Genomic DNA, 72,089 nt, shown 5'->3' with positions numbered 1-72,089 from the left:
CTTGTGAGGATAATTGATGCAAGTTCATCTTACAGTTGATATACCTGTCTAACACATCATCATACTAAACGCAATCATTAGTAAACAAACAATACCGAGGATCGTCGATCCTTCATATCCTGATGTATATTTCAAGGATAAACTATCCATAAGACAGTCAAGGATAAAGGATCCTCAGTATAAAAATCATGGCCTAACAATTGTCACACACTATCTCTGCTGGGATTCCAAAATCTTGTCAGGATATTGCGCTTGATGAATGAGATAACTTCTTTCTCTCTGACTTGAACGAAAGATTCAGCCTCAATCCACTTCGAGAAATAACCGGTCATTACCAATATGAAGACTTTTCCTCCGGAGCTCTTGGTAGCTTTCCCACTATATCCATACCCCACTTCATGAAAGGACAAGGGGATATAATAGGATACAAGGGTTCTGTTGGCTGGTTGAGAATGTTGCTATGTCTCTGGCATGCATCACATTTTTGGGAATAACTCATAGCATCTCTTTTCATCGTTGGCCAAAAGTATCCGGTCCTCAGGATTTTGGAGAATAGTGCTCTGCCCCCAGTGTGATTCCCACAGTCTCCTTCATGGATATCCTGAAGAACTTCTTGAGCTTCTGCCTTCTCCAAGCACCTAAGATATGGTCCTGCAAGAGATTTTCTGTATAATATATTATTCATTATAGTATATGGGATTACCTTTGTGCGAAAAGCTCTTGGGTTTTCATCCTTGGGGATAACTCCATCCTGAATATATCTCCTGATAGGGATAATCCAGGAATTTTCATTATCCTCAGGGTTCTCGATCCTCATATCTTCACCGTCCTCTGATATTTCATTGACACCTTGTTCTTCTATTGCTGGGCTCAGGATGTGTATGATGGGAATCTTGACACCTTCCGGTATTCTAAAGGATGAAGCTAAGTATGCTAGGGCATCTGCTTCAACATTCTCCTCTAGGTACCTGTGAAATATCAAACATTTCGAAACACTTTGCTAGTTTTTTGACTAGCCCTAAATATTTCATTAGTTTTTCTCCTCTAACGGTATATGAACCATTAAAGTGATTGGTTAATAATAATGAATCAACATGTACTTGAATAAACCTGATTTTCATGTCGATTGCTAGTTGTAATCCTGCTATCAAAGCTTCATATTCCGCTTCATTGTTTGTGGCTTGGAATCCGCAGGATATGGATTGAGGTATAATGTCCCCCTGTGGCGATTTCAGCAGGATCCCGAGACCTGTTCCTCTAACATTTGAAGCACCATCAGTGTATAGAGTCCACTTATCTTTGGTCTCTTCAAGTTGTTGGACTTCCAAGTCTGCTTCTTCTTTAAGTTCACTGGTGAAATCAGCCACAAAGTCTGCTAATGCCTGGGATTTGATGGTAGTCCTCGGCTCATAGTTATATCAAATGCGCTTAGTTTCACGGCCCATTTTGCCATCCTGCCTGACATTTCTGGTTTTCTCAAAACAGACTTAATAGGATAATTATTTTAACACAAATAGGGTGCGTTTCAAAATAATGTCTAAGTTTAATAGATTCCATAATAAGTGCTAAAATTAATTTCTCAAGATAAGAATACCTGGTTTCAGCATCCAATAGACTCTTACTTACATAATAGATAGGATGTTGTTGGCCTTCGAGATCTTTGGCTAACACAGCACTTAAAACATTATTTGATACAGCTAGATATAGAGATAGAGGTTCACCTTCTTCGGGTTTTACCAGCAGAGGAGCAGAAGAAAGATAAGCTTTTAAGGACATTAAAGCTTCCTCATGCTTACTGGTCCACTCGAAACTTTTGTTTTTCCTCAGGATATCATAAAATTCCTTGCACTTTTCTGAGGATTTGGATATGAATCTGTTGAGTGCTGCTATCCTGCCAGTCAGTCTTTGAACATCTTTGACTGATGCTGGGGATTTCAGGTTCAGGATAGCTTGTATCTGCTCTAGACTCGCCTCTATCCCCCTTTTGGTGACCATGTATCCCAAGAATTTTCCAGCCTTCACTCCGAAATGGCACTTTGCGGGGTTCAGCTTCATGTTATATTTGTCGAGGATATCAAATGCAGTCTTGAGATCCTGGAGGTGATCCTCAGCTTTCTTGGACTTCACCACCATATCATCAATATAGACTTCCATCGTGTCTCCCAGTTGCTCTTTGAACATCATGTTGACTAACCTCTGATAGGTTGCACCTGCATTTCTAAGTCCAAAGGGCATAACAATATAACAATAAATACATGTGGGAGTCATGAAGGCTGTGTCTTCTTGATATGAGGGTTCCATTTGGATTTGCTGAAATCCTGAGGATGTGTCCATAAATGTCAGCATCTCGTGGCCGGCTGTAGTATCCACCATTGAATCAATGTGTGGTAGAGGGAATGGATCTTTAGGACAAGCCTTATTCAAGTCTGTGAAATCTACACAAACCCTCCATTTGCCATTATTTTTCTGTACAACCACCACATTTGCTAACCATCGGGGATATTGGACTTCCCTAATCATATTTGCCTTCAAGAGTATTTCTACTCCCTCTTGAATGATTATGTTTCTTTCAGGTGCAAACTTTCTTCTCTTTTGATGGATTAGCCTGAAAGAGTTATCAATTCCAAGTTTATGTGTTATAATATCTTTGGAAATACCTGTCATATCTTCATGTTTCCATGCAAATGTTGACAGCCTTGTCTTGAGGAAATCGAGCAGATTTAACTCAATATCCTCAGGAATACTTGTTCCTATCAGCACTTTGATTTCAGGATCCTCGGGATAAAGATGTACTTCTTTAATTTCTTTTTCCCTGGCCTCCATTACGTCTCGTGCTGGCTTCTTTAATTGCTACGCCTGCTGGGGTTTGGCAGTACACTTCATGGAAGAGGTGTAGCAATTCTTTGCGTCTTGTTGGTCACTAATGATTTTGATAACTCCCCACGGACTTGGGAGTTTCACGCATTGGTGATAAGTGGAGGGTACCGCTTTCATGTCGTGTATCCAGGGCCTGCCTAATATAATATTGCAACAAGATAAACAGTCAATAACACAAAGTTTTTGCATTTTATTTACCCCTTCGACATATATTGGGAGCTTAATCTCCCCAATAATATTCTTAGTTTCTCCAATGAATCCAACCAATATTGAGGAACTAGGGACGATCTTATCCTCAGGAATATTCATCTTTTTCAGCACGTCTAATTGAATAATGTTGACAGAGCTTCCGCTATCTATGAGGATCCTGCGTACATAATGATTAGCCACATATAAAGTTATTACCAAACTATCATGATAAGGATCCTGAACATCGACTCTATCATTTTCATCGAAAGATATAATCCTCTCTTGAGTGAGAAAAGATGTCTTTGTTGGTCTGTCAGCCACCTATAACTTTCTTTGGTCAGCATTTCTTTTTGCAACAGAATAAGAGGTTCAACAGATGTCAGATCCTCCGGATATGAAGATGATTGTTTTTTCATCCGTTGGTGGAGGAGTCGGCTTTTCATGAACTTTCTCGGGATCCTGCTCTCTTCCTTTCTTCTTGCCAAGTAACTCTTTCAAGTGTCCCTTGCTGAGAAGATAGCTGATCTCTCTTCTGAGTGCTATGCAATCATCAGTCAGGTGCCCAAAGTCTTCGTGGAAGGCACACCATTTTGATTTGTCTTTCCAGGCTCCTTGTCTCTCCATTTTCCTTGGCCACCTGGCTTTCTCACCCAAATCCTGCATGGCACACATTAATCCACCAATATCAACAGAAAAACAATATTCAGAGATCTTAGGATATTCTTCATTGTCTTCGTCATCCACTGCATTAATCCTGGGGTTATCAGGCTTATAGTAAGGCTTTGATCGATATGATTTTCCCAGGGATTCGGCTTTCCTGTTCGTCTGATCATACTTCGGGATATCGACCTTAAAGTTTTTCTTGTCGTCTTCTAGTCTGATAAACCTCAGAGCTCTGCTTCTTGCTTCGTCTAATGACCTGCATGGAGTCATAACGAGATCATCATAGAAAGAGGAGCCCTTTTCTAACCCCAACTTGAGAACTTCCACTGCTGAAACTGGGTTTAGATTCGGAATTTCCAGCGACTCCTTACTAAACCTGGTAATAAAATCTCTCAAGGATTCCCCAGGATTCTGGGTAACCTATAAAGATCACCTGTCATTTTCTCAAAAGTTCTACTGCAAGAAAACTGGTTATTAAACATGTTAACTAAATGAGAAAAAGAAGTGATAGTGTTAGGAGGAATACTCAGTAGCCATTTCATGGCTGCTCCGGTCAAGGTAGACCCAAATCCCTTGCAAAGACATGCTTCCTTGATTTCCATAGGGATTGGGTTGATCTCCATACGCTCTCTATACTGTGCGACGTGTTCCTCAGGATCCGTTGAACCATCGTACAGTTTCATATTTGGGGTTTGAAACCGTTTAGGATCTGTACGTCACCAATTGATGGCACAAATCGGGATATTCTGTGACTATTAGTGGGAACTTCAGCTATAGGACGGGTAATACCATGAACATTTGATATCATGTCCTTAAGCTTCTGTAATTCTCGGGCTAAACTTGAACTTATGCCTGCATCCTGCAAAAATCCTTGATTAGCATTAAAAGGTATTGTATTGAAAGTGTTACCCTGATTGATATTCTGAGGAACAGTCTGGGGGTTGTAGCTTGCATTCCCGAACATAGTATTTCCTGGAGTGACAAATGGAGTGGTAGAAATGTTAGCTTGCATCGAGATAAAGTCTCCCTGGTGCACCTCGGAGGACCCTGCAAAGTGCTGAGTCTGAGCAAACGGTTGCTGAGGATTGAAGAACCCTGATGGAGGCACTTCTGAGAATCCTGCTTGTTGCGGAAATCCTGAGGATACCACCTGTTGATAAGGACCTGAGGATCCTCCCTGCTGTGACAATCCTGAGGATAACGCTTGCTGATAAGGACCTGAGGATCATCCCTGCTGCGACAATCTTAAGGATCCTGCATGTTGAAACGGCCCAGCAAAGGATGCATGCAAGTATCCTTGGGATCCGGATGAGTATAGTCCTGCAGGCCTAGAGTGCTGGAAGAGTGAGGATCTGGGGTTGTACGCCGTGGTTGACTCTGGACGCACCAATCTTGAGGATCCTGGAGGAGTGAAATCCAGAGATCTCGGGATTAATGGTGTGAATTCTTCCACCGGCTTATTGGCTTTTCTGATATCTTCCAGTTCCTTCACCAGCATCTGGTTGATCTTGTTTTGGCGATCCATCTGTTCCTGTAATCACTTATATATGGACAAAAGTTCATTATTAGATACCATAACGGGATCTTGGGGAGATGGCCTTGATTCCGAGAACACGGGAGTAGCAGGTTTCTTCTGAGTGTTGTCCAGTTTCTTCGGGATACCACCAGCAGGAGGAGGAGGCATACAAGGCCTCACAGTGGAATCTGAAGCTGCGACAGAAGAAGAAACAATCTTCGGTTGGGAAGACATGTTGTGCATATTGAGAGTAGGGTTTAATTTGAGGGTTGATAATGATCAAAGCACCGATTGCCCCACGGTGGGCGCCAAAATGTTTCGGTTAAAAATTAGCAAAGCAACTTTTGATCAAATTAGTGCGTGAGGTGGAGTGCTTGATGATAAAAAGATTGAACACAACGATGTGATTACGAAGGAAAAAACCCTTGATTATGATAATCTTACTTCGGTCAAAAATTAACAACGTAATCTTTGGTCGAATTGCTTTGGTCGAAGATTAAGAACGTAATCTTTGGTCGGATTGGTATGTGATTACGATAATCTCTGGCACAAAAAACCCCCGGACGGTGAAAACTATCACCGTCAACTTTATTAATGACAAAAAGGTGATTACAAGTGGTGGAGCTGAAAGAATAACGAGTGCTTAAGTGTTTACAGTGATTGCTAGTAGCTAAGTCGTGAGAGGGTGTATTCTAAACGTATCTATCAGCTCGTTTAAATAAGAAAAAGTTACAGCAGATATTCCGAGAAATCCGGTGTAACAACGTGAAGATTTCGAGTTCAAAGTATCAACTTTCCAAAGTCTAGGGACTAAAATTGCCAAATTCCAAAGTTGATGGTTTAATTTGAAAACTCTGATTTCCTGACCCATCGCGCTACGCGATGAGTCAGAGGAGAGCCCCATCGCGTATCGCGATGGGGTACCTGACACAACGTGCCACGTGTGCCACGTGGCACTGGTGTTTGCCACGTGTTACAACGTGGCAACACTGCTGCCACGTGTCAACACGTGGCAGGTCTACGCTGTGAGTCAGCAGACCTATATCGCGATACGCGATAGGTCTGCTGAGGAAACTATCGCGTATCGCGATAGGAACCAATTTCAAGTCTATAAATAGCAAGGTCCGGGATTCACATTTTTCACACCAAAACTCAGTTCACATATCTCTCTCTCTAACGTCTCTCTAAGTCCCGACAATCATATAAACGATTTGCCTCGATAAGCGTGCCCCGATCTCTTGTTTGTGTACACCGTTTCCTCGAAGTTTGTGCCACCCTCCACCCTCAATCATCAAGAAGACGTTGTTATGGCAATGAGTCCCGAAAGACGTGCCGACGTGTGTTGAAGTTGGCATATCAAAGTTGATCGAGAAAAGTAAAGCGGCGTCGGAGCGATGCCCAATTCTCTAGGGTTTCTATACGCCACTTAAGGTTAGGCGTAATATCGAATTCAATATAATTTAATATTATATTCAAGGCTTAAGCCTTAAGTCGAGGTTATACTCGATACCTCGATAAAAGAAAAATAAACATAACAAAGAAACGAATGAAACTATGATTATGAATATTATTGGATACATATATATGTGTGTAAGTATATGTGTAAATATTCTTTGTTATGAAATACTATTTAATGAATAAAGAGTATTCTTAAATAATAAAGAAAATAATTACGTTTCTTTGAGAAGAAGAAGCGTCGGGTTTCTAAATATGAACCAAAGGTTTATAAACTTACTTTTAAACTAAAGGTTTTTAAGTAAACAAATAATTGAACTAAAGGTTCAATCGAGGATTGAGATATAAGACTAAAGGTCTTAAGCCGGATCGTGTATCCGACTAACAAATATTTATACTCGTACTATAGGTGCGAGATAAAGAAAGGGAAAGACCCTTGGACGGTGAGTGAAGCCGATCCTAAAGAGACAAGGTGAATACGCCCCCAAACTTTTATTTATTTAAAATGAGTCAAACATGTTATTTGAAATTGTTTACAAGGAACTATGTGTTCCTAAAACCGTTATAAATAAATGGTATAAACCTAGCCCTCAGGCTGTGGTATACGTATGTCTGGATCCTTACATAGGTGGTACTATGCGATGTATGGGCATGATCGCACCACCCTTGGTTGTAGGACGCTCTCCTGCAGGGAGTACGACCTTATGTGTATATTTACGGGTAATTAACTAAGTCAAACGCTGCGGTGTTTACTGAGGTGACCTAGCGTAGAGGCTCATATTTATAATGTGTTATTTGACTTAGTTATTCCTAAGCCACGTTGGGCCGAGGCAGGCGTAGTCTCGAGGGGTAAAAAGTAAAAGAGTTATTTTTTGCGTCAGCGTGTTCACCAGCATTCGTTGCTGACGTATTTTCGTACATTTTGCAGGTGAACAAAGCTAGAGCTTGGCATGACGAAGTACTAATATCCGATGGCTCGGATTCTTTTTGTGAACTTAATGTTTTAATGTGGTGGTTTTGTAAACATAAACAAATAACCTTTTGTTAACTTAAAACGGGTATATACAATCCCGTCTTTTGAATATATTTAAATGTTACACTTTTGATCCTTATAGTTTTATAAGACTTCCGCAAATTAACGCAACTCTGGTTTATTTACAAACACGATACCAAGTTATGGGTCGCACTCCTAGGCCCTGGAAGGGGGTGTGACATCCGGAACCCTAGACTAAGTCTTCCAATTATCCCTTGCTGCCCACGTTTAATTTGACGAAGTCTAAGCACTAGCCGTTGCAAACCCACGTTCATATTAGCATATTAAACACGTGGTCTTATCTGCAAAACAAATAGAACAATAAAGGACAGTTGGATATCCCGAAGTATAATCCTCAGAATACTTGTGTCGGCAGGATAGGCTAAATCCCTAACTAACTCTCCGAGTATCCCGGAACTAAAATAGTATTCCAATATAGCCGTTGGGGAACTCTCCTTTTGAGTCTATCCATGTTCTTCAATGTTCATCCCACGTCTTTGACCGATTCTTTTGGGAGTTACTCATCAAACGTGGTCCTACACATGCTAATATTAACTATAAGTGCGAGATTTCAGCATAATAGTCAATATTTGACCATTAACCATTACTTGGCCTTTAATGCCAGCGGTTATAACTCATTCCACACGTTTTATGTAACCACCAACCGTGTATTTCGCATGGATTAAATCAACAATTAATATCTGTAATTATAAATCAACACCAAGAGAGAAATATATATTTATTAGCATTAATACTCAGGATACTAAACTTATCTGAGAATCCTGAACATATTCGGGATCCCGAGCATATTTAGGATCCTGAGCTGATCCAGGATCCTGAACTGACCACAGATCCGACTATAAAATTTGGGCCCTAACAAGTTTTATTTCGGAGCGAGTCATAGCATGAAGAAAACCAAACCAAACCACCGGTTATCAGTTTGTGTCGCTTATTTCATTTTCCTTTTTTTTTGCTCACCTCTAATTTATTTTGGGTGGGATGGTTTGTCATAGTAAAGCTTGAACATGTTCTATTTACCTAGTCTATGTGAATTTTTCTTAGTTATTGGATGCCATATACAAGATAAACCAATACTCACAAACATACTGCAACTTCAAAAATGAGAAATTTTATGAATGATTACAAGTCATTTAAGGAGATACAACTTATATCATGCCCCTCATTTTTTGCGTGCTACAAGTTCGCTATTGCATTAAAAGAACTTATTAAGATACAAAGTATTTTGATATCATACATAAAACACACTTGTCGGTGACTAATTTATGTTAAAAACACTTGGAACCAAGTACAAATCATCTTTTCGTTTTAGAGTGGCTCCAAAAGACTCACTCCTATCAAGATCATTTGGGTTTACTCCATCTGGGAGCTCCCAATTGAAATGATAGAGTAACCTTGTAAGAAAAAGCTCTACGTTAGCCAACCCCATAGTAGATCCCGGGCATATTCTTCTTCCAGCACCAAACGGGATATATTCAAAGTGTGTTCCCTTAAAGTCAACTAAACTCCCGCTAAATCTTTCTGGTATGAAACTCTCAGGATCGGTCCAATAGTTCGGATCACGTCCTGCTATCCAGGAATTGATAATAACTTTTGTATTAACAGGAATGTTATACCCACCAATCTCACACTTCGTCCGACACTCTCTAGGGAGTAACAACGGAAAAGGAGGGTGCAACCTTAAGGTTTCCTTGATCACTAGTCTTAAGTAATCAAGTTCTTTAATATCCGACTCGTAAACCTTTTTCTTACCCTTGAGAACGCGCCTAACCTCCACTTGTAGCTTATTCATTACCCTTGGGTTTGTCATTAGTTCAAACATTGTCCATTCAATTATCACCGAAGAAGTATCCGTTCCAGCTATAAGCATATCCTGTATTTACATAACCGCATTAACAATTAAACGTGTACATCATCATCATCATCATCATCATCATCGTACTCAGTATATCCCACCAATAGCAATGCTATGGTAGGGTCTGAGGAGGGTAAGATGTAGACAGCCTTACCTCTATCCCATAGGGATAGAGAGGCTGCTTCCGGTGAGACCCCCGGCTCGAATAAGAGGTTGTTTGACAAACTTATGCTAAACCATTAAAAGACATGACTGATTAAGAGACAACCTCTAAATAGGTTAGCATGTTTCTGAAACTTACCCATTAGGGTGTTAATCAGATCAACCCGAACGGGTTTCGGGTAAATTGGCTAGGGATGGACAGTTTTAATCAAAATATATATCTATAATAACAGAAAACTAACCAAGATGACTGCTTTGATATTATCATAAGTTAACGGAAACTGAAGCCCGCCATCGTCTTTGAGCCTCAACAAAACATCAAGAAGGTCTTCATTTGGGTCGGCCTGTCCACCACCGTCATGGGTACGGCTTTCTTGGTGTTCGAAGATTATGCGGTCCAATATCTTATCGATCTTGCTATGTATCTTCGTTAGCTCTCGCCTCATTCCCGTGACCAAATGCAACAATTTATAAGACGGAAACAAATCAGACACATCGAAACCACCACCTAACGAAGCCGCCTGCTCAATCAACTCAAGAAGCGTCGCCTGATCTTTACATCTGCTTCCAACCGCCACCCGACACGCAACCACATTCATCATTGTGAAAATCTTCTTAGTCAGATTGATCTTCACAGGACCTTCGTTGACCATGGACTCCACGAGGCTCCATGACTCCTGTTCACGTACCGATTCAAACGATTTAACCTTTTTAGCACTTAGAAGCTCTAAGATGCATATTTTACGCATTTGCCTCCAGTATTCGCCATACTGGGCGAAGGCGATGTTTGTGTAGTTGTATCCAATGATTTCGGCAGCGAGAAGCTTGGGTCTGTCTGCGAACAAGAGGTCGTTGGTTTGCATGACTTGCTTGGCTAACTCGGGTGAGGAGATAACGACGGCGTTGATTTCACCGAGTTGTAGATGAAAGATAGGTCCTAAGGCTTTGGCTAGGTTTGCAAGAGCGTGGTGTGGAAGTGATCCTGAGAGGTGGTGCAAGTGGCCTATTAGTGGCAGCTTCCATGGCTGTGGAAGATGGTTTTCGGCATTTGAACCGGAGCTTTTGAATTTGGTGAATAAGTAGAAGCAGGTGAGGAAGAAGATGATGAGTGAAATTGGGATATTGAGATCTACCATTGTTGCTTCATTCATAGGTTTTATCGTTTGTTGTATCTTTATAAGTATAACAGAATGGTTTTATCAAGCAGTACTAGAATTTAAAAATGAGTCAATTCTAAGGTAAAAGTATATCCTCTTATTAGTTTGAATTTGACCAAGTTTATAATCAAAACAATATTTGACGTGATTTTACAGGAACAATAAAAAATAAAAACTTGATTTTAATGTAATGATTCTAAATAAAATTATTAGGCAAAATTTGACTAGTGTTTTAACTTTATGATTAATCTAGTGGCTGTCATTTTCCACAAAGATAATTAATTGTATATTGTTTACAGCATCAAAATCAAAATCATGTTGCACTTTTTAAATTCACTCACCCTGGTCCATTCTCATAGTAAGTCTCATTTTCCTGGAAGCATCCAATTCTGAATATTAATTTCCATCACATCACATTCAAACTTTATATAAAAAAGTTATTAACAAACAAAACACCACATTGTCATAAAGCTAATTGTTTGACCAGCTTATGGATGTCAAACTATACCTGAAACTAGGGGTTGTAATCTTAACCCAAATCATTTCAAATGAGTTAATTTGGGCTGTTTTAAAAATAATATGGGCCGGTTTGGGTCATAGATTTTAACTAAATGGGTCTAAATGAGTCACTTGAAATTCCAACATCTTATTTTCAGGTCAAAACGGGTCGACAAGTTTAAAGAAATGGGTTGACGTAGGCTAGACTAAGTGTAGTGGGGCTACAACTTGGGCGAGAAGGGTCGCGAATACCCACCCCCCCCCCCCCGGGCGATATGTGGGCAAAAAGGGGCGGGGGCGGGGTTCTTTTGTCGCCTGGAAGAAGAAGAAAAAAATAATAAAATAATTAATATGTGTGTCTGTTATATATATATATATATATATATTGTAGCTCATACACCATTATACCCCAAAAACAAATTCTCATCCCTTGTTGACTGGGCGCCATACAGTGCAAAACGCCCCAATTTGTGTCTTGAGGAAAAGTGGCACGTGACCTTTACATCATGTGCTGTTTGTGACATTGGCATGAAGCTTTTAGGAGCTTTAAGCTTTTAAGGAAAAGCTAATACTTAATTAAAAGCCTTGTTTGGTTCAAGGAGTTTGAAGCTTTTAGGTTAGTTTAAAAAGCTTAAAGTTTTTACTAGTAGCGTTTAGAAAGAGTACAAGCTTTTAGTATTTTAATTTACTTAATTAACCTTCCAAATTAAATACATTTACTATTATTGTTTTTAGTTTTGCTCATTTTAATAATTTTATACATTTTATTAAAAGTTCAAGGTACTCTGCCAAACATCTAAATATATCTAGAAATCCTACAGCTTCCAACCAACAGCTACAGCTTCTAGCCACCAGCTTTCAGTCACCAGTTAACAACTTCTAGCTACAGCTATCAGCTAGTTTTGACAAACATACCCATAGTATCATTGTCAAACACATTAAAACTCGCTACCTTATTCAACTGTTTTGACATTTGCTAAGGTTATCTATCCAACAAGACAAAACCAATTATAAATGAAGTTCATACCATATACTCTCAGTTTGCAATCTATTTACTTCATATTTTGGAACTACATCACACATCTAATCTAATAATTTAGAATGACCAACTGAAATCTAGACACGTGCCTTTCAAATCCATCTGGTTTCTTTGTTACATAAGCTTTATTAAATAACAAACGTACATAGAACAACTACTACTTAAACCCAACTTTATGCAACAAAAAGAAGGAAAAAAAATGTTACCTTTGGACGTCTAAAACAAAATCAACAATGTCACAGACAAAAAAATAAAAATAAAAAAGCAGCAGGTGACACCTTTACATCCTGTGTTGTTTGTGAATATCATCATCAGCATTCAGCTTAATATGTCATCAAATAACACAACTTCAATTATGACAACCCTCCACCCAAATCTTTTCAAATCCAAATGGGAAGAGAGGAACATCAACCTTAATGTATCCGAAATTAAAACATTCTAAGCAGGAACAACATCAGGCTCAAGTGGGGTCTGGCTATCTTCACCGCTGCCACCGGGTTGCCCCGTTTTCGCTTCTTCTTCCTGAAACCCGAGCTTAAACCGGTCGTAATTCGTCATCTCGGGTGCCTTAAACGGCCGTTCACCCAACACTTTAAGCAGGTCTTCTTGATGAAGGACTTCTTTTTGAAGCAGAAGTTCGGCAATTTGGGAAAGTTTTTCTTTGTGTTCTTCAACGAGTTGGACTGTGCGGTCATACGCCTTGTTGACCCATTCTCTTACCTCGGTGTCGATGATGGCACCCGTTTTGCTGCTGTATGGTTTAGTCATCTCCATTCCGTCCTCTCTTTGAGGGAAAGACAGTAGGCCTACCTTTTCACTGAACCCGTATACTGCGACTTGAGCATATGTCATTTTTGTTACTTTCTCCAAGTCGTTTTGCGCTCCAGTTGAAATCTTTCCCAATATCACCTTAAATCAATAAATAATAATAATCAGATAATTAGTTTATTTGAGTCTTGGTAATATGACAATTCAGTTTCTAACTATAATCTAAAATTCTAATGAATAATGTAAAGGAAAAGCATTTTTAAATTAAAAAAAGAGCGAGAATAATTAATTTTGTTGTGGCTGGTACTATACCCGTTTATTTAAGACCTAAAGTATTAGATAATCATCAATATCATAATACGAATTCGACTCCTGACGATCGAATTATCAGTTTCATGTCACATCCAGACATAAATGCCTAATTAAATCATTACAAAGAGTTCATGAAAGTTTGTCATTTTTTGGACGGTTGCTTAAAATCATACATAAGCTATGTGGCCGGTTAAACAACTGTTCATGGATGCATGAAGTAAGCAATATGTAAAATTAAACTACCTGTTCAGCAGCTCGGCCACCAAGAGTCATGCAAGTCATATCAAAAAGCTGTTCTTTAGTCATAAGTAGATTCTCACTCGGTACATACTGAGCAAAACCGAGTGCTGCAGTTCCACGAGGAACAATTGTTACTTTCAACAAAGGTTCCGCATGTTCCAAAAACCACCCGACAACCGCATGACCCGCTTCATGATAAGCTACAGTCCTCCTCTCAAGCTTGCTTATCACCTGTCTCAAAACCCGTATTGGTTAATAAATTAAATAATTAATATGTTAAATAATTATAAGAAACTAAAATCGTCTCATGTTACCTTGTTTTTCTTCTCAAGCCCACCAATAACCCGATCAATGGCACCTTCAAAATGCTCCATGGTTATTTTAGTCTTTTCACCTCTAGCAGCTATTAATGCGGCTTCATTACAAACATTCGCAATATCCGCACCAGCAAAACCGGGAGTTAGAGCCGCAAGTCTTTGAGAGAAATAAGACGGTTCGTTATCAAGTTTAAGTTTCTTCAAATAAATTTGAAAAATCTGTTCCCGTCCTTTAATATCCGGTTTATCAATACTAATCTGTCTGTCAAATCTCCCGGGCCTCAACAAAGCCTTATCCAAAATATCGGGTCGGTTAGTGCCAGCTAGAACAACCACACCCGCAGTGGTCCCGAACCCATCCATTTCAACTAAAAGTTGGTTAAGTGTGCTTTCTCTCTCGTCATTCGAGCCTGAGAACCCACCGCGACCTCTGGCACGACCAATTGCGTCGATTTCATCGATGAATATTATACTCGGTGCGCATTGTCGGGCTTCTTGGAAGAGGTTTCTGACCCTTGATGGGCCAACACCAACAAACATTTCCATGAAGTCGGAGCCGGATATTGAGAGGAATGGGACGCCAGATTCGCCAGCAGTTGCTTTGGCTAAAAGGGTTTTCCCAGTCCCCGGTGGACCCACTAGTAAAGCGCCTTTCGGGATTTTGGCTCCAAGTTCTTCGTATTTTTTTGGGTTTTGAGAAAGTGTACAAATTCCATGATTTCTTGTTTTGCTTCGTCACATCCAGCAACATCATTAAAAAAGACCTGGATAAGATATTAACATGATTATGATATTTTAAATTCAGTTGTAAGATATAAAGAAAAGTTTATATTATTTATTGTTTTCTAGCGTTCCACAAAAATCTTCAAGATATTAATACATAAAATGACCATGAAAAACAACTTTGTGAAAGAAAGGAAATATGTGAAACGTTCAGCAGGAAGTTCGTTTATGTTGTTCATTTAATAAACGAACGAACATGAGCAGATGTTTTCATTCACGTTTGTGAACGTTCTTTCATTTATGTGTGTTTATATTTGTTCATTCGTTTATGTTTGTATAAATATTCATTCAAATTTATTTATTACTCACATTAATTTGTAACCAATTTAATGCTCATAATTTGAAACTATATTTGTGTATTTTGAAAAGTTTGGTGTAATGATGATGATATCATAGACCTTAAATTGGTATTCATGTTTTACTTTAATCTTGTGTTGGTTTATTTCCGCTCATTTATGTTCGCTTATGCCCAATTTTGTTCGTTTTTGTACGTTTGTGTTCGAGAACCATTCGTTTAGAAAGTTAAAGAATGAGCATGAACAAGAAAATGCGTTTGTTTATGTGTTTGTGTTCCTTCATTTTGTCCAGTAGAAGTTAAAACAAACACAAGCATGTTCATTTTCTTAACGAACAGGAACACAAAAACTAGTACTTTTAAATGTTCGTGTCCATTCATTTGTTCAGTTATTGTTAAACAGACGAACACGATCAAACCCCGTCTGTGTTCGTTCTATTCATTTTGCAGGCGGAACCTAGCCACATAGCACAATAACTAGTTAGAGATGAAAAAGGCACCTTATTTTTCGCATTCTTATCAACTTTATTTATATGCGCTTTTCCAATATTAAATATCCCACGAGCACCTTTCCCGCCACCACCACCAACCCCTAAACCACCTTGCATCCTCCGACTCATATACCAAAGCGATCCCAACAACAAAAGTGTCGGTGCAAACCGCATAATCTCTTGATACCAAACCATTTCAGAAGCATAAGTAACCGAAACATAATCATGAGGATCAACCCCGAGTGCTTCTTGCGCTTCCTCTAGTTTCTCCTCAAAAGACTCAACGCTCCCAATATTAAAATAATATTTATATTGACTCATGTTCACTTTAGAAGCTGAATCAAGTCCTTCCATAGAACCATCAGATGATTGATTTCGTGGCGTGTTTCGAACGTACACTTTCGCAACTGATTTGTTGGAAATAACTATATGATCCACCAAGCCCGGTTCCAGAAGCTTGTTTTTGAATTCTTGGAAACTAATCTGTAAATAACAATGGTAAAACGAAAAAGATTGTAACTTGAATATGGGGGTGCAGACGAGCCAAGCCGTTCACGAGCTACTCAAGATCAAATCGATATAAAGCTCAAAACGAGCCGACCCTTATAGAAGCCAAGCCGAGCCTGAGCCTCAAATAAAAATACATATATGTATATAAATTACTAGCTGAGTTCAAGCTCTCATAAGTCAAAACGAGCCGAACCGAACTCAAGCCTACTCGAGCCTGGGCTCGGCTGAACTTGTTTACACCCCTACGATAACATTTATAAGATAACATAAATCTACGATAAATTGCTGTTTTAACTTCTACAATAAAGTATAAATCTAATATAACATTTAATTATTTCGACCTGCTTTTGTTCACGAGGACCAAACGACGAGAGCGAAGTAAACAGCAACAACCCGATCACCAGCATCGGGATCGGTATCTGAAACTGAAACTGCTTCGGAAAAAACCCACCATCATCTTCCGAGTTCGACTCCTCTACACGTTGCACAATATCATTAGTACCACCAACCATCAAACAAACAAATTAACCAACTTTAGTAAAACCAACTCATCCATCTAACCTTTCGATTCCGATTTCTGGTTGTTATTATTCCCTTTCGGTGTTTCCTTCTTTTCCTTCGGGTAAAAGTTCTCATAATCTAACCATATTAGCAAACCAAGTAACCATATATTCAATTAACACAAATCATATTAAAAAAATAAAAATAAAAAACCTTACTTTTCTTTTTAGGGGCTTCATTAGAAAAGAACCTTCTAAACTTAGGGTTTGTAAGAACATAATTAATATCCGACATATACACCTTGTTATTATTAATATTATTATTCCCTGCTAATGAACCTAAACACCTCCTTAAAATCCCCAAATCTTCACCTCCAATTCCATTAAATCGAGATGGGTAAACTGAACAATCGGTCAAAATCGATGATCTTGATCCATTAGCACCACTCAGAACATTCTATCAACAGATTCAATCATTCAAAACGTTAAAATATTAATAATTATAATTATAAGCTAAACGAAAAACGTACCCTAGAACGAGACGATCGAGAGATTGAACGACAAAGCCGTGAAAACATCATGATTGGGTTGGTGGGTTTCAACGAATTGGCATGCGGGTGTATGTGATTTTGGTTGAATTGTTGGAGGATGGTAAAGAAAGAGTGCGTATGAGGTGTTCGACGAAAAGACCAGATATTTTGATTGTTCTAGTTTTGGGCCACGAGTGAGTATCGACGGTGGATATATGGAAACACCAAACGCGGCTATAAGGGGAAGTGTAGGTTTTGCCCGACTTAATGTTATTATTATTATTATTATTATTATTATTATTATTATTATTATTATTATTATTATTGTTATTTTGATTTTCTTTTTTCTTTTATTGTTATTGTGGACTATTGATTAAAACTTGGGTAGCAAGATAATATTGGACTTTTGAATGTGAAAGGTATCACCTAACAAGGTGTTTAATTCTTACTTTATATGGTTAGTAATATTCTTAGGTTGACAATGCATGATATGTAGTTATATGTACCTAACCTAAAGTTCATTGTAAATTGTTTTGACTTGAGGATTTTTTGTGCTTGTTTATTTACTAAATGAATGAAAATTAGTAATTTTCTCTTGTGCTACGTTGCGGGTGTCACGTTCGATCAAGAAATTAATTTAGTCGCGCGTTGTGATGGTACTCTTACATCTATAGAATAGTCGTCACAACTACTTGAAATTAAAATACTGAACTATTTAAATCTAATATAATAATAATGATATAATTATATTTAAGATAGCCATAAGTTAAATACAATTACAATAAATGATAGATTTTAATTAAAAAAACAATTCATCACTACTATTATATTTTTAAATTTATATATGATTTGAATGTCAAAACATGATTATATACATTCAAAATTAAAGTCATAAGCAACTAACATTAACTAACATGTAATAAAATAATATTATTTGTTATGAATAGTAAAAGAACGTGAGATAACTAAGATTTGCAAATTAATATATATATATGTGTGTGTGTGTGTGTGTGTGTGTGTGAACACTTTTTTTAGTAACATTAATGAACATGAGCACATTTCTCATTCATTTATTTATGTTCGTGAACATTTGTACGAGCATTCAGTTAAATTTGTTTATGTCCATCCATCTACATATGTTCACTTAAATTCATTTATGTTCATTCGTCTGCGTTCATTCATGTTCATTTCTAATGATCGAACACAAACAAAAAAAATCATTTATTTGTTTAACTGTTTGTGTTTGAACATTTGTTAGGTTAAACTTGAACTACATATTTTATCGATAACTGTTTGAAACAACATGTTTGAGCATATTCAGACTTAAATTGGTACTAATAATTTAAATTTGTTAATGGTGCACTTAGCTATACCGTAGTGATGTTTAACGAATTAAAATTAATATAATAAAGAATTAAATGGATAAAATATGAGCTTTCAAAGTAATACAAAGGATGGCTTATGCTTAATCGTCATTTCTGTTGGTGGGCTTATTTAGCAGCCCAGAAAAAGAAGAGAGAGACCCACGTGGGATTTGAGTTTCTATGAAAGTATTAATTAGACAGCGTCGACTGTCGTAACTTCTTTACTTCTTATGTTCAATCCATCTAATGAACAATTTTTTTTCATGTCCGTTCATATATTATATACATAAATATGCACGAATTTCACTTCAACAGTTACACTTGAAAGACTGGTTTGTTTACGGGCCAAGTGGCTATTACCTTTTCATTCAAGTGGCTATAACCTTTTCATTCGGACCCATTTTGAGTTAGCACGTGTTTTATGACTGACCTTTTGACATGTTGTATATTGAAAAATGAAAATAGTCTCGAATTCAAATATAATTTTCTTTAACCTGAATCAACACAGGACAGAGTCTAATCTATCTATTCTAATAAATAACTACCTAACTTTGCCACTTGTCACTCTTATAGCCCTCTCACCCTTTTATCAACATTTCAATATATGATCCTTATATTTTAAGTTATTTCAATATATAAATTTAAGTTTATTTTTGTTAAATGTAAATCATATTCAATTCATTCATTAATATTAATGGTGAAAGATAAGAAAACAAGGAAATATCAAAATTGAAGTTGCAGATCTATTAAAATAAATTTTAAAATCATAGTAAACTATAACTTGTTTTTAAACTAGGATTGGAGTAGTCGTGCATAATTTTTTTACATGAGATTAGTTTCAAATTTAGATTTTAAATTTTGTCATATGTATTTGAACACAAGAAAATGTGTATTTTCTTAATTTATTCAAACATTTTATATAAATATTGCAAACATGAAGAATACATATTATATATATCTTGGTGTTTAACATTAAATTATTGAAGTTGAATATAATAATTATAATCCATATGAATAACGATTTACTATATGAACTATCTATCATTTATTTATATAACTTTTTTATGTAGTATAAATGGTTAGCAACAAGAACATCAATATTTAGTTTTCAATATTTTTCTTTCATAACTCAGACAGAAATGTTCCAGAAACATATATTTTATGATTTGATTTATACATTTTTATACATTCAAATATATTTAATTTAATATGTCTTATAATTACTTAATTAAAAGTATTCAGATTTTTAAATCAAAAAATATGTTTCAATCCATTTTCACTATTTTCGCTTTTCAAAAATCATTTAGGATATGGAAACCTAGAATATCGTTTTCATCAGTTATTTACATCATCATTTCGTTAAGTTATCATATTTAAAAAAAGAAAAAAAAACATACTAAAAATCGCAGGAATAACTAATAAAAGAACAAACAACATACATAAAGATAAGATGAGCTAATAAAAAAATAAAAGAAAAACAAAAAAAACACGAATTCGATTGGTATTAGACATGTTCATTATTAATATCGGAAGTAAACCTAAAAAATAACTTCGTTAAGTTATCATATTTAAAACAAAGGAAAACATACTTTAAAAAAATGCAAGGGTAACTAATAAAAGAATAAATAAGATTAGCTAAGATGAGCTAATAAAAAATATTATGGTTCCAATTGGTTTTGAACTCAGGCAAACAAGCATTCTATTCCAAGACTTAAAGAAAGTAGTCAAAATAAAAATGAATCAACGCGTTTAAAAAAAAAATTTCTTCTTCTCAGATTCTTCTTTTTTTTCTTATGACACGAGAATTCAATCCGGATTCTTGAATTTTGACCACAAAATAGAAATCCGCGTTTGAGTTCGGATGGGGGTTTGAATTCAAGTTAATAAAGAGTAAACCTACCTTTTTATGCCTCTAAGACAAACAACTCACGTTAAACCACCAAACCAAACCTTTTGTTTAAATAATTACTGAAAAGAATTATATAAATAGCGAAATATACATACATTTTTTTTAAAATCCAATGGGCCCCATAGGGGAGTGGGCCTGGGTCTTGAGCCCTATCTGCCCTTCCCATGGGCCGGGCTGCCAACCAATACAATCACAAACGTAGTGTACTAGAAAAGTTTTGTTTATTTGTAACATATTTGTGTATATGTAATTTTTATATAAATTAGTATTAACAATAAATGATGATTTTGTTGATTGTAATTCACTTCATAGTTAAAGTTTAAATTTTTCATCAATTACCCGTGTAATACACGGGCCTCAAACTAGTTATTTATATTATAATTATTCATACCCTACGAGACATGCTAATATGCAAATGAAAAAAGAAAACAGAAAAAAACTATCAATAATTATTCAAACAACCTTACACTCTTTCTCCTTTATTAAAAGCTTAGAAAAATATAGGGGCAAACACAATTGTACAACAATAACCCCAAAAACGACGGCCCCGTGAATTAAAAGAAGTCATAGATCCAAAACCCTACTATTATTTTATTAAAAAAAAGTAAAAATAAAAAAAAAATCGTATATAGTGTGTATATAGACACTAGTTACACCACATAAGAAATCAAAGATGATGGTTTTGCAATGTGGTCTGGTTCTTTTTGTTGTAACATTAATACGGTGTTTATTGATTGCAAATGCTCACATTGATCCCACTTTGGGTTTTGTTGAGGTCATGCTAAATCAAACCAGTTTTGAATACCAGAAGCCTTACGATACACCTCTCGAACAACGTTACAGTTACAAAAACGGGACACATCGTTTCTGGGTGTACGCAGACGACAAGCCGCACCATCTCGGCAGCAACACACAACCACGCACCGAAATTCGCATACATGTAATCTTCTTATTTATTTTCCTTTTCATGTGGTGTTGTGTTCTAGGATACATATATGTATCATGCATGTAAAGTAACTACGTCCTCCATACTCCAAAACATAAAACATGACTTTTCTTTTCTTTTATGTTTAACTTCTATAATTAACAGGCCAGATGGGTCAACCCGTTATATATCGACCTGTTTAGCTACATCATTAAGATTAAACCCAAATTTGTGAATTTTGTATTAGGTTCGTGTGTGTATGTATTTGTATCATTACATAAATTTACACCCCTTTTAAGGGTGTGCTTGGTGCAGTTCGGAGCGGTTTTCGGCTAAAACCAAACCGAAAATCAAAACTTTGGTTTTTGGATTTTTTGAAACCATTCGGTTTATCTTTTCCGGTTTTCGTTTTGGTTTCGGTTATTTGTCGTTTGAACTTGGAAATTTTAAGCCGAAAAAAAAGTTGCCAAAAAATAATGAATTTAGGTATAAACAAGTTTGTTAAAATTGTAAAATAATAAACTATTATAAATTTGACCAAAAATATTTGAGTCAAATATTTATTAAATTCTTATGAATTACTTAATATAAAATATTAAAAAAATAAAATTTAGGAATTCGGTTCGGTTCGGGTTTATCCGGTTTTTACAAAAAAAAAAAAAAAACAAACTGCCGGTTTTTGTTTCGGTTCAGTTTTTTCGGTTTGGATTTTACAGTTTGTTGGGTTTCGGATTGGTTTTTCGATTTCTTGCACACCCCTAACCCCATTTTGCATAATTAGAAAGGAGATTCGGTTTTGACACATGCTTTTGATGATTTGATATATATATATATATATATATATATATATGCATGCAGCCAGACTACAGTTCAGGAACATGGCAGTTCGAAGGATTGGCCTTCGTCCCAAATGGAACCAGCGGAGCAACTATAGTTCAGATCCATGGCGCCGCCCATGGTAACACAACATTATTATTGAGGATTTACAATGGAGATATGAGGTATTATAGTGCACCGGTGATAGATACTGGTTTATATGATAAATGGTTCAAAGTTAATCTTATACATGACGTTGATGGAGGGAAAGTAACGGTTTATATTAATAACAAAGTGAGATTGAAAATGCATGATCAAGGTCCAGCCATGTTGCATTTCAAGTTTGGAGTCTACGGTGCACCTAGAAATATTAGCTACTATATGGAATCAAGGTGGAAAGCCATCAAAATTTACAAAAAATGTTAGATTGTGTATCATTATGCTTTTGATGAAGAATGCATCATTACAGCTTGTGAGAACAATTACAATTTGCACGTTGTATGATTGTTTTGACAAGGTTGGAGCTATATGGTTAGTTAAACACGACATAATATGACTAGGGGAGTTTTGCATTTGTCCTAATCAATTATCATATAATCGTACTAGCTTTTGAACCCGTGTATTACACGGGATTTATCAAATAATAAAAATAAAAAGATCCATTATCTTTTTAGATATGAACAGAATTATAGGTAAAAAGAAGATAAAATATATATAGTATGAACAATAAAAAGTCTAAAATCTCAAATTTACAACTTTGATTTTTTTATATACAACATTTGCAAAAATTGTTTTAACCAATTACCCGTGGATAACTATGATAAATGAGATGAGAGATAGTTTAGAGAATTAAAAGAGAAATTATAACTCATTTCTCAAAATTGTTTTGTCCCATGACCCATGGATATGTACGATAAATAAAATGAGAAATTAGAGTATTGAAAATGAAATTACAACCCATATGCCAAAATTATTTTGGCTCATGACCAATGGATGGTTAAAATGAATGAGATGATAAATTAGAATATAAAGGAAATTATAACCCATTTGTCAATATGATTTTGTGTCATAACCCATTTATAGGTAGGATGAATGAGAAAAGAGATTAGGCCTAGAATGAATGTGGGATTACCACATTATTCTCATTATTTTCTTTTATTAGTATAGTTAGATTAGATTATTAATCTAATTAAAAGAAAAGGTTTATAGTTACGTAAATGGTCCTGGTGATTTGCTATATGTAACAGTTTGGACCTAACTTCGAGAAGTACAAGTTTTCGAATATTTGGTTTTAGTTTTGAATATATGCATGCAGCTTGCACCAACTTCTCTTTATTTTTAACAATAAAATACCCCATATGCCTTGCACATAAGAACATCCGTAATGGAGAGTTATGAGGCGGCGTTATGGCCTATAAACGCCCCCTTCCCCGCGCTATGGTTTTTTTTTCGCGTTATACACAAAACGCTGTAAAACGGCTCCAAAATCAAAAAGGTATCCGTTAATATTATCGTTGGGAGCCGTTGGAGATTAAAAAAAAGACTTTTTAAAATATTAACTAAACTATACTATATAAACAAACCTAAACCTCATTTTTTTATATATCCTTTCTACCACTTCTCTAACAAATATATTTTTACACAATTATTTCTATTACAATACTACTAAAATGTTTCCGAAACACAACCAAAATGTTCTCGGTTTCGGTCAATTTGCCCGTCAAGGCAACGCAAGTAACCAAAATCCACAACCGAACCCATCCACCGCCCTGATGCCAACCGTTCCCGTCCCTCAATCCCCGTATCCGTTCGAAGCGCATATGGCCGCGTACATGCAATATCTTAGTTTGGGAGCCCCTTTACCAAATACGGTGCTCGGTTTCCAAATGTCTGGGGGTGGGGCTTTATGATAACACCATGTTTTTGTATAAAACCATAACTCTGACTGGACGCCACGTGTCGCATAGTGCCTGAGGGTAAGACTTTATGACTACATATGATCTAAGAGTATTTTGGTCGTTCTTAACTATTATTATTCATTTTTTTTAAAGTACATCAAAAAAGTAATACAAAATAAATAAAAAGCATTTATTATACTAGGTTCAATTTTCATCTAGATCAATCAAATTGTCCTAGAGCTGATGGCCGCTCTTCTGATGGGTCTATGGTTTTACAAAATCAGTGATCCTTATCAAAAGCGAGATAGAATGGCTAATCCATGGGTACTGAAGGCGCCATATGGGGTCTCCAAAGACAACCCTTGTAACATATAGAAGCCTAAAAGCATCATACGACCTATCTATGTCGACCATACTCTTGATGTTTTGCTTCCTATAATTTGTTGATTTTTTAAAGATGATAAATGTAATTAAAATACGTACTTAATAAGATTTCTTTGACGTCATTTAATGTCCTAATTTAACAAAATGGTGGATTTGATTTTTATTAATTTTGCAAGAGGTATGACGTTATTCCTTGCGGCAACCACCGGAATATTACAAAACGAGTTGATTTAGTTTACAATTTGTTTCATGGCAAACCATATACATTTTGAGACGGCCGGTGAATGATTTTCTTTACGTATTCTATATTAACTAATTACTTTTTATAATCTTATGGTCTACACTGAACATGATTTGCATATTTGTAAGTTATTTATAACTTTTAAGCATGAGGGAGGTGGAGATGATTTGCATATGTGTAAGTTATTTATAACTTTTAAGCATGAGGGAGGTGGAGGTGGTTGATTTTTCATTACTTGCAACACCCAATGAGGGTGTGCCACTTCATCTCATCTAGGGATGGCAAAAAAGCCCGAGCCCGACGGGTATACCCGAAACCCGAAATAAATGGGACGGGTATACCCGAAACCCAATGGGTATGGGCCGGGTATGGGTTAGAATTTAAAATTTTTCGTGGGTACGGGCCGGGTATGGGATTAGATGATACCCGGCCCGATTACCTGAAAACACATACCCGTTTACCCGAATCATATCCCGAAAAATTCTTTGTATTTTATAGATTGTGAAGCATATATATAAAAAATTATAGTGATATTATTTATTTATTGTCATACTTCTATATATATGGTGCATTATATTTAAATTTGTAATAATTGTTGTATGAATAAAATATATAAAATAATTACAATGATTAAAAAAATGTACTTAAAAGTCTCAACGGGTATACTCGATACCCGTGGGTATGCCCGATACTCGATGGGTAATTACCCGACGGGAAATGAGACACGGGTTTACAAACGGGTATGGGCATGGGATTACCAATTACCCGACCTGAATACGGCCCGTTGCCATCCCTAAATTCTCACCACATTCCATCACTAGTGATGGAATTTAGTGGGGGTGGTGATAGTGCGATGGGTTTTGGTATACATACATACATATATACATATTAAATATATATACTAGTTTGATCCTCCCGTGTTACGGGAGTTTATTTAAAGTTTTGTTTTTAATCGTTTTGCTATTTTATGATGATTATTTTATTTTTAACGTAGTTTTGTTTTAATTTAATACATATATATTAGTTTGTTATTATATATTTTAACGTTTGGGTTTTATCAGTTGAAATGTTTATGGCTTTTAGATATTTAACGAACAAACATAAACGAACACGAGCATATTGATTTTTTTTAAATGTACAAACATGAACAAAAATATTTGTCTAATGAAAAAGAGGCGCTGACGTAGGTGACGATGATGGGTAGTATTGGAAGTTAACCAGCCATGGAAATGATATACCAGCAACGAATAACTTGTAAAGCAGATAAATTAAATTAGGGTTTGATAATAAAAGTGTTTATCATTAAATGAGATCTTATAACCCATTTGAGGGCTATTATAGTACGTTTGGTAAGACACATAACCCGTGAAAATTATTCTTTGATAATTAATAGTTATTTCACAAAAAAATGAGATGTTATAACCCGTTTAAGGGTTATCCGGGTTTGGTAAGACCCATGCCCAGTAAAAATTATTATTTGCTTATGAAATAATTTTACAAATAAATGAGATGTTATAACCCATTTAAAGACTATTCGAGTTTGGTGAGACCCATACCCGTCGGGTCAAATGCATGAGAAGCCTTCATTTATAAATCAAGCAATCTGGTGGTTCTAGAGAATGGAGGAACAACCTGAGAGCGACACCTAGGATTTTATGGTAAACAATTATATATATATATATATACACACACACTATCTTATAATAGATATAGGAGGGACACAAAGGTCCTTTTACACAAAACTCATAATTTTAAGAGTTTTACAAGTGAAAGAGCATGATGTACAACCCTTAAATCATTATAGATTTTAAACTCTCAAATTTTGAATTCCCGCTTTTTTATTTGAGAAAGTAACCTTAAAATTCATTTCCCAAACACACACTTGTTCCCTGCCCATTTTCTCTCTTCAAGGTGATCAGTCGGTGGTGTATGGGTTGCTAAAAGACCCTAGCAGTGGTGATAAGCCCAACATCTGAACTCTCTCTACTCACCTTTCAGCTCATCCTTTCCCTCAACATCTGAACTCCAACCATCATCCATTCCGGAGACGGTAGATCTGTCACCACCATCTTCCAGATCTAACGAGGAAGGAGATTGAATCCGCTGGAAAAACGGCCCTATCTCTCCACACTCTGTCTACCCTTGAAACCTTCCATTTTTGACCTCATCTCCTTAAAACTAGGTCAAGATGCCGGCATAGTTTGGCACTCTGCGTTACCGGAAGCATAAGTCGTTGCTACGACATCTTGGGTTTTATTGAGGTACTATCTTTTTTAATTTGTTTACAAACCCCAACTTTACACAACACAAATCCAACGTTTATATCTAATTTTGTGAACTTTATTGTTGTTTGAATCTGGGGTTTTATCTTTTGTTTGTAACCTGGATTTATATGTTGTTCCTCAATTTCTCCAGCAAACAGCGGTTTACGGCGACGATGTCTCTACAGACTGTGAACACGGAGTCAGTAGCAGATGCAGTGAAGCAGTGATGTTGGCTTTGGTGGATTAAAAATAGTAATCCAGTGTTTGGCTATGCTTTTTAGCCATTGATATTCAACACTCATCATACCTTTTTACAGGTAACAGTCATTATATCTTATGAGAGCATATGAGTTTGATTTTCAGAGTTGCAAATTGATGTACATGGTTACTGAATTACTAAACTGGTAAATTTGTGAACAGATTGTGTTTGAAGCTAGCAAAGCGACCAAAATCCGTTCAAAGCATTTGGATGTAAGTTTTTAATTAGATTATATTTGTGATTGGTTTGTTTTTCCATTTTGTGTGTGTTTACACATAAATATTACATTTTTGAGTTAATATGTTGCCATTTGGTATTGTATGAACAACTTAATATTAGGGCTTTAAATGCTTGGTGTTTTTGTGAGCTCGATCATGCACTAGGAGAATTCTATTGATGATATGGAGCTTGAGAGGTTCAGATCTATCATTGATAATATGTAATACGACCATTGTTTGTTGAATTGATCACAAATACAACTATTTTTGTTGGGGATTTTGAGCTCCAATTGTTGCTACACATGTTCAGGTTAATTGTAAGGCCCCGTTACCGGTAGCCCTACTTTGGACGTTGGATTTACTCATAAACGCAGTTCATTATATCAGAGTTAATTAGAAACTTTCGCGGAATAATAAAATAGTCAACCATTCGTTACAATCATCCAAACTTTGTCTTTTTAAAACATAACATATAATATAGTGATAGAACATCATAACAAAATCCTCTAATGCCAGCTTCACCCGATCATGCCACGTGTCCTCCTCAAGCCAACTGCCTCATTCTACTTACCTACGTGTATACTAAAAGTCAGCTACGCTGAGTGAGTTCTAGTTAATCATACAACATATTCATAGTTACATACTTTCATACGTACTCCATACTTTCATACTTTCGTTCATATACTTACTTACTTACTCTCTTCCTTACTATTCATACCTTACGTTTTAAAGAGCATTTCGCCCTATAACCTTCGCATATATTATTAGGGTATGCAACCCTTTAACATTCGCATATATTATTAGGGTATGCAACCCTTTATCCTTTCCTTACCTTTCATTACCATAGCCATACATCTAACACCATACATATCATAGTCGTACGTACTTCCTTATTCACATAAACGTATCATACATACTACACTATACTTTCCTTAGCAATACGTGCAATACCCGAAGGTCGTTCACGTACTATTAAGCATACATACATAACTATCACAATATTCATAAAGACATACACTTACCATTAAGGTAAGTGTATTAACATTCACATCGAGTATGCACACAGCCCCGAAAACATAACAAGGAAGTGGGGCTAGAAACTCACTTGGATCCTGTTGCGTTCGCCGTTAATAGTAATCCCCTTCTTTAATTGAGCACGGCTAACTGTTAAATATATACCTTTGTTAATTAATCTTCTAACTAATTAATGTGGGCTTCCTAGGTTGGGCTCGTTATTTATTTTAAATAGCACAAGGGCCAACTAGCTAGACTGGGTTCTCTAATTATAACATCTGGGCCCAACTGATCAGGCCCAACACCCAACACTAGTCAGCCGAGAACCCTTGGCAGAGAACTCAGCTTGACCGAGAACCTGTTCTGGCCGTGAACTCGTGTTGTCGGCTGAGAACGCTTAGACCGAGAACTCGTTGGGTACCGAGAATCTACCTTGGCCGAGAACTCTGGCCTGGCCAAGAACATCATGGCCGAAAACCCATCATTAGCCGAGAACCCTTAGCCTTGGACTGAGAACTCTCAGGTCATGTGTTCAGCTCATCCTTTTACCCTTTATTCATTTCTATCAGCCCCGTAGTCACGTTTTATAGTTCATATCATGAACTTTCAATCATCATTCATAATCATTCTTACCCGATTACACCCATTACTATCATGGTTTCAAGATCTTTCCCGTTTTAGGCATAAAGTTTGGACATTTATAAGTTTAAAACGTTCTAGGCTAGATCTAGGGTTCATCTATAAGCCGTTTATACCTATGAGTCCATATCATCCATTTAATCATCAAGTTTGTATTTTTATGATATATCTAGACCCAATCTACTCTAGAGTCAAGTTTCATGGCTAACCGATCATAAAAATGTAACTTTTAATCATAGAGAACATACCTTTTGAGGCTTCTTGGTTACGGCTAGCTTGGTATAGGACCTTGAACTCGTTATCTAGCTTGTACGATTGAAGATCTAACGTTTTTATGGTCGATTTAAGGTTTGGATTTGATCTCGGTTTCTTAATATAGGCGGCGGCCGAAAATGGAAAGGATGTAGGTGTGTTTAAGGTTTAGAGAGAGAGGAGAATATTCGTTATTCGGACAACAGGTGAATAAAAGTTAGATATGATTATCATTATTGTTATTATTCTTTGTCATTTGTCATTATGATCATTAGGCTTGTAAACAAACCAACACACACAATTGGAGCGTGTTGGTTTAACTTTAAGCAAACAAATGATCATAGACGGACGGTTAAACGAACAAAGTTTTCTTGTTCGTGTTGTTCGTTAAGAGAATGAACTTGTTCATTAACAGTTAATGAACAAATATAAACATACACAAACTCAAAGCACATAAATGAATGAATATGAAAAAACATAATGAACGAATATAAACAAACATAAACTAATGAATATAAATGGTGTCGGTAAACGTGATTGCAATTCTTTATTAACCATTGTTTAACCATGTACAATTTTTACAAAAAAAAAAACATTTTAACAATTGTCTAAATCGAACTCAAGGCTTTCATCAAAGCTCCAAAATTATCCAAAACCAAAAGATTAGTAGGTTATATAGAGATTAGAAGATTAAAAGGTGATTTATTGTGATTTAATGAAAAGTAAAAAAAAGTGTAAAATTAACAGGCTTTGACGGGTTTAGCTGCAATTTTCTTTAAGTAGCAATAGTGTTCTTTGCCTTTTGATGTATGCTTTTCAAAGTGTTATTTTCCATACTTATTTAGCCTGTAAGTTCTACAAGCAGCAGTAATTTTCTTTGCTTTTGGTATATGCTTTTCAAAGTTGTTCTTTTCAGTAATTTGCTTTTAAAGTTCAGCAACATAACCAGAGAAAATTTCCCCATTTCGTGTATTGTCCTTGCCTGCTTTTGTCTTTGAAAACCAACAGAATAGACCTGCTCCTGAGATCCTTAGATAGTTGGAACACATTTAATGCGCATCGCCTGGAATTTGCGTCTAGGCGCCAAAGCGATCGCTTTTGAAAACTATGGTATTTTCATTCTTTAAATTATTTTTTCATAAACTTTATGAAATCTTTGTTTAAACAATTTTATAAACGAGATCAGAGCAGCTCTTGCCCTCTCTATGTGTGTGTGTTTTGTTTATTTCTATTATTTTTAATTTAACTAATTAAACCATTGCTAAAGAGAAATTATTTCTTTTAATTACTTTTTTATTTGTGATGAAGTGGATTAGAGTTCTAAAAATCGGTTTGTAAGCGAGCGGAATGTACTGGCTAGCTTTGTGAACGAGCCAGTTTTGAGTGATTTTTTTGAATCTTTTTTCGAACCATCTTTTATAATTTAACTTTGTAGGGTCAAATGAGATTTTTGGCTAACTTTATTTTTGTAAGAGTTGACTTTCTACACCTTGTTGACTTTATATGGGTCAGTATGGATGTCAAAAGTAGACTGGTCATTGTACAAACTGATTATTATTCTCTCTATTCTTTGGTCAAATATAAGAAGTCAAAATTTCTGACTTTTATATTCAATTTGGTCATTGGTGCCAAAGCTTGGCGGGCTGTTTTACAAACTGTTTGTTGTTCTTACAAATGTTGGAATGAGGTTAAGAAATCCTACTAATTTTTTACTTTTATGTTGAATTCGGTCATTGACACATGTAACGCCGCATTCGACGCGTGGAAATGCAATTTGAAGCCCATACACGTGCAACTCAGCATTGGTTCGCACGTAACAGACACGTTACCGGTGCATGTACTTGTTGGCTCTTACAATTCTTTAGTTTGGACTGTTGGTGTTAGGGACCCAGTTAATACTACTTACTTTGGTCACCCTTTTTATGTTTTTGTGGTAATTTTATGATGAAATGTATATATTATTATTATTATTTTAGTAACTACATCATTTCTCTTAATCACGAACAAATCTTAAAATAATTATTTATGTTATTACGGTTATCGTAACGAACCGAACCGATGCCCCTATATTCTTGTCGCGTTATATATGCAATACACCGACTTTTTTTATAATGCATCGCGCGGGTTTCCAACTAGTATATATATATATATAGGGAGAGGATCATGAGAGAACTCCATTTTATGAAGAGAATTATAGAACTAATAATGAAGTATTTTTAATTTAATTAAAAAAAATATTTTTAAATTTTTTTTTCTTTCATCCTTCTTATATGTTGTTATTCTTCACCACAAAAAAAATAAAAATAAAAAAAATAAAATAAAAAATAAAAAAAAATTAACGAGTAATGCATATATGCAATACACCGACTTTTTTTATAATGCATATGTGCAATAGTGTGCATTTTGATATTTGAAATAGTGTTGAATAGCATATATATATAGTTGTTTGTATTGTTTATTTGCAATAGTGTCATATTATATATAAAAATTAAAAAAAATCGATATAGTGCATATGTGCATTAGTGTTGTATTACATATATGCGATAATGTGTTTTGCATACAATTATTAGTGTCGTATTTGCATATATTCAATAGTGTGTATTGGATAATGCAATTGTGTTGTATTATATGCAATAAAACACTATTGTATATATGCAATAGGCATTAGTGCACATATGCACTACAGTACTACACCGACAATTTTTTTTAGTATCAATATCATCTTATTAGAATGAGGAAAGAAAAAAAATCACAAAATAATTTTTTTTAAATAGTTAAAAATAATTATTTACTAGTTCTCTCTTTAAGAGGAGTTATCTCTAGATCTCACCCCTATATATTTATATATATATATAGAGAGAGAGAGAGAGAGAGAGTTTCATCACTCAAACTCACTTATCCCGTGATCACCATCACGCAAACCATCCCATCACTCGTGATGGATGGTCCATCACGGACTACCCTGTCCCCTCTAGTATAATGAACCTTTTTAATTTAATTGTTTTTTCATGGATATTGCGTTTCAATTATTTTCTTATATTTAAAACTTTCATCCTTTTTTCCTTTCTTTTTTTGTTTCGTCCTCATTTTTCACTGCTATGATAAGTTAATAACTACATTATCTTACACGCTATCCCTATGTCACATTACTCTTCCTGATTCACCTCTCTCTCATGCCGTGACTACACCCACCGCCCTAATGCTCTCTCTTTTAGCCTCCTTTTTCTTTGTGGTCATTAGCAACGTTAGGAAGCCTCCCGCTCAAAAGATGTTATGAAGCAACTATATAGTTTAGTTTGGCTACATTTGTATTCATTTTTGGTTTATGTTTCTTGTATATAGTATATGGACACAAGTTAAATTACTTTTTAATAATTATACATACCCTGATCGAATACTATTGTAGCTACAAGGTTTATGCCTAATGACAAATGAAGTGAAATCATAAATAATTATTGAAGCATATCTTGACCCCCTTTTAGGCTTATAAAAAGCTTTTAAAAATATGGAGCCAAATACAATTGTCCAACATTAACCCCAAAACAGACGGCTCCATTTTTAAAATGAATATATTTCGATTTTGGTACTCCGTATAATTTTAGTTTTAACTTTTATTTTCTTATTTAATCTATTTCTTTTATTTATAATTATTTCACTCCTTCCGTTTTTATATAAAAGGTTTATCATATAATCTTTCATACATGCTTCTGTTATCTTGGATATATTGTGATAATAATATTATTTTTTATTTTATACAAAAGTTGTACAAAGTTAGTTTTAGTTTATATGTAAAATTTGTAAATACACTTGCTAAGTGAATAATAAGTATCCTATCACCAAAATAAAATAGTTTTAAAACTAAACTAGAATATGGTAACATATAGAATTCAAGCAATTATCAAAATCTATAAAAACTCCTTAGCTAATAAGATAACAATGATAAAAGAGATATGTTAACAAATTAGAAATTATGCTACATATATTGCTAATTTGTCCCTTTTCATGCAAAAGATTCAAGCCCGTCCATTATTTTATAGAAAAGGAATAATTTTTTTTTTTTTTGTATATATATGGAGTGATATGCAACCACATAAGCACTCACAGAATAACTATACATTCTTCTATTTTCTTGAGAGAATTTAAGATGAAGGTTTTGTATTGTAGCCTGCATGTTTTTGTTATAACACTAATGGGGTGCATCTTGATTAATGATGCTCACATTGATCCCACTTATGGATTTGTTGAGGTGAAGCTCAACCAAACTAATTTTAGATACCAGAAGCCTTACGATACACCACTCGAACAGCGTTACAGTTACATAAACGGGACTCATCGTTTCTGGGTGTACGCAGATGATAAGCCACACTATCTCGGAAGCACCACACAACCGCGCACCGAGATTCACATACTTGTAATCTTCTTCTTTCCTTCTTTTTCTAATTACCACAATGTGTCTAATACTAAGGGGGTGTTTGAGATTCCATATTTTCCCTACTTATAACTTTTTATTAAGTTAATAAGTTACAACATTGTAACTTGTGGAACTTTTCCTCTCACATCAAAAGCAATCCCAAACACTTTATTACTTTTCAAAAAGTTAATAAGTTATAAGTTAGTAAATAAGCAATCCCAAACACCCATTAAGATACACCTGTTGGGTTCAAGTGTTCAATGGGCCGTGTTTGATGCTTAGCGAGTCAAACCTGACATGAAGTCAAAAAATTTAATCTGACACTAAGTGATCTCGACAATTGTATCAGACACATGAATCCAAACATGACATGAGTTTTCATAGGTGGACACAAATGCGACTAATTCATTTTTATTTATTTCTTTGTTTTTTTATATTAATACTCTAAAATTACAAATCTTCGTATAATAAGTGCTTTTGAACTATAAAATATGTTTTTCTTTTCACTTTTATTTTTTTTTTCTTCTATATTTTGATGTGATATGATTGATATACAAGACATTAGTTTTTTATAACAAATTAAACAAGCTAAATGGGTTAACCTGTTAGATCTATCAGTTTATTAAATGCAATTTTGGGTTTGACCTGACCCGTATGCATTAACACTAAACCCGATTCCTGAATATAGTGTTAGATTAGTGTCGTATTTCCGTGTCATTACATAATTTTACATCTCTTATTTGGGATGACCAAAAAAGTGATCCGACTTTGAGAAAACTTTTCATGATTTATATGCATGTAGCCGGACTACATTTCAGGAATATGGCAGTTTGAAGGGCTTGCATTCGTCCCAAATGGAACCAGTGGTGCAACTATAGTTCAAATCCATGGTGCGGCCCATGGTAGCACAACAATAATTTTGAGAATTTACAACGGAGATATGAGGTATTATAGTAACCCAGTGATAGATACTGATTTATATGATAAATGGTTTAAAGTTAATCTTATACATGACGTCGATGGAGGGAAAGTAACAGTTTTTATTAATAACCAAGAGAGATTCAAAACACATGATCAAGGTCCCGGCATGTTGTATTTCAAATTTGGAGTCTATGGCGCGCCCAAAAATATTAGCTACTATATGGAATCGCGATGGAAAGAAGTTAAAATTTACAAAAAATGTTAGTTCTATGGTTTAAAAAAAATTGTACCCTTTTTATAAAATCGGTGTGTATCTTTGTGTGTTAGATAAGGTTGTTAGAACATTTGCAGACTGCATTAATTGTTTTGACAAGGTTGCAGGCATATGGTTAGTTAGACGCGACATAATACAATGTTTTTGTGATGGCAGAAGACGGCAAAAGGGGACTTTTGTATCTGTCCATATCAACATATCATGGTAGAATCATATTCATTTAACATTTTAACCCATCAACTGTCTCAACTGTTTTTGTATAACTAACTATAGCTTTTAACTTTGAAAAACTTTAAACATACTCTAAAACTAATAACCTGTTTTAGCAGAACTAAGTACAACTATTAACTTCCTAAATCCTTAACATAATCTAAAACTAATAACTTTAATATAGACAAACAGAGAAACTAAAAAAGAAAAGTGATTTCACTATAAATTATAACTTATAAACTACAAAGATAAATGAACACACCCTAATGGCAAAGCGGTCTGCTCACTGACATAAAACTTGTAGTCTAAACGAATAGGTTATCAAATGCTCATGATAATTAACACGAGAGCTATATTCATGATTATTCATTCATTTGATAAATTTAAGGATACGGATTTGTTCACTAAACTTTTATTTGTTTATTACTCTAGAAATCCTATAAGAGTAGTTTCAAAGTATGAGAGCTTGTTGGGGGACAAGTACCTAATCGGGCAAATTTATAGGTTTCGATTCGATGGATGCACCTTTAACTTCAATTTAACGGTTTTCACACAGTTTTTGAATATGTTTTAAGGTTTTGATTTAAATGATACATGCACTTGTACCAACCGATGTTGATATATTAAGGACACATTTGGTGAATACATTTCTACACACTACTATAAATTTTTTAAACTTAAAAATGAACAGATTAAATCTCTCTATTTCAATTCATGTAACAAATTAGCTAGGTTTATGCTTTTACAAGTATAAATTTCTTTTAAATAAATTGAAATTTAATAATTCAAAGTTTGAGATAAATATAACAAATTGACATTTTTAGTTTTCACTTTCGTTATAAATAACAATCTCACTTTAATAAAAATTTAACTACCATCTACCTCTAACGAACTACCTATTGAATGACTTTCATCTTAATCGATCAAAATTTTATAAATTATTTTGAATCTACATAATAGAAATATACATAATTACTTTTCCATGAGTGAAATTGCATTACTATTATTATTATTATTATTATTATTATTATTAGCCACATCCGTAAAGATTATTACGTTCTAATTTTCCAAATTTTTTTTTTCTGCCTGACATGAAACTGCATAAAATCGTTAAGAAATTGGACGACTTGCAGGATGTGACGCTCAGTTAGCAAATGATGGATTTTTGTTTTAGGGGTTTAATGATATTGTAGCCTCATATATATATCTCACACACACACACACACACACACATACATATATAAAATAATAATAATAAACATTAACAAACAACATGCGATAAATATTCATCGCCCCCCCGCACCCCCCCCCCCCCCCACAAAAATGCCCTAATATCGCCTGGGAGGCGGTGTTGTATATAAAAATCGGCCTCGTCGCCCCTTATTACTCGTCCACTAAGATGACCTAAGTATAACCTAGAAAACCATAAAAATTTAATCAAATATAATCATATTTCACAAAACAATAATCTTTTATTATACATTTCATTTAAAAATAAAAACATCCCACAAAAAAATCCCAATATCACTCACGAATTAACTTAAAAATAATAACCCGAAAAACAAAAGACTCACAGAGTTAAAGGTCAACGCTACAATTCAGTCAACAAAACCACAAATGAACCCTAATTATTAACACTTTGGCAAATCAGAAGGTGGTGGAAGCAGCTTCTGGTTCGCCAGCTTCCCATCATTCACCACCCACGCCATTCTCAACCCCCAACTCAAATGTATCTCAATATGACAATGCATGAACCACACACCTGGGTTATCCGTCCTAAACCGGATAGCCACCCACCCGCCCGAAGGCACACCGACAGTGTTTCTTTCAACAGGATCAACAAGGTTATAGTTTTTTGGGTCACTGGAAGCATTAAAGTTTCCAGTACCTTGTCCCACCACGTAAAAGTTAAACCCATGCAAATGTAAAGGATGGTTTTCGGCCCCGAAAATGGTGGTGCCTTGCATCACAAGCTCCACTGTGGTGTTGTAAGGTAGCACCACCACCTTCGTGCCGTGGGACACGAAGGTGTTGTTCGGTGGTGGGCCCGTATAGTTGAATTTTTTAACTGGGAATGATGGGAAGTCGGTGGCCGAGACGCTGGTCAACTTCCCGGAATACCGCGCTTGGAGAAGCGCGGTTGTTGGGGATGTGAACGAGACGTTGTTGATTGACGCCGCGAATTTGGTCCCGTTGGGACCTTGGCATGTTTGATTCTTCGGGCACGGGTCGTTCCCGAGCCCGACCGTGAAAAAGAAGTTGTTTTGCACGGTTTTCGGGACGTTTATGGGAAACCGCGCGTTTGCCAGACTGCGGAACTTATTGGTCCAGTTGGCGACGTATGACGTGGCGTTGATTCCGGGAAGTGAAGGTAGGGGTAGGTTTTTAATAGTAGTGTTGGTTAATGGTGTGTTATTGGTGTTGTATTCGAGAACACCCGCGACGGTGGTGTTATCGAAGGTACTGGAAGCAGCCGTGGAATAGGGCCGGGCCGCCATCAGGAACATAGTGTTTGAGGTGAGGTTTTTGGTTTTGAGAAGGACATTGCTTGTTTGGCCCGGTGTGATGAATATGGTGTCGGTTTCGAATGGTTTAACATAGGTTGCATCCGCATCAACGACAGTAAACGTATGGTTTTTGATCTTGAAAAATAACTCGTCGTTGAGGGCAGCGTTGATCAAACGAAGGAGGTATGTCTTCCCGGGCTTCACCTTTAGCCGAAATATTTCTGCATATTCATTAGCAAAATGTAAGTTAAAGAGGTTTGGGTGGTTGGGCCTTCGGGTCAAAGTAGCCCGGCCCGTGTTGACTTTATCACTAAATTACCCGTTTTGACCCGTTACATGTTTTCTAGTAAAAAGATGGAAATTAGTATGATAGAAAAGAATTAGATACCCTTTGGTGAAGAACAGTTGTATAACGGGCCAGGCAGCCCGTTAATGGTATAAGCGTCTGAGTTATTCGGGCCAGCTCCAGTCTGAAGGGATTGGTTGATCACGGCTTCTGTATCGGTCTTCCACCACTCCCCTATTAACCAAACACCATAATTTAGTTCAACAAAAGCCCGTTGGCCCGTTATCTAAAACACAAAGTTTAGTAAAGTACCAAATATGATCGGGACTTCCTTGTACGGTTTAACAAACGGGTATGAAGTGTTACGTCTAGGGAGAATGACAATCGGGCCATAAAGGGTAGACCTAATCCACGAAAAATGGGCGTGGTACCAAAGTGTCCCTGTCTGTCCGATAATGGTGAAGTTGTAAACGTATGACTGGCCTGTTTGGATCGGGCATTGTGTTATGTATGCTGGCCCATCAGCCCATCCAGTCCGAAGCTGTCGAATTCCATGCCTAGACATATCAAACAAATAATATTAATTGTATGTGTTCATTTAGGTAAACGACTAAACTCAAATTATAAAACAGGTCGACGAAAGTACCAATGGATACTGATATTGTTCGGGACATGATTCACAACTTTGATCACCAATCGGTCGCCTTCCCTGGCGATAATCCTTGGGCCCGGGAATTTCCCGTTGACGGTTATTATGCTTTTTGTTTGACATAATCTTGTCACATTTTGCATCCGAATCTGAAAACGCATAAAAGCGAACATTTAAGGTTAATGTTACAACCTATAGCCAACATGAACCTTGTAAAACTTACATTAAACTTATAGTGTCGGGTAACACCGGACGCATGTTTAGCTATTGCCAGGTCAGGGTACAAGCAGATGAAGCATGATAGGAAAACAAAAGCAGCCAAGAAAGATGATGGTGCACCCATGTTGATTGTTTTTATCAAAAATGGATGTAGTTGATGGTTTGAACATTTGGAGAATAGTGAGTTATATAGGGATATATATGTATGTATGTATTTTTATGTCTAATTGTGAAGAACACAAATTCACCTACTGCATGTGGACCAATAGGTCATAGAGTGGTGTTAAAGTCAATTTATCTGATTTTGACTTCAATTCTGTCATTGTCAACACTCCTAATCTCAGTTGACCATGATTCCCTTGAACGAAATCGTCGTTTGGCGATATTGGCGTTAATGTTACCAACATGACACGAAAATAATCAGATTTAGGTTTTGTTTGGGTTAACATTGAACAGGTATATATAACTAGAATAGATACAAGTATATATTTTATAAGGTCAAGATGTCAACCAGTTGGGCTTATAAAATATATGGATTACATTGGTCGTGATATTTTAAACGTGTACATGTTATATATGTCGGATCATTTTTTGACGTGGATAAATATACGTGTTGTGTTCGGTTTTATATATTCAACCTTCAAACCCGAATTACGTAAATTAAATACTTTTTAATGTGATAAAATGATAACCTATGTTTTTTGTTTAATTTGACAATGATAAGTTTTCATAGAAGAGAACCTTATAATTTCCATAAAATGCAAAATGAAAAATTAGAACTTTGGAGGGCATTTTGGGAAAGTAAGATGTAGATATGACAATTGACAAAGCCATCTCCACTTTGGTGGGATGGTAAAGGCTTAGGCCTTTGGGTGAGAGGTCCAGGGTTCGATCCCTGGCAATGGCGGTTTATTGTAAATAGTATGAGGCAAGCTTAAACATTCAAAAAAAAAACAATGGTTAGATTTGTTAACCAATCAATTATTATTGTTACAGAAAGCTTGCTCTAGCTAATGATGGATTCTAGAGTAATATTGGTTAGGTTGTGATGGCATAGATTCAACCAAACAGGGACATAACAACTTCCATCTTAAATGACAAAAGAATACGACATCGTACCCACCTTCATTTCAAGCAAAAGTAATCCTATGATCATGATTTGGAGATGTGTAACTTTGTTCCAAACACGACGAATGAAGAAGATTTAAAGACATGATATTTCAATGTAGATGGCTGTTGGATATTGATATATCAATATTTCAATCATGTTATACACATTACAAGTTATATATGTTGCAATGAATAGTCATTATGGGAATCATGAGTAGTGTATATTAGGTGTGTAGTCGGGTTGCTCTCATAGAGAAACACAAAGTCCGGTGGTTAGAATTGTGAATCGTTTGATTTTGTGCATGCCCATGACGAGTTATATAGGGGATTTAACTTTTAAGGATGTCGAAAGTTAATTGACGTGAATATATGTAAAAGTAGCATAGCGAGTTTCTTTATTAGTCACGAAGAGTTTGCTTTCATATTAAAGAATTTCACGAGTAAGGAAATCATTAATCTGATAAGAAAAAAAGTTTCTTTGTAAAAATGAAAAGTTCTGATGTGTGAAATTCGAACAAATTCAATGATCAAATTAGACCAAGTGATGTCCTTGTGAGGGTGTCAATCGACACAGAGATCTGTGTGAAACACCGCAATGTTCAGAGGCAGTTGTGACTGTTAATTAATTACATTTGGTACCAAAACTATACTTTGGTAGTGGACGAAGCAACTTTAGAAGTTCCAAAGTCGCTACCGACCTTTGATTTCATTATTGAACTTCAACGTCGCTTGTTTAGTTTGGAGTTTATATTTATAGTTATATTTTTTTAACGACTCATGTCTTCTTTATTACGTCTGGTAAATTTCTTTTCGAAAGGAACTACCGACCTACAAGGCTACTACCGAACGACAATAACTTTTATTTATCCTTTTCAAGCAACCATTTGCCATCAAACACCAATTTGAAGGGTTTCCAAATTCCAATAAACTAATAAAGAGCCCAACCCCTTTATCCAATATCTAGGGGTGTTCAAGGTCCAGTTTTCACGATTTTTAGGTCACACCGTTAGTAACGGTTTTTAATATTTGTAAACCAAAACCGTACCTGAAGAGGTATGTACCCGCCTCAACACCACAAGATATGGACAAGAGGCTTGAAATCAAGACATTATGAAGGCACAAAGCCAAAACCTACGCGCATGGCGCATATCACATATGCTCACGCATATCACATATGTTCATGCATCACATGCTCAGGCATCATATGCTCAGGCACCACAGATGCTCAGGCATCACATATGCTCATGCATCACATGCTCAGGCATCATATGCTCAGGCACCACAAATGCTCAGGCATCACAAGCTCAGGCATCATATGCTCAGGCACCACAGATGCTCAGGCATCACATATGCTCACGCATATCACATATGCGCGTGGCGCATATCACATGCTCGTGCATATCACATCTGCGCGTGAGAATAAAGAGAAGACCTCGCGCATCCTCAGGATAGGCGCGTATCACACATGCACATAATCAACCTAACGTCCTTATCCAAATCAGGATTAGGGCAACCTTGATTGTGCACGTCAGACAACCTTCCAGAAGGTATCTTTTTAAGGAATAAGAATATGCTGATGTTGACAGCTGCCAATGAAAGGTGGACAACTCAGCAAAACCTATGTGCTACCACGTGATTATAACCAATGAAAAAGCACCAGGTGTCCCAAAGGACACGTGGCGCAAAGCAACTGGAAGAGGCCAACAAAGCCCTAACTGGGTCTAAGCCCAATCAGTGGGAACCCTAGCACTATAAATACCACATCAACTCCACAAGGAGAAGGCATCCAATATCATCTGATAATCATCCAATTACAGAGTATTCAGCTATTAAGCAATACACTCCAAATTCCTTACTCTCACATATTATTATCTTCTCCCACAAATACTTATTCTCACACCGGAGGGTTACCCCAAAGAGGACCCCTCTGTCCCTTTCTGAGGGGTAAGTTTACGGTGCTGTTCATTTTGTAGGTGGAAGAACCCAGATCCAAGAGAAACCATCGGTGAAATAGCATAATCACACCCGAGGAAAGTAGATCGTCTACCAGTGAGTCGATCCACGTTTCTTCATTGGCGCCATCCACTGTTACAACGGCAACAAGATCTCATCAGATCTCTATAAAAAACAAATTTTCACCATGGTTTCTGGCGTTCGTAACGTTGATCAAGTTCTGGAGGATATTGAACGTGAGGATATTAATGAGGGACAACAGTTTCTGAGGGTGCCGCGTGATCCTACGCGCGCCACCAGTAACCGTCCCTTCATCACAACTCCTCATGGCCAGACTGAAACTCCTCCAGACGATCTCACGTTACAAAACCTTGCCGGCGCAAAACAAAAGGGACCAATGGGTCCAGAAGATGAAACCAATGATCCCAAAGAATGGCTCATAAACGAGCAACGACGTCTAATGGACAAGTACAATGAGATGGTCAAACACAAAAAGACAGCCGACTTAACACAAAGGCTAGCGTTTGACAAGCAAAACGTTCATGGAACAAAAAGGGCGCGCGCGCCGGAAGATGGTCATTCCGTTCACACTGCACACACTGAGTTTAGTGATGAAGAAGTGCACAGCATGAGGAAGACGCGAGATACTCATGCAGGAGGCTCACAGCTCCGCGCGCACGTGAAGATGGCGCCTGGAGCCAGAGCCGATCTGGATCTGCACGCGCCATACAGCCCACCAGTAAGAGGGCAAGTGGACGTAACCACACCATACAGGCCAGCCATCTTGGTGAAACATTCAAAGTTCACCGAGCGCATCGCGAAGGCCCCCATTCAGCACAAAACCAAGATGCCAAGTGGTTTGGGCAAATATGACGGCACAACAGATCCAGACGATTTCTTACAAGGGTTTTACAACACAGGAAACCTAGAAAGCTGGACGATGCCAACATGGTGTCACATGTTTGCTCGCTGCCTCACGGGCGTGGCGCGTGTCTGGTTCGAGAGCTTGCCGACTGGGCAAATCGATGGGTTCGAGGAGCTATTGGAAAAGTTCCAAGCCCACTTCGTACAGCAGCGCAGACACACGCGCGACCCTGATGACATCATGCACTGCGTGCGCAGGAATGATGAAACGATTGAAGACTACATAACTCGTTTCAATCAGGAGTCTCTGGCAATCGGAGGTATCACTGAGCAACTCTTGCACGTGGCCTTTATTCAAGGCGCGCGCAGTGATCAACTCCGCCGAGCTCTCGTAAGCAGAGATGGCATGCCAACCACTTGGGCCAAACTAATGGAAGCATCGCGAGTCTTCGCGAGAAATGAAAAACAAATTGCCCAAGATAGGGCAAGAGAAAGAGCGCATCAAGCTGAGTCACTGCGCAGCAACGAAAAAAGGGGCAAACAGAACTCTGTATGGTCCAGGTTGCAACCAACCAGTTTTTCTTCCGCAGAAAAGCAGGCGCAACCAAACTCACCCCAACCCCAAAAAGACGTTCGTAATCGCGGGGAGGGTGACAAGAGGGAAGGCGGCAGAGATCCTAACAGACCTCTGCCAAGAATATGGACTCCCTTCACTAAAACGCCTTCACAGGTGTTAAGCACTGAGAATGTCCAATTCAAAAGCCCCAAGCCACTACACTACAAGGGACCATCAGACAGTGGCAAGTACTGTGAGTTTCACAAGTCCACAGGGCACAACACTGATGCGTGCCACCACTTGAAGGATGCAATTGAAAAAGATGTGAAATCAGGCAAGCTGGCTCACCTGGTAAAAAACTCAAGACCAGAAAATGAACAATCAGGAGCCTCAGCCAGCAAAAAGTACAAAAGAATCTGTGTAGCCGAGGGAGGAAGGCAAGGGCAAATATCAAGAAAGAGAAGCGCGCAAATCCAAGGAGATTGGCGCGAGCAACAAGTCATCTTCCCAAGAATCAGGGGAGGCCCTTCCATCAGCAGTCCTCTTGTCATCACTACACACATTGCTCATTATGAAGTGTCAAAAGTCCTGGTGGACACTGGCAGTGAATCAGACATCATGTATGAGCAATGTTTCAGGAAACTGGATCCGGCAGACCAAGCAAGGCTTGAGATTGTGAATGCACCGATCTCTGGTGTCTCGAATGAAATCATTCATCCCCTAGGTCAAATACAATTTGAACTAACCATGGGGGATGAAAAACACAAGCGAGCCGAAGTTGTCAACTTCTTGGTCTTGCCCACCACTTCATGCCACAATATGATCTTGGGTAGGGAAACGATTGCCCAATTCAACGCCATACCGTCGCCAGAGCACGGCGCATTGGGGTTCCCAACACCAACAGGTGTAACTTTTGTATAACGAGATCATTTGTGCGCAGTGACAAGTACTCCGCGGGAAGGGAGGATGAAACTTCCAATGGCAGACAACGCGCCAGAGGAATGGATTCTCAACCCAAAATTCCTGGAGCAGACAATCACAATTGGCGCTACGATATCAGACGACACGAGGTTGAGAATGAAAAGATTGCTCACAGCATATATGTCGGTCTTCACGTGGCAACACTCTGATATGACTGGGGTTCCGCTAGACCTGGCGCAACATTCTCTCAACACCTTCAAGTCTGTAGAGCCAATTGCTCAAAAGAAGAGAGTCATGGGGGATGAGAAGGCGAGGGCCATGAATGAACAGGTTGAGGATCTATTGCGCGCAAACATCATCCGCCCGATACGATACCAGACATGGGTAGCCAATCCTGTGATGGTAAAGAAAAGTAACGGGTCGTGGAGGATGTGCATTGACTTCAAGGACCTCAACAAAGCGTGCCCAAAGGATTGTTACCCCCTCCCAAACATCGACGCAAAGGTGGACTCCGTGGCGCCATTCAAGCTCAAATGTTTCCTGGATGCCTACAAGGGCTATCACCAGATTCAAATGGCACCACAAGACGAGGACAAGACCGCCTTCAGAACCGACAAGGGTGTTTTTTGTTACACAAAAATGCCCTTTGGTTTGAAGAATGCGGGAGCCACCTACCAAAGACTTATGGATGCTGTTTTCAGCGAGCAGATTGGAAGAAACCTAGAAGTCTATGTAGATGATTTGGTGATCAAAAGCAGGGAGGAAAAACAAATGCTCAAAGACATCGAAGAAACCCTTGGGCGCCTAAAGGAAGTTAACATGAAGCTCAATCCGAGCAAATGCACTTTCGGCGTACAAGAGGGAAAATTTCTAGGTGTAATGGTCACCAAGGATGGTTTCAAGGTGAACCCTGAGAAGGTGGAGGCCATCCTTGACATGCCCTCGCCATCCACCATGAAAGAAGTCCAGAAGCTGAATGGTAGATTGGTTTCAATCAACAGGTTCCTAGCGAACCATGCAAGCAAATCTACCCCATTTGTCAACACATTGAGGAATTGCTTAAAGAAAAGCCAATTCAAATGGACTCCTGAGGCCGAGCAAGCTTTCAGTGAGATAAAAGAGTGTTTGATAAATCTGCCCGCGCTCACAGCTCCACTGCCTGGTGAAATCTTGACATTGTACCTATCGGCAGGAGAGCGCGCCATCGGCGCAGTATTGTTGGTGGATCGCAAGGGAATCCAAACGCCAATATACTATGTGAGTCGAGTGCTGACAGATCCTGAGACGCGCTACTCCATCATGTAAAAGTTAGTTTTGTCACTAACACACGCGTCGCGCAAGCTTCATAGATATTTCAATGGTCATCCCATTGAAGTTCTGACTGGTTACAACATCCAGCAAGTCTTGCGGCGTCCCGCGCTCTCAGGAAGGCTGACAAAGTGGGCGTTGGAATTAGGTGAGCACACGATCGCCTATAAGCCCCGTCCAGCAATCAAGGGACAAGTCTTGGCTGATTTCATTGCAGAGGTCCCCGAAGGAAAAATTGAAGAGGCTCAGCGCGAGGTAGACCCTCCGCGAGCCAATGATGAAGAAAATGTTTGGAGTTTGTTCACTGACGGAGCTTCAAACAACGAAGGGTCTGGCGCAGGCCTCAAGCTGGTGGATCCAGAGAATCATGAATATACTTACGCCATCAGGTTGGACTTCAAGAGCACAAACAATGAAGCTGAGTATGAAGCCCTGCTGGCTGGCCTGCGCATCGCGCAAAAATTCGGAGTTAAAAAGCTAGAGGCCCATGTTGATTCATACTTGGTAGCAGCACAGGTCAATGGCCTTTATGATGCCAAGGAGAACACCATGCCTCTGTATCTAGAGCAGGCGAAAAAGCTCATCGAGCAATTCGACTGCTTCAGAATCATTCATATCCCGCGTAGCGAAAACAAGTCTGCTGACGCGCTGAGCAAGATGGTGTGACATCTGCCCGATCCGACCCGACCCAGGTACCCGTTTCTCTGACCCGATCTCTTTCTTTTATGATTTAATATTTATTTATACTTATATTTTATTTTTAATAATAATAATATATATTTCCTTCCCGCCTCTCTCTCTCCTCTCTTTCCGCTTTCTTTTCCCTCTTGTCGCCGTCCCGCCCTTAAGCCTTGAACCCTTTCCTTAACTCTTTGCTTGTCCTTTGGTTCTTCCCGCCTAAGGATGTCTGCAGCTCCACGCGCCAGACTCCTTACATGGAAGCCTGCGTGAAGACATCTTGTTCCTGCGATGCGTGAAGAGAACTCTTCTCGCAGCGCGCTAAGAATGCATGTTCTTCCCGCAATGCGCTAAGAATGTATGTTCTTCCCGCGATGCGCTTAGAATTCTAGTTCTTCACGCAGCACGCTAAGGATTTGTGATTCTTCCCGCAGTGCGCTAAGGATTGTTGTGCCAGCCTTCGCGCTCGCGCACTCAGCCTTCCCGCGCTTAACCCTTGTATCTTCTGTTTATTCTAGCCGTTTGCTTTTGTAATGTCTTTTCTTCTGAGCTGTTGACCTAACCTATCTAATGTCTGAATAGTTACTTTCGGCGCAGCATGCGTACCAACCCCATTGGTTGGTAGAAAAAGTGACTGACATTATCTTTCCATATCTTTTGCTTTTGGAATCTTTTGCTTTTTGAGATCTTTTCCCCTTTTTCTAGGGATTGTGTTCCCTAGGGTTTCTCTATAAATAATAGTATTATTTTCCTAACACTACACACACAAAACACTTAATCTCTCCTGTCCTCCTCCTTGCTCTCTCTGCCGCCTCCCTCTCTGCCTCCGTCTTCCTCCCTGTTCTGCCCTGTTTTCCGGTAATATATTATATATAATAACTTACTTATTAATTATGCTAACTTGTAATCAAGACTTAAAACCAATCATTAAAACAATAATCTTTAATTATAGGTTAACTTGTGCTTGTTTAAATTTGGTTCTTGCTTTACCTTACACCGCACCGATTATCAAGTGAGTAATCTCGTACCTAATCCCTTTTTGCTTTTAATGTTTTGGGATGTTCATGTGTTCATACAAACTTAGAGTCTTAAACTTGTTTATGAACTTTAGTCGCGCAGTATCCCATGTGTTGAGGACGTAGACTTGGCTGTTTATTTGTATGTGTGGATCATTAACCGTCTTGTCGGTCTATTCCGCAGTTTTCATGGTACCATTAGATGAACACGGGAGAACTATCGTTTATGATTTTCTCTTTTGTTTGCACATACACAGTTTGTCTTGTTTGTGAGCTCAATTGTGAGCACTGGCAGTCTTATGAATCTTAGAGTTGGTCCCGATCAGATTACACCCTTGTTGAAAACCAGACATACACATGTTGCGCGCAGATTTATGGCTATCTATGTATTGTATTAAACTTGATTTCTCACCAACACGCAAGTGTTTGACGTTTATTTTAACACATGTTCAGGTTTGCAGTAGCTGTTTTGGAGCTTGTGGACACGTAGGACGTTTTTACTTTTGGACCTAGAATTAAAATGTATCAAGACAAGTTAATGTTGTTTGAATGTTATAATTTATAATATATTGATTTATGTTTGATTTATGTTCTTTATTTTCCCCGCTGCGCGTGCGCGATAAAGTGTGTATTAATAAATATTGACACCAATAGTGTCGCGAGTAATTAAGCAATATGTGGCGCCCCGATGTATAATCCGCCTTTGGTCGGGGTGTTACAGATTGGTATCAGAGCTCGTTGACTTTAGGATAGGTGGTTAGACGTAACGGCCTAGAATACCTAAGAGTCCCCTCTCGCGCATGAGAGAAATCTCATGTTTGCGCGCTTATTGTTAATTACTCGTTATTTATGAATATGCTCGCGCTTGCGCAGTATATGATTTTATGTTTTATTCCGCGATATTTCGATTTTTGCTGAATTTCGATTTTTATTGATTTTTCTTACATATTCGTTTGTTGGATTTAAAAATCCGAAAAGTCATGGTGATACATGAATAGTTGATTTTCAATTTCCATTTACGATTATGTTCTGAGGTTGGAGACTTGAAAAGTCATGGTGATACATGAATTGTCAACCTCCAATACTCATTTTCTTGTATGTTTTATATTGAAGATTGAAAAGTCATGGTGATACATGAATCGTCAATCTCCAATACTCGTTTACTAGTCATTTTAAATTGGGAATTCGGAAAGTCATGGTGATACATGAATTGTCGATTCTTGATTCGAATTTGTTACCTTTATTAAGTCTGCATTTAAAGTCATTTAATCTACTTTTGATAGTATCTAACCCTGCGAAACCAAGCTTTATAAGATTAAAACTTTGCGCTAAAACCAAGACATTAACCAAAATTAAAACTTTTATAGAATGCCTCCGCTATCTCGCCGATTTCAGAGAAGAGAAGCCTCGCGCATGCGTAGACAGCAACGTTCCCAGGAAATGGCCGCCGCGATAGCCCAAGCCTTGAGCCAAAACAATACCTCGAGTTATAACATTAAGTCCTTTAACGCGGGTAACCCTCCAAAGTTCACAGGTCTTGAAGGAGCCACCGTGATGCTCCAGTGGCTTGAGAAAATAGAAAACACTTTCCTTCACACCCAATGCCCTCATGACAGACGAACCCTATATGCCTCCAGTGTCCTGGAATCCAGAGCGCTTACATGGTGGAATGGAATAGCCCATGCGCGTGGCGCAGAAGCTGCTTCCAGCATACTCTGGGAGGAATTTAAGGATCTCTTGACGCGAGAATTCTGCCCTCCCAACGAAGTAAAGCGCCTGGAGGAAGAATTTTGGAACCTGAAGCAATACAGTGGAGAAGCGCGCGAGTACGCGACGCGCTTCCACGAGCTAAGCTTGCTGGTCCCTCACCTTGTTACCCCTTCCCGCCGAGCCATAGAGAAATTCCTTGGGGGTCTTCCCATGGAAATTCAAGATTCTGTATGGGCCAGAAACCCAGTAACCCTCTCTGACGCCATCGAGTTGGCCGCTGTGCTCAGCGACAACCATGTCAGAGCAGGAACCCTGTTCCTGCGGGGAACAGAAAAGACCAAACCCACCAAGACTGTCCCTGAACCAACAGAAACCAAACCAGAACCCTCAAACCGTAACAACCTCAAGCGCAGGCGCAAAGCCTATGCGCTTACCAACCCGCCCATTACCCAACAACCCATTTATCAACCTCCAGTTTACACGCCTAACCCACTGTCAGCCTACCCAACTCCCCCTGTAGTTCACAACTATGCCCTAACCAATCCAGCACTCCCTGCCCCACCAACTAAGAAACCTTACACAGGAAACCAACCCCTTTGCCCAACCTGTAGACTTCACCACCCAACTCAGACCCCGTGTCGACAATGTAACCGATGTGGCCGCATTGGTCACTCAACCGAATACTGTAGAGTCCCTCCCGCCAACCCAATTGCGCCAACACCACCAGTCTACCCGCAGAACCCACAATCAATCTACCAAAACCCACGACCCAGGTCGTGCTATAACTGCGGTGATCCCAGTCATTTCCGGAACGCGTGCCCGAGACTACAAGTGCAAATCACACAAGCGAATCCGGTGAACCAGATTTCAAACCAAGTGACGCGTGGACGAGCTTTTAACATAACCGCGCACCAAGCGCAAGCGAATAATGACGTAGTTAATGGTACATTTTTGCTTAACGGATTTTATGCTTCTATACTTTTTGATACTGGCGCCGATCGAAGTTTTATTTCTCGCGCCTTCGAACAGAAGCTTGCGCGACCGCGCGATGACTTAAAAGAAGATTTTTCAGTTGAATTGGCTAATGGCGAAACTGTTTTAATTAACTCTGTGATTAAAGATTGCACGCTTAACCTTAACGAAAACGATTTTCTGATTGACCTCATCCCCATGCCTCTTGGAAGCTTTGATGTTATCATTGGTATGGACTGGCTCTCGAAGAATCGCGCCGAAGTTATTTGCGCCAAGAAATTTATTCGCATACCTCGAGAAAATGGTGATCTTCATATCTACGGCGAGAAACCCTCCCGCGGTCTTAAGCTTATGTCTTGCGCCGAAGCCCGAAGACTCATGCGGAAGAAGTGTATTGCATTTTTAGCCCATGTGGTCAAACCTGCTGAAGAGAAGAAGCTTCGCGATATCCCTGTTGTGCGTGATTTCCCTGAAGTTTTTCCTGATGATCTTCCTGGTATCCCTCCCGCTCGTGAAGTCGAGTTTCGTATTGATCTTGTCCCTGGTGCTTCCCCCGTAGCTAAATCTCCTTATCGTCTTGCACCCGCTGAGATGCAAGAATTGGCAAGCCAACTTCAAGAGTTGACAGCTAAAGGATTCATTCGCCCTAGCTCTTCGCCCTGGGGTGCTCCGGTGTTGTTCGTTAAAAAGAAAGATGGATCGTTTCGCATGTGTATTGATTACCGCGAGTTGAACAAACTCACCATTAAAAACCGGTATCCCTTACCGCGTATTGACGACCTCTTTGATCAACTCCAAGGTGCCTCTTGTTTCTCCAAGATTGATCTCCGCTCTGGCTATCACCAGTTGCGCATCCGCGATGAAGATGTCCCGAAGACTGCTTTTCGAACTCGTTATGGCCATTTTGAATTCTTGGTCATGTCCTTCGGTTTAACCAACGCACCCGCCGTTTTCATGGATCTAATGAATCGGGTGTGTAGGCCTTTCTTGGATAAATTCGTGATCGTGTTTATCGATGATGTTCTGGTGTATTCTAAGACCAAGGCCGAGCATGAGCAACATCTCCAGTTGGTGTTGCAAGAGCTTCGAACCAAGCAGCTCTATGCTAAGCTTTCCAAGTGTGAATTCTGGTATGATGAAGTACAGTTTCTTGGTCATGTTGTGAATAAGATGGGTATTCATGTCGACCCATCCAAAATTGAAGCAATCAAGAACTGGATTACGCCATCCTCTCCTTCTGAGATCCGTTCCTTTCTGGGCTTAGCTGGTTATTACCGACGCTTCATTTCGAACTTCTCGAAGATCGCTTTGCCTTTAACAGCTCTAACGCACAAAGGTAAACCATATATTTGGGGCTCGAAGCAAGAAGAAGCCTTTCTAACGCTCAAGCGTTTGTTGTGTGAAGCTCCTGTTCTTGCGCTACCTGAGGGTAATGATGATTTTGTAGTGTATTGCGATGCATCCAACCAAGGTCTCGGTTGTGTTCTTATGCAACGAGGCAAGGTTATCGCTTACGCATCAAGGCAACTCAAGGTTCATGAAAAGAATTATACAACTCACGACCTCGAGCTTGGTGCAGTTGTTTTTGCCTTGAAGATCTGGAGACACTACCTTTATGGTACTAAGTGTATCCTCTACACTGACCATAAAAGCCTTCAGCATATCTTTGATCAAAAGGAACTTAACATGAGGCAACGCCGATGGAACGAACTCATCAGCGATTACGATTGTGAGATCCGGTATCATCCTGGTAAGGCTAATGTGGTAGCCGATGCGCTCAGCCGAAAACCCTGCCAACTTAACTGTATCTTGCCGCGCACCCAGCTTCACTTCGCGCCGATTCAAAGCAAACTTGAATCGCGTATTCGTGACGCGCAGCGCGCATCCATCAGTAATGGTAACCTTCGCGCCGAGTTAGCGTGTGGCGCGGAAGCACTCTTTGTCCCTAATCTGAGTGGAATTCTCTGCTATCTCAATCGCATCTGGATTCCCTTTGATGAGAATCTTCGCGCTGATATCCTGAGTGAAGCGCACAAATCTCGGTATTCTATTCATCCTGGCGCTGATAAGATGTACAAGGATTTGCGCATAACTTATTGGTGGCCCGGTATGAAAAAGGATATTGCTGTGTTCGTAGCTAAATGCCTGACTTGTTCTAAAGTAAAAGCTGAACACCAACGCCCATCTGGTTTGCTCGAACAACCAGAAATTCCTACGTGGAAATGGGAATGTGTAGCGATGGACTTTATTACCAAGTTACCTTTGACAGCAAGCAAACATGATAGCATTTGGGTAATAGTGGATCGATTGACTAAGTCTGCTCACTTTCTGCCCATTCGTGAAAACTACCGTGTTGAGCATCTCGCGCAGCTTTATGTCAAGGAAATTGTTTGCCGTCATGGTACTCCTTTGAGCATCATATCCGATCGTGATGGCCGTTTTATATCTCGCTTTTGGAAATCTCTCCAATCTGCGCTAGGAACTCGCTTGGACATGAGTACGGCATATCATCCCCAGACTGACGGTCAGTCTGAGCGAACTATTCAAACTCTTGAGGATATGCTCCGATCTTGTGTTCTTGATTTTGGAGGTAATTGGGATTCGCACCTGCCTTTGATCGAGTTCTCTTATAATAACAGCTATCATTCCAGTATTGGTATGGCCCCATTTGAAGCACTTTACGGTCGTAAGTGCCGCTCCCCGATTTGTTGGAGCGAAGTGGGTGAAACTCAAATCACAGGACCCGAACTTGTTCAAGAGACAACCGATAAAATCGCCAAGATCCGTGATCATCTGCTGACTGCCAGAAGCCGACAGAAGAGTTACGCAGATCGTAGGCGAAAGCCTCTCGAATTTCAAGTTAGTGATCTTGTTCTCCTCAAAGTGTCGCCTTGGAAAGGTGTTGTCCGCTTTGGGAAGAAAGGTAAGCTTGCTCCTCGTTATGTTGGACCATTCAAGATTCTCGCGCGTGTGGGAAAAGTTGCCTACAGACTTGACCTGCCGCCCGCGCTCTGTAATGTGCATCCAACGTTCCATGTATCCAATCTCAAGAAGTGTTTAGCTGACGAGAACCTTCACATTCCACTTGATGAAGTTCAAATTGATGAATCTATGCATTTCGTTGAGAAGCCTGTTGAGATTATGGATCGCGAGGTTAAGCAAACCAAGCGCAGTCGTATCCCTATTGTTAAAGTTCGCTGGGAGTCCAAGCGCGGAGCCGAGTTTACATGGGAAAGGGAAGATCAAATGAAGATCAAGTACCCGCACCTGTTCTCTGCGCAACCTACTTCGAGATAAATTTCGGGACGAAATTTCTTAAAGTAGGGGAGACTGTGACATCTGCCCGATCCGACCCGACCCAGGTACCCGTTTCTCTGACCCGATCTCTTTCTTTTATGATTTAATATTTATTTATACTTATATTTTATTTTTAATAATAATAATATATATTTCCTTCCCGCCTCTCTCTCTCCTCTCTTTCCGCCTTCTTTTCCCTCTTGTCGCCGTCCCGCCCTTAAGCCTTGAACCCTTTCCTTAACTCTTTGCTTGTCCTTTGGTTCTTCCCGCCTAAGGATGTCTGCAGCTCCACGCGCCAGACTCCTTACATGGAAGCCTGCGTGAAGACATCTTGTTCCTGCGATGCGTGAAGAGAACTCTTCTCGCAGCGCGCTAAGAATGCATGTTCTTCCCGCAATGCGCTAAGAATGTATGTTCTTCCCGCGATGCGCTTAGAATTCTAGTTCTTCACGCAGCACGCTAAGGATTTGTGATTCTTCCCGCAGTGCGCTAAGGATTGTTGTGCCAGCCTTCGCGCTCGCGCACTCAGCCTTCCCGCGCTTAACCCTTGTATCTTCTGTTTATTCTAGCCGTTTGCTTTTGTAATGTCTTTTCTTCTGAGCTGTTGACCTAACCTATCTAATGTCTGAATAGTTACTTTCGGCGCAGCATGCGTACCAACCCCATTGGTTGGTAGAAAAAGTGACTGACATTATCTTTCCATATCTTTTGCTTTTGGAATCTTTTGCTTTTTGAGATCTTTTCCCCTTTTTCTAGGGATTGTGTTCCCTAGGGTTTCTCTATAAATAATAGTATTATTTTCCTAACACTACACACACAAAACACTTAATCTCTCCTGTCCTCCTCCTTGCTCTCTCTGCCGCCTCCCTCTCTGCCTCCGTCTTCCTCCCTGTTCTGCCCTGTTTTCCGGTAATATATTATATATAATAACTTACTTATTAATTATGCTAACTTGTAATCAAGACTTAAAACCAATCATTAAAACAATAATCTTTAATTATAGGTTAACTTGTGCTTGTTTAAAGTTGGTTCTTGCTTTACCTTACACCGCACCGATTATCAAGTGAGTAATCTCGTACCTAATCCCTTTTTGCTTTTAATGTTTTGGGATGTTCATGTGTTCATACAAACTTAGAGTCTTAAACTTGTTTATGAACTTTAGTCGCGCAGTATCCCATGTGTTGAGGACGTAGACTTGGCTGTTTATTTGTATGTGTGGATCATTAACCGTCTTGTCGGTCTATTCCGCAGTTTTCATGGTACCATTAGATGAACACGGGAGAACTATCGTTTATGATTTTCTCTTTTGTTTGCACATACACAGTTTGTCTTGTTTGTGAGCTCAATTGTGAGCACTGGCAGTCTTATGAATCTTAGAGTTGGTCCCGATCAGATTACACCCTTGTTGAAAACCAGACATACACATGTTGCGCGCAGATTTATGGCTATCTATGTATTGTATTAAACTTGATTTCTCACCAACACGCAAGTGTTTGACGTTTATTTTAACACATGTTCAGGTTTGCAGTAGCTGTTTTGGAGCTTGTGGACACGTAGGACGTTTTTACTTTTGGACCTAGAATTAAAATGTATCAAGACAAGTTAATGTTGTTTGAATGTTATAATTTATAATATATTGATTTATGTTTGATTTATGTTCTTTATTTTCCCCGCTGCGCGTGCGCGATAAAATGTGTATTAATAAATATTGACACCAATAGTGTCGCGAGTAATGAAGCAATATGTGGCGCCCCGATGTATAATCCGCCTTTGGTCGGGGTGTTACAGATGGCATCAACCAGCTTCGATCACTTTGGCAAAGATGTCAGGGTGGAAGTATTGAGCAACCCGTCGGTGGGAGCGAAGTCTGTCCTTGTAACTCATACAACCCCTTCATCATGGATAACTCCAGTAATGGAATTCTTGAAGGAGGGAAAAGTACCGGACGATCGCGCACAGGCGAGGAAGATAAGACACAAGTCGCAGAACTATGAACTGCTTGATGGTACATTATATCGACGCTCTTATCTTGGACCGCTCATGAAACGCCTAGATGCTGAGGAAGCAAGCTATGTGATCAGAGAGATACACGAGGGAATCTGTGGAATACATGCTGGCCCGCGCATGGTGGTTACCAAGGCAATGAGCGCAGGTTACTATTGGCCAGGCATGTACTTGGACGCTTTAAAAGAGATCCAAAAATGCAAAGCATGTCAGAGCTATGCGCCAAACACCATGCGGCCAAAGAACAACTTGATTCCGGTGACCTCCGCATGGCCTTTCCACAAATGGGCAATCGATATTGTGGGTCCCCTACCGCAAGCGCAAGGGCGAGTAAAATTTTTGGTAGTGGCAGTAGACTATTTTACAAAATGGGTTGAAGCCAAGCCACTAGCAAAAATCACAGCCGAAGCGATGAAGCAGTTTATTTGGAGCCACATCATATGCCGTTTTGGCTTGCCCATGGAAATTGTGAGCGATAATGGCAGACAATTCACTGACAGGAAGATATCGAACTGGCTCAAGGAATTGCGCATCAACCAAATCTTCACTTCGGTATACCACCCTCAAGGGAATGGCCAAGTGGAGCGCGCGAATCAAAGCTTGTTAAATGGGCTGAAGAAAAGGTTGGAGGGAGAATCCCATTCTTGGGTCGAAGAGCTACCTAATGTCCTGTGCGCACACAGGACATTAAGCAAAACCAGCAATGGCTAATCCCCGTTCAGCCTAACCTATGGAACGGAGGCAATGATTCCAGCAGAAATTGGATGCCCATCCCATAGAGTGCTCATGATGCGCAAGATTGATAACGAGCGCGAAAGAAGGTTGGATCTCAACTTACTTGAAGGGCGCAGAGAGGCGACTATCATCAGTGAAGCCAAATACAAGAAAAAACTGGAAAAATATTACAACCAGCGTGTGAAAGAATGCCACTTCAAGAAAAATGATTTTGTCCTTCGAAACAATGAAGCTAGTCGCGCGATACCCCCGGGAAAAATGTCCCCCAATTGGGAGGGACCTTATCAAGTCTCGGAAGAATTGGGGAAAGGCGCATACGCTTTAAAAGATTTGAATGGAAAGAAGATCCCGCGCGCATGGAACGCGGCACAGCTTAGAAAATGTTTCATTTAAAAATGTCAAGTTTGTAATCAAGGCTTTTTAAGCCATTGTGAATAATGATACGCGCTATCTTCTCTTAATGTGGATTCTATTACCTTTTGCATACATGTTTCACACTTCCCTTTATTAATTTTGAGCAATATGACAACATTGTATTGACATCAAAACGAAATAAAAACGAAGTAAAACATACATGCGCGAGCTTCAAGCTCAAACGCGTTAACGAGTCTTAACTCTAAAACGTCAGGGCCTTAGCCCAATTTTATTACCTTTTGCATACATGTTTCACACTTCCCTTTATTAATTTTGAGCAATATGACAACATTGTATTGACATCAAAACGAAATAAAACGAAGTAAAACATACATGCGCGAGCTTCAAGCTCAAACGCGTTAACGAGTCTTAACTCTAAAACGTCAGGGCCTTAGCCCAATAATGTGAGCCTTAGCTCAAATCACTCACAACATCCATCCTACATGCTGCGCGGCCTGACCATAAAAATACCTAAGCACAACTAAGGCAAAGCAAATGCCAAAACATAGTTGTTAAGGTCTCAGGTCGAGGTCGCGCTTGAAACTGTAATGGATATCTGAGTAACACATATTGACACGTAAAGGCTAAAAAACTCATAATTCCATGCGCGATAACGTCACGAAAAAGAGGAATAATGAAAACACCAAGGCGCGTGTCAACATAATCAAGATATGGCAAAATCACTTACAATATGACAAGGATTAAGCATAAAAATTTCCTTACAACCTTGTTCTTATTTCAACGTGCAAGCATATCTTATATTCAACAAGCAAACATGCAATATAAAGAGATGAGAAGAAGGGAAAAACAAAATTTCATTCCAAAGCAGTGAAATTTACAAGTTTACAAGATGAGATACAAACTACAAATAAAAATAAAAAACATGAAGGGCTTCTCAAGTCTCCACGTCGACGTCAGCCTCTTCATAGTCATCATCATCGCCCTCAGCACCTGGCGCAGCCCGCTCCTCGTCATCTCCAAACTGACCATAGTCAAGTTCTTCGTCTTGAATGGATTCTTCTATCACAATAGTGTCAGGAGCGGATCCTTTGGCCACGCCAGAGCCGCTAGCAACAACAGCATTCCCCGCGCCATCATCGCCGCCGCCAGCCCCCTCGCACTCGTTAAGTAATTTCTTTAGCGCGCCGAGATCGGGCTGGTCAGCAAGCGCGGATATCTGCAAATCATAAGGAAAAATATGAGTATAAAAGGACTTGGAAAATAAGTCAAGGTTATCTCATTAAGGTTAAAATACCTGTGCAAGGATGGGAATGGGAGTATTCAAATACTTCTCCCCCATCGCGGCCATGTCCGCGCAGGCAGCGTCGCTCTGATAAGGGTACTCGGATGGGTTCTTCTTCAACATGCCATATTCATAGCCATCCGTAAACCCTTCAGCTCGACCAACCAAGCGCGCGGCAGCGTTGCAATCCATCACAAGGGCCTGAAACTCGTCTGAGTATTTCATCGCGTAAGCGCAACGAGTCATGCCCTGTGAGATTAGCCATTGGCGATCCTGCGCGAGGGAAGCAACAGACGTCTCGAGGGCAGGAATCTGAGAGTTTAACAACTCAACAGTTTCCTTAGTCTGTTTCAGCTCCTCTTTGTCGGACGCTGCTGCTGCCAAGGCTTCTTCCTTTTCCGCATGCGCAGCATCAAGTGCTTCCTGGCTAGACGCTGCCGTCGCCAAGGCTTCATCTTTTTCGGCCTGCGCGGCCGACAGCTCCCTCTTCAGGCGCGCAACCTCACTCTCCAGCGATGATTTGTCAGTTATAGACTGGACAAGAGCTTGGTCACGCGCCTCCGCGTCCAGCTCCAAGTCGCGCACTGTACGCGCGTACTTGGCCGCGTCCGCCTCGGCTGCCTGAAGCTTCTCCCGCGCAGCCTGGAGCTCATGCCCGCGCTTCACAAACGCGGTGTTGGCACTTGCCCTGTTCTCACTGAGCTCTGCTTGGAGCTTCTCAGCCCTCTCTCGAGCATCAGAAAGATGCCAAGCAGATACTTTAGCCTCTTGCTTGGCCTTCGCAAGAGCATCACGTACCTTTACGTAATCATAGCGAAGCTCTTGGGAGGCAGCAAAGAAAGCCGACCCAGCAAACAGATGGTCTTTCAGCAAGTCATCGCGAGCGCGGGCCTCCTGAAACCTCCTTTCAGCTGGAGGCACAGAATGAGCCCAGAAGTCCTCACACACACCCATGGACTGAAATGAGCTGTCCTCAGTAATGTTCCATCTCGGGCGGTAGATGTGATCGGCTTCCTGCAAAAACAAAGTAATGATCTAAGTCATCAAAACACTAATATGAAAGTCCGCGCAGCGGAGCAAAAACGAACTTATACCTGCGGGGACGAAGCAGAAAAGTCAGCGGCAGGCCCACGAGAAGAAGGCGCCGCGAAACCTCGAGGCGCTGCAGGGCTGGCGCGGCCGCCTTCGGAGTCTTCAACTTCAAACTCCTCATCCTCCTCTGAAACAGGCCTTTTCTCCTGCGACCTCGAACCAAAATCAGTCTCGCGAGGAGGGCTGTGCGCAGGAGGAGGTGAGGGAGGTCTCGACGCCGCCAGATCGGCGCGTAAAACAGCCTCCTGCTCCTTAGTAATCCCGATGAGGGGAGATTCATCGCTTGCAGGAGCAGGAGCAGAGCCAACGCCGCTCGCACCGGCGCCAGGAGTGCCGCTAGCAGCTTGTACGCCAGCTACGACTCCTATGAAAAATCAACAAAAAGAAATGGTTCATAACTTGAGCTAAAAGAAAAAAGTCAGAAAATACAAGCACAATACGTACCTTGGCGCAACTCCGTTCGCGAGGCAAACATCGCCATGAAGTCCATTCTACCCTTTTTCGAGGGTAAAACAGGGGACTTCGAAGCGACCTCCGGCGCAGCCTCGGCATCTTGTTGCGCTGTTGCCGGCTCTACAAACATTTGAGTGAGCAAAGATTCATTAGTAATTCTATCAGAATCGCGCTCATAGAACCATAAAAGATAAGCAAAGGATAAGCAAAGAATACCTGTCGAAGGCGCAACGCCGCTTCCCTTTTCCACCGCGCGAAGGGAGGAGGTAGTAGCACCATACCTCGTGTGGACAGGAGGTCTGCCCACTTTTTGAGGTAGGGAAGACAAGGAAAACTTGGGGGGAAATTCCTGGGTTTTCTCAAATCCCCCCGCCTGAGTAGGAGGATCCTGAGCAACAGGGGCAAGATCTTTCTTCTGTTTCTTACTGGCCCTGCGCCAGTTTTCCCCTTAGCTTTACGCTTCAGTTGGGGCGCCTCCTCCTCCTCCTCCTCCTCTTCCGCGAGCTCCAGCTCGTAGTTTTTAAGCGCATCTACAATACGTGCAACAGAAATGTTAGCCAAATTTGGTATTATAAAAGAAAATGCATAAGTACAAAGGCTTACCAGGCGCATCGCTGTCAAAGACAAATCCCAGATCAACAGGGATGAACATGTCATCAAAGCGATCGGGGAAGCCAACCTCCCCAGCGCCCAGCGCGACGGAGCCACCCTCCATATGCTCATCATAGGCGGCGTGGACATACTCCTTGACGACTGCACAAAACAAGTCAAATGATATCAGCAAAAAGAATCATATTCGCGCAGAAGTAAGGCAATGAGATTAACTTACACAAGCCGTCAACTTGGATCACGGGCTCAGTCGCGCTGTCAGCCCACCTCCTGCTCATACCAACCCCCACCAGCGCCTCCTCGCAAATTTTCTTGGCGGGGGATGGTTCGGCGGTCAACTTTTTAACCCAGGCGCCAGTTGGGTTCTTGAAGACACCCACATCCGCAGGCGCAGAAGAGATCGCGCGCATGGTCATGCGGATGGGGATCACACCAGCCCTGATGTAAAAAAACCTCTCAGACCAGTCATGAAGGCTCTTGAATGAAACAGTGCAGCACTTGACCTTCTGACTGCGAGGAATAAATGAGAACCAAGAATCTTGGATCTTGGGCTTATAAAAAAACTGAAAGCGCCGAGGGGTGGGCTCCTCGCGCTGGGATTTGCACATGAACTCAAAATGAGTCATGCGCACGAGTCCAAACGGATGGACTTGGGATATGTGAATCCCATAAAACCTAAGCACCGCACCAACAAACCTTGTCATCGGGAGACGAAGGTTGCAGTGGGTGAAAAAATGGCAGTAGAGGGATATATAGCCGGTAGGCGGGTCCGCCTCCGTTTGCCCGGCCCCAGGCAACATGCAGCCAAACACAGGGAGAAAACCCTGAGAGGCGATAAGGCTGTCAAGATCGGCCTGCCTCAGTTTGCAGGGGATCTCATCCCACTTCTTCACTGCTTTGGTCCTCCCTACCTCCTCCGATGAGGCCTCAGCAGCCCTCTTCCCCTTGCCGGTCTTCTTCAGCGTAGACATCACTAACGATTTCACACGGCAATGGATGGGGGAGATTGTGTTGTCTGAGCTATCAGACATACAACTGTGACAACGAACAAAGGTTGCTTCTGAAGAACAGATATCTGGAAGCAGAACAAAGGTAATCGGAATACAAGGAAAGAAAGAAAAGAGCTCTGAACAATAAACAAGAAGATGAAGGATAAAAAACTCTAAGGGCTGGCTTTTATAGGCCCAGGAGAGAGAAAAATTGGTGCTGATCGGACTTCACGCGCCCCCACTCGCAGGTGTAAACCAACGCGAGCGCGACACGTGTCCCTGACACTATGTGAGGGGACACGAAAAGAAACGATACAGCTGCTGCCAGAGTTCACGCGCCACCACTCGCAGGAACGGACCAACTCGAGCGCGACACGTGTCCCAGACACTATGTGAGGGGACACGAAAGGCAACTGTAGCACCTCGAGCACACGAAAGGTCTGACACGTCTCCATCACTGACGCATTTCAGCAACAACCAACCACGTACAGGGACGATTCGTTTGCAACAAAAAGGATAGAATTTCGCGCAACGATGATTAATAAGAAGAAAAAGACAAACCCCTACTAAAAGAGCAAACTGTTAAGTCTAATATCTATCTTACCTCGCTCGCGCGAGACAAGACACACATTAGACTGGGGGGGCTTGAAGAGGTATGTACCCGCCTCAACACCACAAGATATGGACAAGAGGCTTGAAATCAAGACATTATGAAGGCACAAAGCCAAAACCTACGCGCATGGCGCATATCACATATGTTCATGCATCACATGCTCAGGCATCATATGCACAGGCACCACAGATGCTCAGGCATCACATATGCTCATGCATCACAAGCTCAGGCATCATATGCTCAGGCACCACAAATGCTCAGGCATCACAAGCTCAGGCATCATATGCTCAGGCACCACAGATGCTCAGGCATCACATATGCTCACGCATATCACATATGCGCGTGGCGCATCCGCGCGTGGCGCATATCACATGCTCGTGCATATCACATCTGCGCATGAAACATCTGCGCGTGAGAATAAAGAGAAGACCTCGCGCATCCTCAGGATAGGCGCGTATCACACATGCACATAATCAACCTAACGTCCTTATCCAAATCAGGATTAGGGCAACCTTGATTGTGCACGTCAGACAACCTTCCAGAAGGTATCTTTTTAAGGAATAAGAATATGCTGATGTTGACAGCTGCCAATGAAAGGTGGACAACTCAGCAAAACCTATGTGCTACCACGTGATTATAACCAATGAAAAAGCACCAGGTGTCCCAAAGGACACGTGGCGCAAAGCAACTGGAAGAGGCCAACAAAGCCCTAACTGGGTCTAAGCCCAATCAGTGGGAACCCTAGCACTATAAATACCACATCAACTCCACAAGGAGAAGGCATCCAATATCATCTGATAATCATCCAATTACAGAGTATTCAGCTATTAAGCAATACACTCCAAATTCCTTACTCTCACATATTATTATCTTCTCCCACAAATACTTATTCTCACACCGGAGGGTTACCCCAAAGAGGACCCCTCTGTCCCTTTCTGAGGGGTAAGTTTACGGTGCTGTTCATTTTGTAGGTGGAAGAACCCAGATCCAAGAGAAACCATCGGTGAAATAGCATAATCACACCCGAGGAAAGTAGATCGTCTACCAGTGAGTCGATCCACGTTTCTTCATTGGCGCCATCCACTGTTACAACGGCAACAAGATCTCATCAGATCTCTATAAAAAACAAATTTTCACCATGGTTTCTGGCGTTCGTAACGTTGATCAAGTTCTGGAGGATATTGAACGTGAGGATATTAATGAGGGACAACAGTTTCTGAGGGTGCCGCGTGATCCTACGCGCACCACCAGTAACCGTCCCTTCATCACAACTCCTCATGGCCAGACTGAAACTCCTCCAGACGATCTCACGTTACAAAACCTTGCCGGCGCAAAACAAAAGGGACCAATGGGTCCAGAAGATGAAACCAATGATCCCAAAGAATGGCTCATAAACGAGCAACGACGTCTAATGGACAAGTACAATGAGATGGTCAAACACAAAAAGACAGCCGACTTAACACAAAGGCTAGCGTTTGACAAGCAAAACGTTCATGGAACAAAAAGGGCGCGCGCGCCGGAAGATGGTCATTCCGTTCACACTGCACACACTGAGTTTAGTGATGAAGAAGTGCACAGCATGAGGAAGACGCGAGATACTCATGCAGGAGGCTCACAGCTCCGCGCGCACGTGAAGATGGCGCCTGGAGCCAGAGCCGATCTGGATCTGCACGCGCCATACAGCCCACCAGTAAGAGGGCAAGTGGACGTAACCACACCATACAGGCCAGCCATCTTGGTGAAACATTCAAAGTTCACCGAGCGCATCGCGAAGGCCCCCATTCAGCACAAAACCAAGATGCCAAGTGGTTTGGGCAAATATGACGGCACAACAGATCCAGACGATTTCTTACAAGGGTTTTACAACACAGGAAACCTAGAAAGCTGGACGATGCCAACATGGTGTCACATGTTTGCTCGCTGCCTCACGGGCGCGGCGCGTGTCTGGTTCGAGAGCTTGCCGACTGGGCAAATCGATGGGTTCGAGGAGCTATTGGAAAAGTTCCAAGCCCACTTCGTACAGCAGCGCAGACACACGCGCGACCCTGATGACATCATGCACTGCGTGCGCAGGAATGATGAAACGATTGAAGACTACATAACTCGTTTCAATCAGGAGTCTCTGGCAATCGGAGGTATCACTGAGCAACTCTTGCACGTGGCCTTTATTCAAGGCGCGCGCAGTGATCAACTCCGCCGAGCTCTCGTAAGCAGAGATGGCATGCCAACCACTTGGGCCAAACTAATGGAAGCATCGCGAGTCTTCGCGAGAAATGAAAAACAAATTGCCCAAGATAGGGCAAGAGAAAGAGCGCATCAAGCTGAGTCACTGCGCAGCAACGAAAAAAGGGGCAAACAGAACTCTGTATGGTCCAGGTTGCAACCAACCAGTTTTTCTTCCGCAGAAAAGCAGGCGCAACCAAACTCACCCCAACCCCAAAAAGACGTTCGTAATCGCGGGGAGGGTGACAAGAGGGAAGGCGGCAGAGATCCTAACAGACCTCTGCCAAGAATATGGACTCCCTTCACTAAAACGCCTTCACAGGTGTTAAGCACTGAGAATGTCCAATTCAAAAGCCCCAAGCCACTACACTACAAGGGACCATCAGACAGTGGCAAGTACTGTGAGTTTCACAAGTCCACAGGGCACAACACTGATGCGTGCCACCACTTGAAGGATGCAATTGAAAAAGATGTGAAATCAGGCAAGCTGGCTCACCTGGTAAAAAACTCAAGACCAGAAAATGAACAATCAGGAGCCTCAGCCAGCAAAAAGTACAAAAGAATCTGTGTAGCCGAGGGAGGAAGGCAAGGGCAAATATCAAGAAAGAGAAGCGCGCAAATCCAAGGAGATTGGCGCGAGCAACAAGTCATCTTCCCAAGAATCAGGGGAGGCCCTTCCATCAGCAGTCCTCTTGTCATCACTACACACATTGCTCATTATGAAGTGTCAAAAGTCCTGGTGGACACTGGCAGCGAATCAGACATCATGTATGAGCAATGTTTCAGGAAACTGGATCCGGCAGACCAAGCAAGGCTTGAGATTGTGAATGCACCGATCTCTGGTGTCTCGAATGAAATCATTCATCCCCTAGGTCAAATACAATTTGAACTAACCATGGGGGATGAAAAACACAAGCGAGCCGAAGTTGTCAACTTCTTGGTCTTGCCCACCACTTCATGCCACAATATGATCTTGGGTAGGGAAACGATTGCCCAATTCAACGCCATACCGTCGCCAGAGCACGGCGCATTGGGGTTCCCAACACCAACAGGTGTAACTTTTGTATAACGAGATCATTTGTGCGCAGTGACAAGTACTCCGCGGGAAGGGAGGATGAAACTTCCAATGGCAGACAACGCGCCAGAGGAATGGATTCTCAACCCAAAATTCCTGGAGCAGACAATCACAATTGGCGCTACGATATCAGACGACACGAGGTTGAGAATGAAAAGATTGCTCACAGCATATATGTCGGTCTTCACGTGGCAACACTCTGATATGACTGGGGTTCCGCTAGACCTGGCGCAACATTCTCTCAACACCTTCAAGTCTGTAGAGCCAATTGCTCAAAAGAAGAGAGTCATGGGGGATGAGAAGGCGAGGGCCATGAATGAACAGGTTGAGGATCTATTGCGCGCAAACATCATCCGCCCGATACGATACCAGACATGGGTAGCCAATCCTGTGATGGTAAAGAAAAGTAACGGGTCGTGGAGGATGTGCATTGACTTCAAGGACCTCAACAAAGCGTGCCCAAAGGATTGTTACCCCCTCCCAAACATCGACGCAAAGGTGGACTCCGTGGCGCCATTCAAGCTCAAATGTTTCCTGGATGCCTACAAGGGCTATCACCAGATTCAAATGGCACCACAAGACGAGGACAAGACCGCCTTCAGAACCGACAAGGGTGTTTTTTGTTACACAAAAATGCCCTTTGGTTTGAAGAATGCGGGAGCCACCTACCAAAGACTTATGGATGCTGTTTTCAGCGAGCAGATTGGAAGAAACCTAGAAGTCTATGTAGATGATTTGGTGATCAAAAGCAGGGAGGAAAAACAAATGCTCAAAGACATCGAAGAAACCCTTGGGCGCCTAAAGGAAGTTAACATGAAGCTCAATCCGAGCAAATGCACTTTCGGCGTACAAGAGGGAAAATTTCTAGGTGTAATGGTCACCAAGGATGGTTTCAAGGTGAACCCTGAGAAGGTGGAGGCCATCCTTGACATGCCCTCGCCATCCACCATGAAAGAAGTCCAGAAGCTGAATGGTAGATTGGTTTCAATCAACAGGTTCCTAGCGAACCATGCAAGCAAATCTACCCCATTTGTCAACACATTGAGGAATTGCTTAAAGAAAAGCCAATTCAAATGGACTCCTGAGGCCGAGCAAGCTTTCAGTGAGATAAAAGAGTGTTTGATAAATCTGCCCGCGCTCACAGCTCCACTGCCTGGTGAAATCTTGACATTGTACCTATCGGCAGGAGAGCGCGCCATCGGCGCAGTATTGTTGGTGGATCGCAAGGGAATCCAAACGCCAATATACTATGTGAGTCGAGTGCTGACAGATCCTGAGACGCGCTACTCCATCATGTAAAAGTTAGTTTTGTCACTAACACACGCGTCGCGCAAGCTTCATAGATATTTCAATGGTCATCCCATTGAAGTTCTGACTGGTTACAACATCCAGCAAGTCTTGCGGCGTCCCGCGCTCTCAGGAAGGCTGACAAAGTGGGCGCTGGAATTAGGTGAGCACACGATCGCCTATAAGCCCCGTCCAGCAATCAAGGGACAAGTCTTGGCTGATTTCATTGCAGAGGTCCCCGAAGGAAAAATTGAAGAGGCTCAGCGCGAGGTAGACCCTCCGCGAGCCAATGATGAAGAAAATGTTTGGAGTTTGTTCACTGACGGAGCTTCAAACAACGAAGGGTCTGGCGCAGGCCTCAAGCTGGTGGATCCAGAGAATCATGAATATACTTACGCCATCAGGTTGGACTTCAAGAGCACAAACAATGAAGCTGAGTATGAAGCCCTGCTGGCTGGCCTGCGCATCGCGCAAAAATTCGGAGTTAAAAAGCTAGAGGCCCATGTTGATTCATACTTGGTAGCAGCACAGGTCAATGGCCTTTATGATGCCAAGGAGAACACCATGCCTCTGTATCTAGAGCAGGCGAAAAAGCTCATCGAGCAATTCGACTGCTTCAGAATCATTCATATCCCGCGTAGCGAAAACAAGTCTGCTGACGCGCTGAGCAAGATGGTGTGACATCTGCCCGATCCGACCCGACCCAGGTACCCGTTTCTCTGACCCGATCTCTTTCTTTTATGATTTAATATTTATTTATACTTATATTTTATTTTTAATAATAATAATATATATTTCCTTCCCGCCTCTCTCTCTCCTCTCTTTCCGCCTTCTTTTCCCTCTTGTCGCCGTCCCGCCCTTAAGCCTTGAACCCTTTCCTTAACTCTTTGCTTGTCCTTTGGTTCTTCCCGCCTAAGGATGTCTGCAGCTCCACGCGCCAGACTCCTTACATGGAAGCCTGCGTGAAGACATCTTGTTCCTGCGATGCGTGAAGAGAACTCTTCTCGCAGCGCGCTAAGAATGCATGTTCTTCCCGCAATGCGCTAAGAATGTATGTTCTTCCCGCGATGCGCTTAGAATTCTAGTTCTTCACGCAGCACGCTAAGGATTTGTGATTCTTCCCGCAGTGCGCTAAGGATTGTTGTGCCAGCCTTCGCGCTCGCGCACTCAGCCTTCCCGCGCTTAACCCTTGTATCTTCTGTTTATTCTAGCCGTTTGCTTTTGTAATGTCTTTTCTTCTGAGCTGTTGACCTAACCTATCTAATGTCTGAATAGTTACTTTCGGCGCAGCATGCGTACCAACCCCATTGGTTGGTAGAAAAAGTGACTGACATTATCTTTCCATATCTTTTGCTTTTGGAATCTTTTGCTTTTTGAGATCTTTTCCCCTTTTTCTAGGGATTGTGTTCCCTAGGGTTTCTCTATAAATAATAGTATTATTTTCCTAACACTACACACACAAAACACTTAATCTCTCCTGTCCTCCTCCTTGCTCTCTCTGCCGCCTCCCTCTCTGCCTCCGTCTTCCTCCCTGTTCTGCCCTGTTTTCCGGTAATATATTATATATAATAACTTACTTATTAATTATGCTAACTTGTAATCAAGACTTAAAACCAATCATTAAAACAATAATCTTTAATTATAGGTTAACTTGTGCTTGTTTAAAGTTGGTTCTTGCTTTACCTTACACCGCACCGATTATCAAGTGAGTAATCTCGTACCTAATCCCTTTTTGCTTTTAATGTTTTGGGATGTTCATGTGTTCATACAAACTTAGAGTCTTAAACTTGTTTATGAACTTTAGTCGCGCAGTATCCCATGTGTTGAGGACGTAGACTTGGCTGTTTATTTGTATGTGTGGATCATTAACCGTCTTGTCGGTCTATTCCGCAGTTTTCATGGTACCATTAGATGAACACGGGAGAACTATCGTTTATGATTTTCTCTTTTGTTTGCACATACACAGTTTGTCTTGTTTGTGAGCTCAATTGTGAGCACTGGCAGTCTTATGAATCTTAGAGTTGGTCCCGATCAGATTACACCCTTGTTGAAAACCAGACATACACATGTTGCGCGCAGATTTATGGCTATCTATGTATTGTATTAAACTTGATTTCTCACCAACACGCAAGTGTTTGACGTTTATTTTAACACATGTTCAGGTTTGCAGTAGCTGTTTTGGAGCTTGTGGACACGTAGGACGTTTTTACTTTTGGACCTAGAATTAAAATGTATCAAGACAAGTTAATGTTGTTTGAATGTTATAATTTATAATATATTGATTTATGTTTGATTTATGTTCTTTATTTTCCCCGCTGCGCGTGCGCGATAAAATGTGTATTAATAAATATTGACACCAATAGTGTCGCGAGTAATTAAGCAATATGTGGCGCCCCGATGTATAATCCGCCTTTGGTCGGGGTGTTACAGATTGGTATCAGAGCTCGTTGACTTTAGGATAGGTGGTTAGACGTAACGGCCTAGAATACCTAAGAGTCCCCTCTCGCGCATGAGAGAAATCTCATGTTTGCGCGCTTATTGTTAATTACTCGTTATTTATGAATATGCTCGCGCTTGCGCAGTATATGATTTTATGTTTTATTCCGCGATATTTCGATTTTTGCTGAATTTCGATTTTTATTGATTTTTCTTACATATTCGTTTGTTGGATTTAAAAATCCGAAAAGTCATGGTGATACATGAATAGTTGATTTTCAATTTCCATTTACGATTATGTTCTGAGGTTGGAGACTTGAAAAGTCATGGTGATACATGAATTGTCAACCTCCAATACTCATTTTCTTGTATGTTTTATATTGAAGATTGAAAAGTCATGGTGATACATGAATCGTCAATCTCCAATACTCGTTTACTAGTCATTTTAAATTGGGAATTCGGAAAGTCATGGTGATACATGAATTGTCGATTCTTGATTCGAATTTGTTACCTTTATTAAGTCTGCATTTAAAGTCATTTAATCTACTTTTGATAGTATCTAACCCTGCGAAACCAAGCTTTATAAGATTAAAACTTTGCGCTAAAACCAAGACATTAACCAAAATTAAAACTTTTATAGAATGCCTCCGCTATCTCGCCGATTTCAGAGAAGAGAAGCCTCGCGCATGCGTAGACAGCAACGTTCCCAGGAAATGGCCGCCGCGATAGCCCAAGCCTTGAGCCAAAACAATACCTCGAGTTATAACATTAAGTCCTTTAACGCGGGTAACCCTCCAAAGTTCACAGGTCTTGAAGGAGCCACCGTGATGCTCCAGTGGCTTGAGAAAATAGAAAACACTTTCCTTCACACCCAATGCCCTCATGACAGACGAACCCTATATGCCTCCAGTCTACCAGTGAGTCGATCCACGTTTCTTCAGTACCGTTGAACTCTACTGAACCAAACCGAACTGTTAGTAACGGTTTGGTTTCACGGTTTGGGTGTGTCGGAATTTTATATATAATGTCTAAGCTAAATTCTGATATTTTATTGTAAAGTTCTCAATAAATTATGAAATATAACAAACATCAACTGATTTTATTCTCAGTTCAAAATTTAAAGACCGAACAATGTTTTTTTGTGTTTTGAACTTGGGCTAAGCCCACTTTGTTTAGTTTTTGTGTTTTGAACTTGGGCTAAGCCCACTTTGTTTAGTTTTTTATGTGTTAATAATTATTAACACATATTAATAATGTAAAATGTTATATGTGTCTAGAAAGATATTTATACACATATATAATATCAAATACTTAGAAATATTTATGATTTGGTTTGGTCCGGTTTTATACGGTTGGTTTTTGGTTCAAACCGTAAACGAAACCGTTCGTAACAGTTTAAAAATTTTGAAACCAACCAACCGAAAGTTAAGAAAGAAAACCAACCGTGAAACCAAACCAATGACCGTTTGGGCGGTTTTACGGTTTCGAACCGAACCGTGAACACCCCTACCAATATCTATGGATAATGGTGATAGCAATAACACAAGCAATATCATTAGAACAACTATGAACACGTTCTATCACCCACTAAAACAAACCAAATTACCACAGGACTGATCCATACACATATTTATCAGTGGAAAAAATAATTTAATTTAGAAACGTCATGATCTAGTCGCATCGTCACATATGGTGCTACATGACTAGTGAGTTTTGTATACAATATTGGGTATTAACTATGTTATAAATGCATCGATATTTTTATAAAATTGTATATCTTTCATTTGTTTTGTATTTTGTAGGTTAGAAAGACAAGCTAAAATGAGATTAAGAAAAAGATATATTAATTAACGATTGAAACATGTTTAATTTACAGATCTTAATATAACCTATGTTAATCTAAACTATAACTATTTAGATTATATTTTCAATTTCATAGAATCTGACAATCAGTTATTTCATCTGTAAGGTTTTAACACGTGGGCTACAAAGTACAAACTAACTTCAACACTTAATTGGCTGAGTTAAAATGAATCATTGGGGCTTGGGCAGCCCGAGGGACGGTTTCAACTGCTTTTGCAATCTATTTATTTACTAGCTTTTAAAACCCGAATTACATTTTTTTTACATATATCGTTTCTAATAATGTGAATATATATTTTCGGATTTTAATCTAGTTACTGTAAGAAAGTTTGTAATATGGTTGTACCTATTTTGATCCATGTATGTTTGGTTGTATTCGTTGTTCGTTGTTTAATGAAACATCTAATGAATCATCGAATTAATGTATTATATTTGTTCGTTTGTGTTTATTTAAGTGTGTTTATCTATATTTGTTTATGTTTGTTTTTGTTCGTTTACGTTTGTTCATATATGTTCATTTACTTTCAATTATGTCCGTTTACGTTCGTTTATGTTTATGAACTGTCCATTTATATATTAAATGAACGAACATTTAACCCGTTGTATCATAAAACATTAAGATCAAAAAACTAAATTAGACATGCTTTTATAAATCTATGATAACATGGTATGTTAGTAATTAGCCACCAGTAACATCTGTTGTAGGCATGTAATCAAGGTTGGCGCGGGTGGTGAGTGCTATGAGTGACGAAGATGAAAACATGTTGACCTTGATAGAGTTTTATAAATAAAAGAGAATGTAAGGGGCGAACAAATCTGAACCGGTGGCCGATTAACCGGTGTTCATTCGGCGATTCAAAAGAAATCCAACAAGGGGCGATTGATGTAGCTGACGATGGTGGCATGATAGAGGAGATTGACGATGGTGGATGGTAATCAAAAGTTAACCGGTGATGGAAAGGATAGACCGGAAACGGAGATGAAAAAATTCACAAATAAACGAGATGTTATAACATTTTTAAGGGCTAACTCCTCTCTTTTTTTCACTCACAACAACTCTTAACCATATCCTATAATTTACAAACCTCTCACGACAATTTAAAGAATTGATTGGGAATCCTTATAAGTTCTATCAAATTTAACAAAACAACATTAATTGTTACCACAACATATTATTGTTACTATATAATAAAATTGAAGTTTGGTGCTGTTTGAGTTTCTATTAGACCAAATGGCACGATATTAATGGACCATAACATCTTTTATGTTTTTTCAATTTAGGTTTTAATTCCGGTATGGTAAAATACGTAATTTAAATCGTTCAAATTTGTGTCGACTCACCACCGTAACGCTTGTGATAACGCTCGGGTTTTACCAACATCCAGGCTTTACCTATTCACCGCTGCAATACCGGGGACCGATAATACTCAGGTTTACCAACGTTCGAGATTCAGCGTCCAGATTTTACCGACCAAATAAAATTCGTCTTAAATATTCCTTAACACACTATACGAGTGCCGCTATTTTTTTTTGGGGGGGGGGGGGTTAATTTTTAATACGTTAGTTTGGACTAATTTATTTTTACGTTTAGTTCTGGTACCGTTACGAACGTAATCAGTACCAACTGAATTCATGTTGACTTGCCGCTACAATGACTGGGTTTTACCGGCCAAATTCGACATGCAACGTGCACGGGAAAATATGCATCATTACTGTTACATACCTTTTAATATGTTAATTTTTATCTATACGAACGCTGCTACTATTTTCTGCCTTAACATACATTTTTTTTAGTTTAGT

The 72,089-nt window shown here is 39.8% G+C and overlaps 4 protein-coding genes and 1 pseudogene across 5 annotated transcripts; 2 read left to right on the top strand and 3 right to left on the bottom strand.

Annotated features, from left to right (window-relative positions):
- Nucleotides 1-8,929: 8,929 nt before the first annotated feature.
- Nucleotides 8,930-10,919, bottom strand: LOC143563884 (germacrene A hydroxylase-like). The gene is made up of 2 exons (XM_077051324.1): nt 10,011-10,919; nt 8,930-9,624 (listed from the first exon to the last, which is right to left on the bottom strand). Exons 1-2 carry the CDS (start codon nt 10,917-10,919, stop codon nt 9,010-9,012), a joined length of 1,524 nt encoding a protein of 507 aa, XP_076907439.1. The 3' UTR covers nt 8,930-9,009.
- Nucleotides 10,920-12,562: 1,643 nt separating this feature from the next.
- On the bottom strand, nt 12,563-17,459 carry LOC143563891 (ATP-dependent zinc metalloprotease FTSH 3, mitochondrial-like; annotated as a pseudogene). Its single transcript, XR_013140743.1, has 8 exons — nt 17,209-17,459; nt 16,898-17,135; nt 16,740-16,817; nt 16,520-16,653; nt 15,678-16,151; nt 14,097-14,863; nt 13,786-14,013; nt 12,563-13,371 (listed from the first exon to the last, which is right to left on the bottom strand). The product of XR_013140743.1 is annotated as an ATP-dependent zinc metalloprotease FTSH 3, mitochondrial-like (transcript).
- A 3,695-nt stretch (nt 17,460-21,154) lies between these two features.
- Nucleotides 21,155-22,780, top strand: LOC143563904 (citrate-binding protein-like). Its single transcript, XM_077051336.1, has 2 exons — nt 21,155-21,421; nt 22,265-22,780. The coding sequence occupies exons 1-2, from the start codon at nt 21,155-21,157 to the stop codon at nt 22,646-22,648; spliced, it is 651 nt and encodes a 216-aa protein (XP_076907451.1). The 3' UTR covers nt 22,649-22,780.
- A 10,732-nt stretch (nt 22,781-33,512) lies between these two features.
- On the top strand, nt 33,513-34,997 carry LOC143563883 (citrate-binding protein-like). Its single transcript, XM_077051323.1, has 2 exons — nt 33,513-33,802; nt 34,605-34,997. Exons 1-2 carry the CDS (start codon nt 33,536-33,538, stop codon nt 34,986-34,988), a joined length of 651 nt encoding a protein of 216 aa, XP_076907438.1. The 5' UTR covers nt 33,513-33,535; the 3' UTR covers nt 34,989-34,997.
- Nucleotides 34,998-36,838: 1,841 nt separating this feature from the next.
- On the bottom strand, nt 36,839-39,235 carry LOC143563882 (laccase-17-like). The gene is made up of 5 exons (XM_077051322.1): nt 38,873-39,235; nt 38,647-38,798; nt 38,313-38,557; nt 38,103-38,234; nt 36,839-37,935 (listed from the first exon to the last, which is right to left on the bottom strand). The coding sequence occupies exons 1-5, from the start codon at nt 38,990-38,992 to the stop codon at nt 36,839-36,841; spliced, it is 1,746 nt and encodes a 581-aa protein (XP_076907437.1). The 5' UTR covers nt 38,993-39,235.
- Between the last annotated feature and the right edge of the window lie 32,854 nt (nt 39,236-72,089).

The sequence above is a fragment of the Bidens hawaiensis genome, unplaced genomic scaffold, assembly GCF_021521415.1.
Source record: "Bidens hawaiensis isolate Kalapana, Puna unplaced genomic scaffold, B.hawaiensis_p1.1 tig00021582_1, whole genome shotgun sequence".
In the NCBI taxonomy this organism is placed as follows: Eukaryota; Viridiplantae; Streptophyta; class Magnoliopsida; order Asterales; family Asteraceae; genus Bidens; species Bidens hawaiensis.
Note: the sequence above shows the minus strand (reverse complement) of the source record. Positions and strands in the feature narration are given on the sequence as shown.

Coding starts and splice junctions, on each gene's coding strand:
- LOC143563904 (XM_077051336.1), top strand. CDS start 21,155: ATGATGGTTTTGCAATGTGGTCTGGTTCTTTTTGTTGTAACATTAATA. Junction 21,422..22,264: donor GCACCGAAATTCGCATACAT/GTAATCTTCTTA, acceptor ATATGCATGCAG/CCAGACTACAGTTCAGGAAC.
- LOC143563884 (XM_077051324.1), bottom strand. CDS start 10,919: ATGAATGAAGCAACAATGGTAGATCTCAATATCCCAATTTCACTCATC. Junction 9,625..10,010: donor ATATCAAAGCAGTCATCTTG/GTTAGTTTTCTG, acceptor ATGTAAATACAG/GATATGCTTATAGCTGGAAC.
- LOC143563882 (XM_077051322.1), bottom strand. CDS start 38,992: ATGGGTGCACCATCATCTTTCTTGGCTGCTTTTGTTTTCCTATCATGC. Junction 38,558..38,646: donor AACAATATCAGTATCCATTG/GTACTTTCGTCG, acceptor TGATATGTCTAG/GCATGGAATTCGACAGCTTC. Junction 37,936..38,102: donor CAACTGTTCTTCACCAAAGG/GTATCTAATTCT, acceptor ATGAATATGCAG/AAATATTTCGGCTAAAGGTG.
- LOC143563883 (XM_077051323.1), top strand. CDS start 33,536: ATGAAGGTTTTGTATTGTAGCCTGCATGTTTTTGTTATAACACTAATG. Junction 33,803..34,604: donor GCACCGAGATTCACATACTT/GTAATCTTCTTC, acceptor ATATGCATGTAG/CCGGACTACATTTCAGGAAT.